The sequence below is a fragment of the Fringilla coelebs genome, assembly GCF_963513975.1.
Source record: "Fringilla coelebs genome assembly, chromosome: 1".
In the NCBI taxonomy this organism is placed as follows: Eukaryota; Metazoa; Chordata; class Aves; order Passeriformes; family Fringillidae; genus Fringilla; species Fringilla coelebs.
The window spans coordinates 106624176-106690733 of record NC_140028.1 but is presented as its reverse complement, the minus strand read 5'-3'; the positions used below and the strand labels follow the sequence as shown (position 1 = coordinate 106690733).

The window sequence follows — 66558 nt, the reverse complement described above, 5'->3', positions numbered from 1 at the left end:
GTTCAAGTGTGGGTCTGTCTCTTTTCTGCTGGATTTTTGCTGCTGTCTTCTTTTGAACTGACTCATGGTTTCTTCCTACTCAGGATTTCCACAAATAAGTCCCAAAGGTCTTGTGAAGACCCTGTTTTTGGTCCTTTCTCCTCATTGTCACTACTACCTGAATTAGAATCAAACAATGATAGAAAATGCTGTGTTAAAAGGGCCCCATCAGGATCATTGAGTCCAACTCCTGGCCCTGCACAGGGCACCCAGAGAATCACCCCATGTGCCCGAGAACATTGTCCAAACACTTCTTGAAATCAGACAAGGCTTGGTGCTGTGACCACTTTCCTGGGGAGCCTGTTCCAGTGCCCAACCCCCCTCTGGGTGAACAGCCTTTTCCTGATATCCAATCTAAATCTCACCTGACTCAGCTTCATGATGTTTCCTCAAGCCCTGTCCCTGGTTATGAGAGTGAGGAGATCAGTGTCTGTCTCTCCTCTTTCCCTCACTAGGAAATTGCAGGCTGCAGTGAGGTCTCCCCTCAGTCTTCTCCAGGCTGAACAGACCAAGTGACCTCAGCCATTTCCCACATGGCTTCTCCTCAAGGCCTTTCACCATCCTCATTGCCCTCCTTTAAATGCTCTCTAACAGCTTAATCTCTTTGTTATATTACGGTGCCCAAAACTGCACACAGCACTCAAGGTGAGTCCCTTGCTTGGCTGAAGATGCTGCCCCTGATGCTCCCCAGGCCAGGGTTGGCCCTCCTGGCTGCCAGGGCACTGCTGACTCCTGCTCAGCTTGCTGTCAGCCAGGACTCACAGCTCCCTTTCCACAGCACTGCTCTCCAGCTTCTCATTCCCTGTGCACACAACTGGAGTTGCCCTGTCCTGGGTACAGAATTTGGCACTAGCCCTTGTTAAAGTTCAGAGAAGAACAACTGCACCCCTTGTGCACAAAGAAAAGGAAAGCCAAAGAAGGCAAAGAAGTTCACACCCACCTTGCAAAATGAAAGATCACAACTGCACCTTCACGTTTTCTTACACTTCTCCTGTTGTAAGGTCCTTAATAACCACTGTCAGGTTTCTGTTCTATCCCTGTTCTACTCTTTGGAGTTGCCCTATGTCTTAAAATCCCTTTAATTTTAGCACTAATAGAATTGGAATTTTTTTTCCTGGGGTTTAGCTCTCCTGTTTCTAAAAAAAGCTCTCCAAATATAGCTTGGAAGAAGAAGAAGGAGTTCAAACTCAAGACCAGTCATATGTCTTTACTCCTTAGAGATGCCAGGGCTATGGCAGACACATGCTTTGGACTTCAGCATTTCCATTAAAAGAGAATTATTCCTAATTTACTAGGGAGTCAGCTGAGACAATCTGATCCTTTTGCAGAGACTGTATTCATCCTTTCCAGCGTGTGATTGCATTTCTTTCATCATGTCCGCTTGAATTCAAAATCCAAAATCCTGAAGATTAAGGAGGAAAATAAGTCCTTATGCTCATGATTTTTACTCAGTTTCCTACAGAAAAAGATGTTTGGATGTGTGAATTTGTCTAATTATATGAAATGGTTTTTTGCTATATATCCAGTTTCAACTTAATTCAATGCTACACTTTAAAATGGTGGGGTGTGGCTTTGTAATTTGGTGACATCTGTATTAATGACCGTTCAGATCAACACGGTCAGTGGAAGCAAAAGGGGACAAAATACAGAGACTGTCAGCATGCTTTCTGAGACCCAAAGTGAAGGGCTGCAAATGTATGAAAATGATTGCCACAAAAGAAAATATATGCTCCTTTATGCAAACAGGCAATCTGCATAGTTTTGCCCTGAGTAAGGTGTTAGGTGTGGCACGATTACCCGGTTCAGCAGCAGCAAGTCCTGAGCAGCTATTCAGTTACACAAGTCTGGTGCGGAAAGAAAGCTCTAAGTGGGTGCAGACATCTGCTTTAATCCTTGCAAGGCTTCCTGAGCTTTGTAAATTGGCTTTTGTGTAAATGAAAATCAGGCTGTGTATTTTCTGCCGGGTATGGTGTTGAGTGCATGTTCCAAAAGTATTTAAAGATTACTTCTTTGTTAAGATACAGAGCAAAATAATTGTTTTGTCTACTTGGAAGAAATTAGAAGTAGTACATGTGGATACAAGCTAATTCTTTCCTCTTGTTCAGGCTCATTTATTGCAGACAACAGTTAATATTTGCTTAAAATAGGAGAGTAAAAAATTTTATATCTTGCCATTCATAATCCAGAAAGACATTTATGTCTTGCCTGGATGCCATCCAACCAGTAAGTAGAAAACAAACAAACAAAACTACTGAGATAAAAACAAACCTAATCAACTTAAGAAACATAAATAGATAGGTGCTGCAGGCCGGCACGCTTTCACTCACCATGTCGATTTTGCACCTGAGGATCTGGTGGAAAATCTGGGAAAACAAAGCCGAGGCAGACTGTGTTACATGTTGCGTATGGGGAAAAGAAAGGGGGATATCGCTGCCTGGAGAACGTCCGAGGCATTCCAGTGACACTGTGCAGCAGTGGCAGAAGAGGCTCCTGGGCAGAAAACTGAGTTACCGAGATCCCGGGTGGGGGGGGCAGCGGGAATTCAGGCAATACCAGAGGTGGCACGTGGGGCGCCTGGAAGATACCGCGTACACAACTCCGTCTTTTTCCTCCTCCTGGCTTTTCCCGGGGGCTGTTGAGTCTCCCGCCTGCCTTCCCGGAGGTGCCGCCGGCAGAGGGCACAGGGCGCCCGCGGGACGCGCTCCCCTCGGCGCTGCTCGGCCGGGCGGACCCTGCACCGCAGCGGCGGCACCCCGGGACCATTCGCTTCCAATTAGGAACCAACAAACAGAACAGTTCCGCTGTCTGTGTACCTTCAGAGTAGGCTAAACGTTAGGGCACGGGTGAGAAACTCACTGAAACTCGATGCCTGGCAAGAAATCATGAAGGTGACTGCCCTCTTTTGTTTTTAATCTTTTTATTTTTTTTAATCTAACAATAAAAGCTGTGAAGGAGTGGCAGGGAATAATACAGTAGATTAAATAGTCGCGTGGAGGAGTGTCTTAGGACCCCACATGGCCAAGAAGTTCAGTGATAAGTGCGTTTGTCAAAAGAAAGGTCTGGTTCCTGGAAGCGGAAATGAGTTTCTAATTCAGACCAAATGATTTTCAGCTGGAAATAAAAAGAGGAAACTATATCAGAAGTTGAAAATAAAAAGTTATTTGATAGGTGATAAAGTGTTTCAGTATTTCAGTTGAAACTGATGTAAATTAGTAAGTTTACAAGGAGTCATGAAAAACTTGAGGACGCAGTCAAATATTTTTAGTGAATACAACATTGTGTGTTTACCCAAAATGTGTGGGTCTTGTTCTTCATTTAAAATAGCCCTTCATACTCCTCCAAATTTGATTTTTGTATTTTCATTTGATTCTGAATTCATTTCCCCCTTTTTTCCAGTTCATCGGCCAACAAAAAACCATCCACAAGCCCCCTTTTTTAGAGTCCTAAAGGGTGTGTAAAGAGTGACAGTGAAAAGTGACTTTGCCAATAATGTTTATTTTGGTTATGTAACTGGAATACATTATATTAGAAATAAATGTATTTTCTGAGATAGCAGCAACAGCAAAAATTATTGTTTCCAGTCCCAAATATTTTAAAAAGTGTCCAAACAAGAATTATAAGGTGGTTTATTTATTAGTATCCTGAATTTTGAAACATTTATTCCACCTTAGTTTCTTCCCACCTTTTTTCTTTTTAGTAGAAGGTGGGGTTCTCATGAAATTCTGTTTCTCATGTCCATACTTTTAATAGCAACACGAGGTGAAACAACCCAAAATTCATAGAAAAATTACCAAAGAAAAATCAGAGGGTGCCTTGAAGTGGAAAAGGTTGGTTTCCCTAATGCTGAATTGAAATGTTTAAGTCTTAAAATTAGATTATGGGTAATAGCCATCCCATATTAAAATTTAAAAGTACTCTTCTACCTGATAGCTCTACGTGTGGATATCTAATACTGTGGGTTTGAGTGGAGCAAGAACAACTAGTTTATAATATATTGTATATACAAATAAGGAAATCCAATTGAAACAGCTGAAACCACACTTGTGTTAAATAAACAGGCTCCCTGCTCTGGTGCTTCCCATCACAGAGATCCACAGTACCTACAGAATCAGGTTTATGCCTGAACTTTTTCATGTTTATGAATCATGGTTCTCTTTATTAGCAAAAGCGCAGACCATCACCATTTTTGCAAAGGCTTGCTTTTTTTTTTAACTTGTGATTTCCTCACTAGCTTGAAACATTTCATTCAAAGGCTAATTTTCAAAGTGACTTCACATGGAGAAATCTATTTTAAGGCATTGGTTAATTCAACATCAGTGAAGTGTGGAGAGAAACAAAAATGAAGTCATTGTTCATTGTGAAATTATGTATGTCGTATTCAATGGTGGGGGAAATTTTGCAGACCTCTCTTTCTTTTCTCAATTTTATTCCAACCGATTGGTGCTCTTATTAATTCTTATGGCTTTCATTAGTTAAATGAAGATGATACACAGTTCTCTGTTTCCTTTCCTGGGATCTTTTTCGTCTTCTCTAAATTATTTCTCCATCTGGATGCATGTTCAGCACTTGCCATGAATCCCAGATAAAGCAGAAATCCATTATTGCCATCCCATTTGTTGTCTTTGTGTATTTGGATAACTGGTTTAAGCCACAGTTGAGCAACTTATTTTATGTGGACATACTCCAGAGCCAAAGCAGTAAACAGGGAATTACCAGTGTATTCTAACACAAAAATAAGAGTAAGCATTCATATTTCCTGTGTTTAGGCATGCTTACACTGGTGCTTTTTAAAATTTTTTTCAGTTAGAATCTGGTATAGCTGAAATTTGGATGTATGATCTGGTTTTCCTTCAGGTTCCATGTTATGGAAACCTTCTTTCTAAGCTAGAGTTGTCTTTAACCATATTGCAGTTTTGTTTACGGTCACATTGCACGTGTGACTTTTAGTATTCTTTTTTGTGGTTTGCAGTTTCTCATGTGATTTTAGGTTTTAAAATGTCTGCCCTATTCTCATGTTATCATGCTCTGCATAGTCAGTGCAAAGTTTTGTGCTTGGCACATAGGGCAATTCATCTCAAAATTACATGTTATTTGCTTAATTTGGTATTTCTATTTACACTAACTCTAAATACCCACTTGGATCTTATGATCAGCTTCCAATTTATTTCTGCTGTTGCATCCGGACAGTTGCTATTTACGTCTTTCTGGATTTTCCAGTGTGTCCATTCTGGTGAAAATGTTCATCTCATTGCAGCTGCACTGTGGATTCACATTTCCAGAATAATACAAGTGTTAAAAATATTCTAAGCCATACGTTTTTGTGTGTGGGAAGGAGAGCCTTGTACATTGCAGATCCCTGCAGGTTCTGGGCTCTTAGATCGCTCGGGGAATCCACAGCCTTGAGTTGCTCTAGGCACAAGCTGACGAGGCACTTCCTCAGCATCAAATACTCTGCATGTTTATGTGTTTGTGGGCAAGGTGGGGACAAACCAGTCCCAAACCTGGTGCCTGCTTTGCTGCCTATACCAAAGCCCTGAGGAGGAAAACATTTTGCTTTTGGTCTTGGGGAAGTTTTGCATGCAGAATGGCAGCAGCTGCTCAGGAGCAGGGTGAGAGTTCCTGGAAGTGGTAAAAGTGTGCTGATCTGATGCCTCTCTGTGTCATTTTACGTTCTGATTTATGTCAAGACAGCTCAAGCCCATCCCTCAAATTTTAGACAGCAAAATTCAATTTTGGGTATATTGTCATGATGGCAACTCTGCCTCTGAGATAAATATATAGACTATTTTTCTATAAGCAAAGCAAAATAGAACTAAGCTCTGAAGAATAGACCCTACAAAAAAAAAAAAAAACCCAAAAATCAACCACATCCAAAACTCCACAAAGAAAAAAGTAAATTAACCTCTTCAGCTCACATGAGTTCTCCTATTATTGAATTAGCAAATGGAAAGGAAGTATCCCTGTGTTCTCTAACAGTTTGGCCAAGGTTGAAAGAACAGAAGAACAAAGGCATGATATTATGGCATGGAGCAAAAGAGGCTTTAAAATAATTCAGGAACAAATGTTAAAATGTTTAGGCTGGTCTCTGAAAAAAACCATAAACCTTTTAAAATAACAAATACTTTAGCAAAGACTTTCTGAACAGGGCTCAGAAACACGAGTCTTGCTAAAATTAGTGTGAGCTGTTTATCTACCTTTGTAATGGCTTTGAAATCTCAGCCTATAATATTCCTTGTTAGTCTTTGCCCTCATCAGCTATATAGGAAAGAAAACATTTTCTGTGACTGAAAACACAAGTAGTTGTCTGTCCAGAACTACTGGAAACCCTGCCAAGTTGTCTTAAGTGCTAGATAGGCTCTACAACACATATTAATTCATTTAAGAGCAACTCAGAGGTATTTAAAGCCTTGTAAAGGAAATTATGGGGGCACAAGTGTTAGCCTTTTATATGTTGAGTCAAAAATGTACAAAATTCCTAGTGCATTGTAAAATGAAGGAGCAAGGAAGGCCAAAGTCTTTAACCATCTGAAACAATCTAATCATCCTCTGGAAATGCACTGAGGTGACTATGTTAACTGAAAATTGAGAGATTAAATAAAGTCAGGCTGATAAATCCCCTGAGTACTACTAACTTATTTGTAACACCATTGGAGATGAGTTGTATGACTGGTGTCTCAAGTCAGAAAGCTATGACATTCAGAGGGAAGGTAATTGAAGCCTTCCACTCCAAAGCCCTCAGTACATGTTCAGATTTTATCAATGCAAATCTTACAACCAACAATTTGCATCAAGATAAAAAGTAATTCCTCCTTTGGCTGCCTTGGGATCAATCCATGAGAGAGCACAGGAAGAAATAATAATTGATTTGTGATAATGTATCAACCGTGTCTTTAAGAGAAACAGAAACTGCTCTCCCACACTCACTTTTACACCAGAGTGAAGACCAGTGAAGACCACAGAGTTCTTGTTTCAGAAAATCAAGTGGAATTTTCAATAGAGAAAACCCTGATTGAAAGCAGTCCAATTTCAGCAACCCCTATGAAGCACAGACTGCCAGTTTAAGCATCACAATTTACTCCACCTCTGTGAGAACTCAAAGAAAGGGTTGTTTCTGATGACACAAAAACCTAAATGATTTAGTATTTATACTTAAAATTGTGTATGCATTGTCCCTAGAAGCTGACTGGAAGACAGTGCAGATAGAAGTAACAACAGCATGAACTTCACCAATTCCATATAATTCCTTCCACATTGCTTAAGATGCGTTAAGACAGAGACACAGGTAAAAAGCACAGAAATCATTCCAGTTTGAAGTGACAAAGTCTTTTTACCTGTGTCTCTGTCTTAAGGCATCTTAAATGATGTGAAAGGAATTAAATGGAATTAAATTGGTGACTTCTGACACAGGTTTTTTGGTATATAATTTGTTTCTTCTCTGACTCTCTCAGAACAGCTGACCAAAATTAAGCAGCTAAATAGAGAAGTGCCACAGCTGTTCAAGGAACTGCTATCACCTCCACCTTTTGGGGGATTATTTGTTCCAAATATCATCAATTACAGATTCAGCTGCAAGCATTTTCCCTTTTTAATTCATCTTACTCTTTGAGCTATTCTACAATTGCTGGTAATTTGAACAGGCAAAGAGCTATTTGAGTGCTCCCTGCGTATCTGAAAGACAAGCATTCAGTTCACAACCATTTCTGCAACTATCCTTCCCCAAACACAGGAGAGCACAAACATTTGAAAGAGGTGCTCATGGAGTTTGTGAAAACATGACTCAAACCCAGGAGATTCTCTAGGCCACAACACCCTAAAGCCAGTCAAAATTACTGCATATATTCCTGGTGGGCTTCACAATGGCAATAAAAACAATTCTAAGTCAAGCAGGAGGCAAAAATTGTTGCTTGAGAATTGTTGCTTGATTTTAATTTATCAAATTAGTCAGTGCAGTTCCTGCAATAGACCTATTTTCCATCCTAAAAAGCCTTAAAAATACTAAAATTTTATGTGTTTTATTGTCAAATTATATTTTATATTAACAGAGCTAAAAATGCTACAGTGGTGATTCATCTAATACTCTCTACTTGGGGAGAAATTATTATCCTACTCTTCAAAAAAAACTTCTCTGTCCAACTTTTCTGATAGGCATCCCCATAGATTTTTCTTGGTTCCTCTGGTTGTTACTCTGGAGAACCAGGACCAGCTTCTACTCCCTGCAAAGGTGCCTGGAACCTCACTGACCAACCCCAATGACTAACTTTAATAAAGATACTGAACATTAGACCAGTGTCAGTTCAATTTTTAGAGTTATTATTAGTGATTATTGTTAATTTTTATATATTGAATTTTTGGTGTATAATCTTAATATTTTATGTGTATTTGAAATGGTCATGATTCAAAATATTGTTTATTGCTCTGTATTTCAAGTATACCATTAAATCACGGATTCATTGTGCTCCTGCACAGGAAGTTTAGAAAATAGCATTCTCAGAACAATTTGCTTTCTGCACTGCTTATCTCCAAGATAGATAATTTGGATATAAATCTCTTTTCTAAATGTGATACACAATGCAGCCTACAGTCATCATGACTACTCATCAGTCTCTTCAAAGTAACCCTACCAGGAGACAGTTTAGAATCTTTATTTTTGTTTAATCCCCCAGTTTCTCTTTGGAAAACAGCAAATAAAGGCTCCAGTCATAGAGGTGCTTGTTGCACAGACAGCTTGCTCCCGAAGGTGTTGATTCTGCAGAGCACAAGGAGTTTTGCTGTTGGAGAGCCACTGCCTTGCTTGAGCACTGATTTAGCTGTACACAAGCAAGGCTGCTGATTTCAATGGGACCATTGGCATATCCATGTCTTGAACCGGTGCACAGCCAATAGTTCTGATTCAGGAAAGTGCCAGCGCACGTGCTCGGTGTTACTTGTAATCAAGAAAGCCCCCTTAGCCTGAGGTTAAGCAAAAGACTTTCATAGCATTGAATATCCATGAGAGAATACAGGTGTTTCGCTACCAAGATGCCATAAAAATATAATGCAGAGACAAAAGGCTTCATACGGAGTTACCAACTCAGCGATCTGTCCTAATTTTCATACATTCCAAATGTTAATGAGATACATTCATGCCTGGTTGCAATTTAGCATAGTTCAAGGTAGATTTGAATTACCTGAGGCTGTTATCTCCTTGCTTACATTTGCAAACCAAGATGCTGCTGCTACTGTTCCTTGGAACCTCACAGCTCTTCCATCCCACTGAGCCTCTTGGCAAGCCAGGGATCTTGTGACCTAGTTGCAAAACACCCAGCAGCTGATTTCATTTGGGAGCAAGATATACTATGGGTGCGTAACAAAAACCTTTGGAGCAACATGAGGATTTTGTCAGAAGCTGCTTTAAGGGATGGCTCTTGTAGGAAGCTTAGAAGCACCTCAAGAGATCGTTTGATTGTCCTAAGGCAAGATTAGTTTTAATCACATCATTCTTGAGCAGTGCATGTTCAACCTGTTCTAAAAGACCTTGAATGATAGGTATTGCTCCTTATACTCTGTAGCTAATCCTGTACTGTGTGTCACTATCTTTCCTCTTTGAATACCTTAGATAGAGTCTCAGGTAATTCTTGCTTTAAAATATGCTATTATAATTGAAATTAAATCCTTTTAAATAAAAAGCCTGCTGCATTTATGCAGAGGAATTTACTCCCCACTTCTTTACATTCTTCACTTCTCTTGACTTAACAGAGCTAATTCCACTCTCTTCTTAAACTGTGTTTCCTAGGTCTGTATTTACTATTTTGGGGACCCTGAGAACCCTCTATTTCAGCCATTTATTTGAGTTCTGCTGGCAAACCCAGGAGATTTATGAATATGATTGCAAAGCATTTTGAAAAAGAAATAATTCATGTAACTCCATGCAACCTACAATTGTATTTACAATTGTATTACAGTACAACTATCACTTCATATGAATCCAAGCCCTGGACCACCTTTTGTAGTGAGCAGCCCTAACAAATTTTGTGTACTTTCAGAAACACCTGTGACTAGTTCCACTGCCCTCAGCAACTTGGTTAGAGGAAAAAAAAACAGAAGCAGAAAGATTTGGCTAAATAAGAATGATATATCAAAACACCCAATATTTTAATGAAAGAAACTGAATATCCACACATTTGCACTTCTGTACAGTTTTTGTGATATATATATAATTTTAAGCTGTTTACAAATAACATTTAATGCTTCAAATATTACATAATGTTGATATTATATTTCTAGCAGAAATAAATATATTGCACTTAAAAAGAAACTTTTCATTAGATGTTGCTTCATAGTTTATGTTCACAACTTTTTTTTCCATAAAAAGATTTCCCTCTACCCCCACCCCATACACAGAAACACACACTTCAGTACATGGTGAATGTGCTCACGCAATGCAATATAAACAACAAAGTCAACACAGCAAACAGAAGAACTGTGGTACATTCTGTTAAAGAGGCTACATCCAGTTTTTCTACCTTCCTTATTTTTAAACCAAATCTTTCCTCATGTTTCTGAAGGTACAGTTAAAAAGAAAAAAGATTGTTTAAATGTGCTAAAGGTAAAATACAGCAAACTGTATTTTTTGTCCTTAAACTATCATAAAAAGTTACTTCAGAGCTTATTTAATTCACTGCTTTGTTTTCTCTTATAAAGATAAAATAAAGAAAAAGAAGTTGTCATCTGATAATCTAGAGATTATATGCAAGGACATTTTATTACAGACTGATACATAAATCCTCTGGCCAGTATGTAGATGGTTAATAAAGAAACCACATCTCCTGCAGCAGAAATGCTCTGTAAAGAATAGTGAGAATAAAATCTCACTAAAATCAAAATTAATTTTGAAGTGAGTGTCATCCCCCTGCAGATTATGAGTATATGCACTGTGGCCACAACTTCCTCAAGACAAGAAGTCATAAGTGTTACACTCATCTCACTGTTGCTTTTACCCTTATCTAGGAGTAAATTACCACAATTTATATTGACTGACATTTTTGGAAATGATCCCAAGGTTTTGCAAAAATTGGCATTGATATATCTGTTTCTGTATAGTACAGGCATATAAAGAGGATGTACTACATAATCAAGTTACCAGCCCAACAGCTTTTCAGTTAAAAAAGGTTCCTTTTCAAGTGCCAGTTAGTGTTTGCTGGATGTTGGAAATGGCAACATCTTCTACATGTGTACACGTTGATGCAGTGTCCTGGCCTCCGTGGGTAAAACTGTCTGTGAGAAATTCTGCAATTGCATTCTGAAGGTTTTGGTACCAAGCATGTTAGCTACCATACAACTTACCATCCCTGGACTCATGAAGAAGCATTTCCATAAGGAACTCTACCTTTATCTACTTGGTCTATGCTTGTTATTCAGTTTTCACCCAGAAGAGTACGACTGAAACCCAGTGGCACTCATTTGCTATCTTTGACAGTGCCTCAGGCCATACAAAGCAGTGCTGCAAACCAAAGAGATAAATTAAAAATGGGAGTGTTTATGTTTAGATTCTCAGGGCTCCAAAAGTAGAAGAAAAAATATTCAGAAAAATACATCCAAATCAGTTTTGTTAATATATGGGATGCTTTTGTTGGATTAAAGACTGGAGGGTGTTGACAATCTATGAATAAAATGGTAATACAGGAAAAACACAAAAATATTTGGAACACTTCCAAGTAAAATCTTATCATTGTCTTTGAAAAGCATATTCAGGCATGTTTTCTCCACTCTTCTTAAAAAAAGGCAAAGAGCTCTCACCCCCCCCAAAAAAACCAAACAAAATCAAACAACATAAACCAGCTCCATTTTTCTGAGCCAAGAAAAAAGCTCATAAAGGTGAAGAGCACTTCTCATGGGATATAAAACGTGAATTGTATTTGGAAAATAAATTTTAGATTATATTTGGCATTCCTAGCCCATCTACCAACAACAGATGTTCTGTCCTGAAAGTGATGCAATTTTGACAGCAGTACAGCAAGTCGTTAAATAAATTACTGGGCTATTGTCAAAGTGGTGGAGATAATTTTTTTTTTTTTTTTTCAAAAGTGATTTTACTCTTTAACCAATTATTACAAATTCACATTTATTTTCTTCCAGTTGTGAGTTCAGGGCTAAAGCTGATTTGTACTTGGGTTTTAATCTTTCCTGTACTGTTCCTATATTGTTGCTGTAATTTAAATCACTGTTCCTACTGCCAGACTTCATTTTTAGATGACAGTGTGCAATGAAATCCTGCCCCCATTGCAGTCAATAAATTTCCATTTGACTTCAGTTGGGTAGAAATTTTATTCCTGGAATCACTCCCATACTTCCCCAGGCCTAAAGGAAGGTGAGGGGGACATGGAGCAGAAACATTGTGAGGTGGCAAGACATCTTCACTGGACATCCTGTGGCCTCTGTGAACTTAATCCCTTTAACCTCAAATCTCTGCAACAGGTTTTGTAGGTAGGACTGTGAGGGCAAGGAAGAGGAAGTGAGGAATGGACATATCTCACTATGGACATACCTATTGATCTCATTCCCGGGGAAATCTGTCCCGAGCTGGCTTCATTCCTTTGCTTGGGACCTGCCTGTGATTTTGCATTAGTGGGCAACCCAGTGGGTTGCTGCTGCAAAGAAATTAAGCCATCAGAGAGAAGCACAAGAAGGGATGAGCCCAATGAGAGAGACTTGGTTTGGCTGGAAAAATCAAGCTGTAGATTTTGACAGATAATTCTGCATCATCTGTAATACAAAATTCATCAGAGAAAATCTGGAAGAGGAGTTGGCTTTACCATGTTTTTGTATCGAGACAGCCTACTGCCATGTTATTTCATATATGAATCATACTTCATTTGTAGTGGAAAGCTCTTTTCTTTCATTTAATTTTTTTTTTTTGTAAATGAAGATGTCAAAATCCAGTTTCATTCTCCAGAAAGAGCCTGGAGAATTTGCTCTGAGACAGTATAAGGGGCATTTCTGCATGCCAAATATTGGTGTTCTCAGAGCAGTGACTGGCACAGGGCTGAGAAGATTGTGCAGTTTATTTCTGTGAATTTGGTTCATGAAGGAAGGTGATGTATGAGCAGCCTTTATGTCACATGTTGACCGTGTCTCGATCAGCATGCCTAAATCAGCCCACCTGTTTCAAACTTGTTTTTGGACTCATAAAAAAGTGGCCTACTCACTTGATCCTTTCCTGAAGGAAGTATCAACAGTAAAACTACTGGAACTACTGGCTTGAGTTCTTGACCTAGCTATATCCCCTGAACTCCAGATATGTTAATGAAGCTGCAGAAGGAACCAGATAAAAGAAACAGAATTTCCCCACAGGCTTTAGTGCATGTCATCCTAGGATCTTCACACAACTCTTCAGTCAAACAACCAAAGTGAAAACTTTCTTCCAAACCTCTTCTGTAATTATTGTTTCTGTAGAGTCATGTTTACTTGAAGAATTACATTCTTGTAGGGTCAGTATCACCTAATTTCCTGAAAAATAGGGGGTTTATCTCAAAACCAGTTATAAGTAGGCACAGTCTTGCAACATGCACTTTTCCTGTGAATCTGATCACCTACAGCAAAATCTAATATTTGGGTACACCAAGACAAATTCAGTGTCTGATTCTGAGCCATTTAAATACTGCAGAGCTTGGCCTGTTATATTAATTCATGGAACTCCTTGTAGTAGGTCTGAATTGTAAATAAATTTTCCTTTTTATTTACATACAGAGCATAGGAGTTGCAAATTGACCCAGGTCAGTTTTCATCAGCAGGTCCAATAGTGATTAATGGGGAATTAGGGTGATTTTGCAGATAACTTGGTTGAAAAGGTGATTGAAATGGCCAACTTGAGAAGATTTTGAATTCAGCTACTAGAAAATACATAATGATGGTCTTTTCCTGTGGGAGGCATGTGCCTTGCCTTGCACTTTGCAGAGATGGGAGTAGGTGATTCAGCGCTCCGCTTTTTACCGTATGACACCAATCCAGAATGGTGAAAAGCAGAGGACAATAAGTCTGTTTTGTGTTCCAGCTCTACAGAGATCTGTAATATATGAGATTATATATGCTAGTTCTCTTTTGTCAGTAGATGTATTATCATCTATAGCTGGGATGCAACTCGACACAGAAACTCTGTGTCAACTTAATATTTACAGTGGAATCCCAGCTCTTGCCACACAGAAAACCAACATCACACTGGTGCTCTTTCCAGTAGTGCAAAGGATTCATGCTAGCTCTCTGCAGACAAGGTCATTATTTTCTTATGCCTCTATAGCTCCTCCATTGCATCAGACACAACATACTAGAAAAGGGGACAGTACCTTGAATGAGAGCCCCAAATACTAACTGAAAAAAGTCAGACATTAATTTAAAACAACTTTTGTGTGAAGTCCTGTACTGATATTTTTCCAAGGAAACTCCACCATTACAGTGGGACATGAAAAAACTGGTTTTCCCTGGCCAAGCTGATGCCTTTTATAATAACAGCCATAACCAAACCAAACAAAATCAGAACAAGTGGAAAGATATTCCAATGCCACTCATACCAGTCCATTAATCATAGTTTGTCCCAGAGAGTCTCTAGACTGATCTAGCCTGAAATTGCGTTAACTTGGTACACATCTGCAGCTGGAAACAGGTCTTCAGTGGCATGCACAGCAGCAAACAAGCACTGCTTTAAAATTGGAAATCTTGGGTTTCTAAGTTTAAGCAACAGATTTTTCCAAATCAAAATTTCTCTTCATTATATCTTAACCGACAGTTAAATTGTTCCTCCTCAGATATAGGACAAACTTCCTTTTTAGACTGAAGGACAGAATACATTATTACTACTACAGTCCTGTAACACAGTTCTTTTTTTGGAACCAATAAGTGTTTTGTGAAAGAAACAAACAAAGAAAGAAAGACTTGTAAATAGCGTTCTCTTTGTGATTATAGTAGCAACTAAGGAATACTGGTTTTGGTGAATATATGCCAGTCTTAAAAAGGACAGTGGTCTTCTCCACTTTGTCCTGTTTTCAGCAAATCTATGCTGAGATAGCCTAAAACATGCGCAAAGTTGTAGCAATACATTTTTCTGTTTAGATGCTCATCAGTCACAAGAAGAGATGAAGATGAGTAAGAGTATTGCCTTTTTTAGAATTCATCTAGCATATGAAAAAAGACCTATAGACAATTAGTTTGTACACTGCTGCTTAAAGATAATCTCTCTCCACTAGGTATAATGCACCTTTGGAACAAGCTGCACGAGACCAAAGATCCTGGGGACTTTGGGATCCATTTTGGCTGTGTTACACTTAGATCTGTGAGCAGCTCCAAGCTGCATGCTCTCTTCTTGTGATCCCTCAAAAGAGGAATCTGTATCCACAATGCATTTTCTTAGCTGGTTTGTCATGAGTTCAGCGCTCCTGCCACAGGCCTTTCAGGAAGGTCCCTTGTATTTTGTCGTAGCAAACTTGCACATTTAAAATCTCGTGTTCCTCTTGCCGCACGCCGCTCATACAAACGGTGTCATCACTGCGGAAGAGTGGCGCAGTCCTTGGATAGCTGCATAAGGACCCTGCTGGAAATAATGGTGGTACCTTGGCATGTGGAAGGATGGGAAAGTGGGGCCACTACCTTGCATGGAGCTGGCTATAGCAGAGGGTGTAAGAGGCATTCCCAGGCGGCTGTACGGAGGCAGAGATCCTTGGATTGGATGAGGAATGGGTGTAGCTATGGATGCAGTGCTGGTACCCAGGGCACTCAAAGACTGTGGGTGCTGAAATCCTGGGAAACTGGTTGAAGAGGAAACCCAGGAACTGAGAGACAAGTTATCAGATGTTGTAAAGGCTGACCCTGCAAGCAAAGAGAAAGAATACCTAACATTGGCACATGAAACTGGTAAAGTAACAAAGAGGGAGAAAATGAGTCCTTCACAGCAAGCCTGGCTTCAATGACCAGTTGTCATTGGAAAAACTTCCCAAATACTTCCGTCTTTAAAATGTTATTTGCTTGTTGCTGTCCTTTATCGCCCCGTCTTAGACAAATTTCCATTTTCAGAAGCTGGTTCCAGCGGTTTCAACAGTGAAATCAGCTTTGCACATTGAACATTTTAGATAGTAAACACTGAAGCACGTTGTAATGCTGCCTCTAAACACTGACATATCTACTCTCACATGGAAATTCACTGTATTACATCCCTGTTTTGAAGACATACTTGTAGATTCTTACAACAGATCCTTAGTAGAACTGTTGTTTTGGGGGTTTTTTCCCAAAATTTAAGTGTGGCAAAAATGCAGAAAAATGTAATTTGCTCTACAAGTTTTCATTTTTTTTAATCCCAGTAAACCCTGTCAACACTACATCTTTCCAGTCAACCTGATTATTTCATAATATAGAGCAAAAAATCCTAAAAACATAAATGTCAAAGTATTCATTGTTTTTCCAACTGTGTACAGTACTCTAATAAACAACACCAGTGCTAATTCATAGTAAGAGGTGCAGAACTTGCTCTGAAGGTAATTATCTACTTTTGATCAAATAAAAGTGTTCTGTTTGTCATTCTGTTTTGGGTTTGTTTAATTTGAAAAGTTTCAAAACCTATTTCCACAAATCTTCCAACTCTTTAAATTACTTTTTGTTTACTGAAGATTGAAGAATCATAAAAATAAATGGTTTCTTAAAATTAGAATGAATTACTTATGTTGACAGTAAAATTTTGGGGAAACAATAATCTGTTTGGATAATTACACATGGTCATTTTAAAATAATCTGATGACTGTGCTGTCCTTCATCTCTGTAGTTCCTATATGCATCTGGTCATCATCATATGTCTGATTTTCAGAAATGGAGAATACAACAAAATGCTATAAATAAACTAATTGTACTCCTCTTTAAACTGTAATTTAAATCTTGTCTCTTATGCATTTTCTTACTTGACAAGCTTTCTTACTTTAGCAAATAAATTTGTTGGAAAGAGTATTTGATTAAATATAATTTCAATTCAGTATTGCAAAACATTCTGAGACAACAAATTTTGTAACAGGTGCTAGTTTCATAAATCTAATTCAAGAAGGGAGGTTTATCCAAACTGTAGAATGAAAACATATGAAGATGTCTATCCATCAAGGAAAACTTACTGGAATTAAGTAAAGTAACCAATCATAGCCATATACTCAAACCAAACTATAAGCAAAAAAACAGCAGAAATAAAAAGTGTATATTGTTGGGAGTTTTTTTTAAAAAATCATTAATCTCTTATGGGATATATTTCCAAGCCATGAATTATTTTTCCTCTGCTTAATGCAACAAGTAAAACAGCCCAGTAACAAGAAAAATAGATTGTGCCAATTTAGCAGTGGAGATAAACTTGAACCAAATCCTGGTCCTGCCACTGAACCAAATCCTAACTGCAGGGAAATTAGGATCCAGAGCCAACCTCTAAGTATGACACATTACTCACAGACCACAGAAAAACCCTTGACAAAGAGAGTATCCGAGCATTACTGCACTACAGGGAAAGCAGGGTGCAAATCTGGATTTGCCCAGAAAGTTTTCATTTGGCTCTGTTCCAGGTGGCTACTATGAATCCTGTGGATGTGTGTGAATACAGGCACAGAGAAATTATGGATTAAAGAGTTTCCATTGAATTTATGTATTTCCTATTTGTTAATTCCTTTGGAATTAGACACCTTGTACTGTAGGTTAGATGCTTCCATCTTTAGACGGCTGAAATTTGCTGAGCAGAGAATGCTCTGGGAGGGTGCTGAGGTAATTACCAAGTCTATCACTGCTATTTATTTCTTTGTTTTATGCAGAATGAGGTATCTGATTCTTTCCTATGAATGACTGTGAAATGATTGTAGGGCTGGAACATTCTCCTATAAGGAAAGGCTTGGAGAACTGGACTTGTGGAGGCTTGAGAAGAGCAGACTTTTGGGACACCTAATTGCAGCCTGTCAGTGCTTAAAGCAGCCTATGAGAAAGCTGGGAACAGTTTTTTCACAATGATCTGTCACAAGTACGGGCTTTAAACTAAAAGTGGGTAGATTTAGAGTAGATATAGAAAAGAAATTTTTTACTGTGAGGGTGATGAAACACTGGTTGGTGAAACACAGGTTGCCCGGAGAGGGGCCAGATGTCCCATCCCAGGAAATATGCAGGGTCAAGTTGGATGGGGCTCTAAGCATCCTGATCTAGTTGAAGATGTCCTTGCTCTCTGAAGGGGGTTTGCACTACATGACCTTTAACAGTCCCTTCCAACACTAACTGCCCAATGATTTTCACAAGGAACTTCCTCAAGCATCCTTTCCTGTTCCAGCTGATTTGGTCTCTAATTGCAGCTTAGTACTCCACATACCACTTTTGCCACCACCAAGGGAATTAGTACTTCTGAGGCAATCAAGGTCTCACAGAGCTTGTAACACACACCACCCAGCAATACATATGTATTTGGCTCTCAACCCTTATCTTTGTGGGGGAACATCCATCAGTTTTGCATGCAAGGCAGTTTTAAAATTCATTGGCAGAAATGAAAATATCTATGGAATTTCAATAAGAACATTGTTTCTCTCCTTGTATTTTGGAGGAGTTTTCATTATTTAAGGAAACTAGACCTAAAGAGAGAGCAAAGGCAGTACCAGTTACTCATGTGTAAGAGCACTATGATTTACCTTCTGTGCATGTCTCTGGTTGCCCAGAACACTCACGTCCCATGTAGCATATGGCTCCCAGATTAGAAAAAAGTTCTTTGCCATGATTCACAATTTTCCTCGCTTACTCATTTGCCATATTGCAAGCAAATGCAGGACTGTACCCTTTTATTACACATAAAATTAATTGTAATAAAGTGGTACATCCCCCATGACACCTTTCTAAGGACTCTCTTCTGAAGAGATTTAACGGCCAGCTCTCACACCTGGTTCATTTTGTCGCTCCCAAGGGAGGACATCGTACTAGGGAGAAATTTAATTCTTGAAGAGAAGGTGCTTTGCTCTGAGCACTTCCAGCAATGGAAAATTTAATACTGTTTTCAACAATAGCTGGCCTAGTGTCTAAGTTGACATGAAGCAAGGTAATTCCCCAGAACTATGTGAAAGGATGGCACCATAGCAGGTGCCATCATAGAAGTTGCTTGAGAAACTCCATAATCTAAGGACCTGCTCTTAGAATAGATGTGTAAAAACAAGCCCACCTAATCACATTTTGCTGAAGAGCAACTCATGGTTAAAAATAAGTGTGTTTTCCCTGCACAAGTCCAAATAGCTCATGACCAGAAAGAATGTTGTTATCTTAGCAGCACTGTATGAAGTTAGAGGACAAGACAAGGGCACTGCCAGTCGGAAGACAGATAGAACTGCTTTACCTCAAGTGGCTGTGGCATATCAGGCAGGTCACAAAGTCAACGTGCAAACTATAATGCAAGACAAGTTTATGCTAGTCAGCAATCCTACAGGAAGGGTTTGAGATCTATTTCCAGTGGTTAATTATGACAGATGCAATTTCTCCAGTAAGTATCCCCGCAAAGATCAAGTCTGTCTTGTTACTACTTTTGCTGCTGCTAATGCAGACAAATTGTTTGATGAAGCATTTAGGGCTAATTGCTTCAGCAGGAACAGCACCTTTAAGAGACTAACAGATAACAATTAAACATCAATTTTTTAGGGAGCTACCAAATTTTCTTCCTGAGGAAGAAAAGTCAGCAAACCACAGGCTGGTTGAGGATGGTTAGAACTAAGTCCTCTGTTCACAGAAGGCTGGAGGGGCAGCAAGTGGCACATCTGCATGGTGCTTTACGAGTGGTGTAGAGCCCACCTAGTAAGTCCTGCCAAGAGATGGGGAGTGTTAGCTTGTTCTCAGCACCACAGTAATGAAGTATTCTGGTTTGCAGACATCTTGAAGAGGAAGCAGAACCAATTCTCTCCTGATGGCAAAAATTATATGGTTGTCTCTAGAATGGCCTCCTGGATTGAACTGCCCACACCAGTGCTGTGGGCACATCAGATATCCCAAAGAGACAAAAGGTAACAATTATTCTTCTTCATTACATGACTTCATGGTAGAGAGACACACCAGAGAAATGCTTTAGAGTACCAACTTTAGGTACTGCCCGTGGTCCTGCTTTTCTCAAGCATAACTGAGTCACCACAGTTTACATCATGAGCATGTTTTCCTACCTCTGCTTTGTGTTGCCTGGCTGTCATCTCCAAGATCATCTTCTCCTCCATAGGTCCGAATGGGGGATCGAGCATAGGAATGCTTTTGGATAAGGCTCTCCACACTTTCTCTGTAAAAGGAAACAACCTAATATATCAATACCATCCTAAGCAGCAACCTATTTTGTTAAGGTAAATACAATGCCTTTTCCTGTCCAGATCACAGCTTTCTCACACAGGCTCTCCAAAGTTGCTTAAAAAAGACTTACCTCATAGCACGATATTGGAAAAGCCAGATTTAGCCTACATTTTTTTAATATTGGGGATCACTGCTTACCAGCTTCTTCACAGAGTGAACTTCCTACTGTGCTTCCTGGATGTGGTCTCAGCCAGTGAATATCAGACCAGCGCTCTTCATAAATTTGAAAATGCAAACTCTGCAGTTATTTGTGCTGAGTGATGAGTCTGGGTTCAAAGAGACACCTGTGGTCCAGCTCCTTTCAAACAAGGTTTTGCATCGCACATGACCACCTCATTTGCTGCTTTCCCCTTTTTCTGAAAGCAGGGGCAAAGATAGGTGTGTCCAGAGGCAGCTCAGCTCTGACTGTGCTCTCTCAGCATCACAGTGGAGGGCAGTTTGTAGCAGGAAGTCTGCAGATACTACTGATCTCGTGCCACATCTATTCTGGGAGGTTAGCTGTGTCTGCCAGGCCCCTGCCTCGCTGGTAGCACAAATCACTGGAGTCACCCAAACCATTTTTAAATAGAAGGAAGGCATATCTGCACGATAAGCCTTAGTAGTTTGTAAGGAAGATCCAACCTTACACATTCCAAGCGCATTTCCATGTAAGTATGTGGCATTATACCAAAGATGAAAATGACCTAGGCACATTTCCAAAATGGCTTTGACCTTCTGTTCCTGTTTAAGAAATCTAAGTAGCAATAGTTGTTTAAATCTGCTACTTGAGGAAGGTTTTGTCTGAATTTACCATTTGTCCATTCATACTTGCTAATGCCCTTTGCTTAGAGAGTGCTCCTGTTCCAGAAATTCCAAGGAAAAATATTTTTCAAGTAACATGATAAATCACAGTGGCATATGTTTTCCTTTCCTACAGTAAGTCCATTATGGTCATTTTGTCCTTGGACTATCGCTGGCATCATTACTTATGCTAGTCTTCTCAGAAAAAAATAAATAAAAAGAGGATCTTATCAAAGTGATTTACTTGTGTCAGGACTGGAAGTGGACTGAAAGCAATGGCAGTTCCTACATAGAGGATGATATAATTGGATTACTGCCTTTTAAGTGATTGAAAACAGTAGGCATATCAGGGCTATCTTGAAGAAGATTTTCCAAAGAAAAAGACAGATGGCATTGTTTACATTATGTGCTGAATGCCTCTTGAAACATTAGACTTTCTTCTGAAGCAGAATGTGAAATGCACAGAATTTTACTTGACCAAAAGGGCTATTTCATATGAGTACAGCATAACAGAATAAAAAATTAGACCAGTGTTGTCTGAGTGATTTAGATACTGGTATATAAACATATTCATAATCCAAGAATTACTAGTCTATCAAGGTCTGAAAAATAAATTTAATACAGGTGATTGTCTGTATTGTCTCTATTGACTTTATTTCTAGTAAGGGTCTGCTTATAACAGCAGATATTACAGCACATAATAATATCCTGATGCAACAGAAACAATGCAGGCTGTAGTTTTAGCACAGTGGGCCAATTTCACCTCTAAAACATTGGATCCAATGGCGGCTTGGGGATAAACTCACCCCAATAAATTTACATTTGAATTACCTACAGGGATTTAAAGCTAAATCAAATGCCCACAATTATTGCAGACTAAATTCTTTCCAGATGGGTTTGTATGCTAGACAGAGAACTCTATTATTCTATATGGTTGTCTTCTTTTAAAGGAAAAAGAGAGATGACTTCTTAGTGAACCCTGAATCTGCAAAGTTTGAAACCAGGGAACTATGTGGTAGGTTTATTTATTTATTTTATGCTGTAGTGTTGCAGATAGTATGGAAAAGGTTTTGGAAGATTAATCTCATTCATCGGCACAAGAGGCAAAGGTTTTTATGGCAGAGGGAATGTGGAAACTTGGATCAGGGAAAACAACTAATCTCACAGAAACAGTTCCTTTTGCGCAGCTGAGATTAAATATTCAAAACTGTATGAGCTTATCTTGACTAACCACGTTGGTTGTTTATGCTATAATCACAAAACACCTACTGAATTTTCATTTTAGAGGTTGAGGCTGTGACTCTCATCCTGAGTGCAAATCATTGAGATTCACACCAGAATTTAGGCACCTGCCCCCACAGTCTCCAGGTGGCTCCTCTTCTTTCCACATACAACACACACTGCATATAAACCTCCAAACAGACCTACAAAGTGCAAAAGGCTGAGCACACCCAAGTGTGCAAAAGGAAACAGGAGAAAAAAAAGAAGTGGCGTATTTTCTCCACTCAAAAGGCATATCTCAGAGTTATACTCCAAGCACTGTTTCTTCTACTTAGGAAAACAAGAGCAGAAGTCTTTCCTTCCCCTTGTGTTTCAAAGGAAAAGGGTGTGGTGCCCTCTGCACCATGCTGCAATATTCCATCCTCAGAGAACACTACTTGAGTCTGGATAGAGAAGGCAGCAGTTGCAATTCATTTAACCTATAAAAACATTTGGATTTTCCCACATAGGTTGGAAAGAGGAGACTAACCTACTCCACCCTTTAGAGACAGAGGTGCCTTAGGACTCACTCCAGCACAGATATGTAGGAGGAAGCAAAACTTTAACAACAAGACTTAAGTGCCTGTGAAATCTAGTTCAAAATGCAGGAGCAAAGCTGGCAATCTGGAACGCAGATTCCTTCTTGTATCCTTGTTTCCACTGGGTACAAAAGGGACTTAAATCTCAAAATCTTTCTGAAAATTCTCCTTTTGGAAGTATGAACCCTTTAGGTTATCCCAAATATGGTGCTCTGGAGAGTGGATTAATAAAATACATTTTTTTCAAGTCACAAACACTAACACTACTAAAAGGGAAATACATTATTTCCTCTGGCTTTATAGTTCTGTATGCAACATCAGTTATTTCAATGTGGTTCCAAGGATTTATGGAAATAGTTTTATAAATTACTGAATCATAAATTAATATTTGCCGCTTTATGAGTCTATCATTAATTTAAAAAATAGCAAGTGAAGAATATGGTGGAGGTTTTTTTAAAGCTGTCTTTGCTAGTTTTTCAGCACTGTTCCGCAGTAAACATGTTGTTTGAAGAACAAAGTGACTTCCAGTAGCTCAATACTGAATTTCTGTCTTGTTTCTTTGTTTGAGATCAGAGACTTGTTATCTAATACTGGGGCCCAACAATTTTTACCTTTTAATGTGTTTAAGAACTCTACTGTTTCTTCTATTAGCAAGAAATTAGCATTAAACTTTGTTCTGAGAGAGATCACAAGCTGCCAGTTGAATATAGGAAAGGTGTCTTCTTTCTGTCAAATGTTTTTGCATGGTCTACCAACAAGTTCGGTCTTCCATGCTGTTCTTCAACTCACAGATATCTTGGAAATACCCAGAGGAGGGGAAAGCATCAATACACACAATATATTACTATGATTAAGTTGTGCAATGTGTACAACTGGATAGTAGTAGGAGATGACAGGCTGGAGAAGAGCAAGTTAGGGACTGAAGCTGCTTGAGGAAAATGATCCATGTGCCAAAGGGAAAGGAGAAAACTAAGCTCGTATTGGCAAGCACACCCACAGAGAAGAGGCAAGGAAGGACAAATGTGAAGAGAGATAATAGGAAAAGGAGCTCTGGCTGATCCCAATAATCTGCATTCCAACAAAAGCACAGCCCTGTCAAAAAACCTTATTATGAATGAAGCACTTGTCTCCTTTGTCCAAGAAATAAAACAGCAAAATTTGAACCTGAAATCAAAGCACATGAAAGGCTGAGAGAATTCATCTATTAGAAAGGGTTTAGGGTGCACAGGGAACATCTTGCTATTCTGCAGGTTCTAACCTCTTGATTAAACTTTTCCTTCTTGCCTCTGCTGGCAACCGATTCTAAAACAAAACTTCTGGCTAGGGGTGCTTTGTGTCAAGTCTTTGCCTTGTTTAGGTAACAGTGCCCTGGGCAGTGTGTATACAGTGCCCTGTATGTACAGAGTAGCCTCAAAGGACCAAAAGAAGGTGGGAAAATCCTGATGCTGCTCACAAATTATTCACTAACACTTTACAGACCAAACCCAAGATTTGTCATGGATTTGAGCTGGGAGAGGGCAGAGAACAGAATTGGCTTGGTGAGTAGCTGAGGCTCTGTGTGAGGGTGCTCACTTCCTTTTGCTGTCAACCCAGATTATAGAAGTTCTCTCAGGAGATGATAAAGTCCCAGATTACCCTGAGCAGGATCTTTAATCAAGATGAAAGAACAGGGCTTCTTTGTAGGTGGGAGCAGGCATCTCTGATGTCATTTTTTCTGCTCCTTTTGCTATGACTGTACTTCAGCTGTGCATGCACAGCAGCCTGGTGATCACCACGACCCTGATTTTGAGTTTGGCAGAAGGGAGATTGAAGCCTACCTTCTCCCTTTGGGACAAAAATGCTTAAGACAATATATTTAGCATTGGTGAAGGTGTCAAGAAGGCTGATTCAGAAGTAGCTTGCTGGAACCAGGGCATCCAGTATCAATCTCAGATCTACACCATGGCTACAAAGAGGGTGAAGTTTGATGAAAGGGGCAGCCATCCCTTCCAGGGGGAGTCAGGATCAAGCTTCTTAGAAGGCAACATGCTAAAGTCAAACCATGATGAGAAGGAGCAAGTGGCTGAGCCAGGCACTCTGAATTTTTGTCTTCTGCACAAGCTACTGTTTCAGAAATGGCTACAAGAGGTAAGAAATTCAGGGCAGAACTGAAAAGCTTCTTATTATTAACTTTTTTTTTTTGTTTACGCTTTGCTATCCAAGGGCTAGGTATGCAGAAAGGCAAGGATATTCCCAGAATCTGCTCCCTGTGCCTGGTGTCATGGGGTTTGAATTTTTCTACTTTTTTTCTTGTTCTTTGCAAGGAAAGGCAATGTCAATTTAAAAAAAAAAAATTAAAAAAAAGAAGGAAAATAATAGTAAAACTGACAATCGTGTTTTGCTTGACCATTCCAACAAAAAGAAAAATACAGAACAGAACAGGATATAAAGTGTATGAATTATCAGTTTGCAGCCTGAATGACTTCTTTAGTTCTGCATTTCAAAGGTTTCCTTTTTTTGTAGCTGCCAGTTAGTATGTTTGGAAGAAAGCCCAGATAACAGAAGATGTCAGAAGTGAGGTGAGGTGAAGACAGATGGAATAAATGGGCTGAGAAGGCACAAAAATAAACTTGTCGGAAGTCGCACTGTAGTAGGACTTTTTTTAAGGGAAAAGATGACTAATTTGTCCAAGACACAAGTGCTAAAAACAAGTCTCTAAAAAAAAAAAAACCCCAACAAAATAACCCAACCAACGAATAAAACTCCCCCCAAAAAACCAACAAAAACCACTCACCTCCCGAAAAACCAAAATGACGTAGCAGGAAGAGCAAATTGATTTCTGTAACAGCAGCTACCAGTGAACAACTTATGCTGTCAGAACCACTGTTGAGATATCACTCAGCCTTTATGTACCTGTGGCTTTTATTTGCTACTTTACATATGCACAAACATACAGACATTAATTTTCTACATATACTTGCTCCTACTGGTAGATAGAGGCTGACCACAGGAACATAGTTCAGGTTGAGGATGGTCCATGGTATGGTCCAAATCCTTGAGCAGAACAAAGTAGTTCTGTTCCACTGCTTAGGTTACAACTGAACCAACCAGGGAGAAAACAAGGCATACAGGCTACAGTAGCTCATGTGACCTGGCCCAAAAACTCATCCAGAGCTGCAAAAAACTTTCACACAGAGTCAAAACTGCTGGGCAAGTGTTGGATGGATGCATTACTGCAAGAATTTGTACAAGAAATAAGGGAAATGAGTCTTAAATTAGGAAAAATCTAGGGTTTGATGACTGTAGAAGAACAAGTGTACCTCCACAATGATGTTTACTGTCACCCACTCAGTAAAAATCCAGCACTTGTAGATGAGCTGAAATATGCATGGATGTGACAAAGCCTAGCTGAAGCCATGGCATGGGAAAAATAATGAAGAAGGGGCATGAAGTTACCAATATACTCACACCACTTCTCTCAATTGCAAATAAAAATTAGAAAACTATCTTACATAGCCAGCCCCATGAGCTCCACTTCACCCAGTGGAGCAACCATTTCTTTCTGACTGTAACCAAAGGATGAGAGGTGAGTACAGAGGTGTTCTGTGGAATTGTAGGGGAAAGTCCTGGAAAACTTTTCTCTGGGGTGGAAACCATAGATCTTATTTGACATCATCCCCACCTTTTATGCCCACATTACATCTGCATGAGGTGAGGGGAAACAACTAGAATAATATTTTTATGCCATTTTGCACAAGTAAGAAGATAGAGAACAGAAAACGTAAATGGAAAATGATCCAGAATATGAGTGCTTAAAAACTTGGGAACTGAAGAGAATTTAAGTGGCACAGGGGGGCTTTCTGCTGGGTGAAAAGGAACAGTTGCCTGGCTAACAACAAGCAGAGACAGATGTACCAGGTTTGAAGGGAAGAATCCAAGTGTTTAAACATAGGCAGGTAGTGTTTTCAAGATTTGCTAAGGCATCCAAGCAACCTGCAGTGTTCTGGAAGGGATGATGCAGAGGATAGAGACAATCCACCCACCCATCTGGAGCAGCAGCTGAAGGCTGGAGTAACCTCAGCAACATCTGGAATACTGGCACTAGATACCAGGTGTTTAGATGCCAGAGTCCTTGGTATTTCTTCCTAAATTCAGGACTTCTTTTCTTGTCTGAACCTAAACATCAGAGATGATATCTCATGGCTGGTTGCTGACATTCACAGACTGACAGCTGCTGAGAATAAAGGATCAGCTGGCAGTTTGACTTATTGGAAAACTATGACAAAGCCCTACTTAACCATGGATGTGGGGTAGGTCATAGAGCCTGCATATGTTCCTGGCTGTTGGCAGGGGGCTTCCAAGAGTCTGGGAAGTTCTTCTAGACCAGCAGTAGACAATAGGAATGGGGAAGAAGGCAGCTCAGTGGGGTGAGCAGGGAAGGGCTGGGAGAGAGGACGGCTGCACTCAGCCCTTCACTTTCCTTCCTTCAGCAGGGAAGTGCCCCTATCCAGGCATTAGCATGAACTTTGCTTACAGCCTTGTAAGCCAGCGTGATGTATTTCCACATCTCAGAGATGAAGCTCCTCAGGGGAAAATATGGAATTTTATTACCATGCAAATCCAGTTGGGATGCTGCTCTCTAATTTTCCCATCCCCCTATCCTTCCCTTCTCTGCCTAAAATTACTTGGGTGTGCAACCATACTTTTCCATATTTCCTCTTGAAGTATCCCAGAAGCATTATTGGACTTGTGCAGATGGGTATACTCATTTCACTCTCTCCTTAAATATTAAAAATCCACACCCTGAACTTGCCTATCACATACTTGGCTCCTGCTCTTGAAATTATCACCTTTTTCACTGGATTTTTTGAATGGTATGCAATTATGATGGTTTTTTCAATCTATTTATTTTTAACAGGCTAATTCTTCACAACAACTCAAAAGATAAAGTCAGACTCAAGATGAAAAAAAATTAATCTGTTGGGTTCTGCCTCTGCATCCTTTATGCCCGTGACAGTTTTTTCTTTAGCAGAAATGCCTCATTACTCGATTTGGCATCCCACAGCATGCTAAGCTCCATCTTCTGGTAATTGCTGCTAAATGTTCAATTTTTTTCATCCCCAACCACAGTGGGAGCCGTTTTATAGCAGAGGAGATGTAAATACCACGTAAAAAGATCAAAAGGTGAGTCAGAAATTTATCTAAATCCCAGTAGCCTCAGATAAAGTCTGCCACCTTGCTATTAATAGATTACCACAAATAATGTGGGGAAATGGTTGATTGTGACGGGAGCCTTGCATCCTACAAAAAGTTCAGTATATCCCAAACTCACCAAAGATTTTTTTTTTGATAGTTTAAAGACTTGCATATAGCTATGAGTAAAAGGAAACCATTCTATGGTATTTAGACAGGAACAAAAGAAAACACAGGGCATTTCAAAAGCATTGCTGTTGCCTACCTCCTCTACTGCCATGCAAATTTCACTACTTTTATATATATTATTTCAACTCCAACACATACAATGCCAACAGATTTAATCCTAAAGGCATTTGCAGCTTGAGTTTCTTACATAAGGATCGTAAATCTAGAATGGGAAGCCTGAAATCGTTACAGTCACATATTTATAAAATCATATTCAATTAGGTTAAAAAAGTGCAATTTCTGTCATCATGTCATAAAAAGATGTGTTTTTCTCTCAGATCTACTATAAAGAAAAGCTCCCTATATTGTTACAGATAGAGGCTGTTTTCAATCAGTTACAAGAAGCAATCCAATTACTGGATGGTTTAGTGCAGTAACTGACTCCAGACTAATTTAATTTCTTTAGGTCTCTAAAGATCAATTGATCTGATTTGTTTCCCTCCCCAAAGGCTGTTTAGGAAAAAGCAGGCTTAAATACTTGGAAATGAAATACAAAGCTCTGTGTGCTTTCACACTACTTAGGTCATTTGGAAAAGCTAGAACTCAGGATAAATGAGTGCTGTCTTGGCCCCAACATCATGGGATGCTTTACGGGAGGCCATTAGGATCACCATGCCACACTGTAGATTACACACACACGTGCTGAGTGCATGCCTGCTGAGGGAGCAGTGCAGGGAAAGTATTTTCACAGCTTCTAGAGAACTAGTCAGTTTTCAAGAGCTGTGCAAGTGTGTTTTGGCCTTCACAGTCTTTTCCCTGGAAAATAAGTATTTTTCTCCAGCAGTGATCTTATAGTTTCCAATTACCCTGAGCAAGAGTCATGCTGTGCTACTCAAGATTCATCTATTTGCAATTAATGTTGCAGTGGACATCAAATAAGAAATTCTGCCTGTTGTCATATCTCACTTTGCTTTGTTTCAGATTTCTTTAAGTGATTTTGCTGGCGCTAAGATGAAACCTGTAGAACAGTGGGCACTTAGAGAATGATGCCTTCATGTGCCTGAGTATTTTAAAGGCAGAACAGAATAAACCCCTTGATATTTCTGCACCATTTGTATGACTTAGGCAATTCTCAAACACTCTCTTGCCAGCCCACTTGCCTGTTACACTTTTGTTATCTCATGGCTTGATGTGTTGTGCAGCAGGTCTTGAATTTTTAAATAATACTGTAATAGTAATTAGGGCTAAGCTTTCTCATTTAAGTCAAAATCAGACCTCACCCAAACCTGGGCTCTCAAATCCAGAATTTTAATGTAAGTTTAATACTTTTCACATTCTGTTTCTTATATTCATTGTAGGCTTCACATTTGTCTGCCTTATCTTTCTCGGCAACATTTGTGCCTGGGCTCGGCTGCCTGTCTCAGGCTCTATTCTTACACTTATCAATAAACAAAAGGGCACTGCAGCTTATGCTCAGCATTTCTGACTCCATGCCATGTGCTGTTATAATAAGATGTCCTCTGGAAAAATTCCCTTCATATCCAGCACCATGATAGTCAGTTCATCTGCACAGAGGTAACTAAGTTTTTCTCCCAGCTTATCTGTTCAGGCTCTTTCCGCCCTTGCAAAGCTGTGGCGTTAGATGTCTCTCGTCTGTAAAACAAGGAAACCTCTTCTGACAGGTCCTTCCTTGGCTATTTATTGCATACTAACCTGAGCTTTGGATCTTGTTTACCTCAGTATTCTCTCAATACAACAGACCCTGCTATTTTATTAAATTTGCCTCTTTTGGTTTTGTTTGTTTGTTTTCATTTTCAATAAAGGCTTTCACTTAAGAAACAATTTTCAACAATTTTGCAAGTGTGCACTCCAGCCTACAAGCTTTCTTTACACAAATTACTGTTCTTCTACCATTTACTCAACAGATCACTTATGATCCAGTCATAAGTAAGGTGTAAAGGATACCACTATTTTCCATCCATGGGCCTGTTTAGATAGATGTACTTTTGAACTGCTGTAAAGACTTTCTCTAGCTCTGTGTCTATAACTTCACTGAGCAGTTTGTCCCCTGCATGCACCTGTGAAAAATGATTCACAGATACATCTGGATGGCTCCACATAGGAGCCTGGAGGGTTTTGGCCTCTCCAAACTTTCTTTCATGATTGTGTGCTCATAGGAAAAATTGGATGTGCTATATCCATCTCCATCGAGTTCTCTTCCAGCTTAAAGCAGCTTAATTTGCTTCATTTGCCAAGTTATTTGACACGATACCATAAAAATGTGACGTGCTGGAAAGCTACCAAGAGATTGAAGTTTATTTCCTAACTCAGCTGTGGGTTAATGCTTCTGTCCCTATGGCAGCAGTTGCTTGTAATGAGCTGTACACACACAAAACAGTTTCCAGATAAAGCTTTCCCCTGATGCAGCTTGTAAGACAACTTTGGTGAAACAAAAATGGCATCTTTGTTGTCAGAGTGGGAGTTAGGGGAGTCATCCTGATGGCAGTAATTGCCAATTTGGTGTCAGGGACTGCTGAAGTGAATTTTGGGATCTCTCCTCTCTCTTTTCCACTATGTTGAGCAGTGGGGAGCTGTAAATATGTTTTTCACAGGACCACTGCCCTTGTTTCCCATTGACCCAATTCACAGCTCTCAATAGGATTAAATGGCACGATAAGAAAAAAAACCTTTTCATTCTGAAGTTGTAAAACTGACCCTCTTCCCCCTCCAAGAAGCCCCCTGAGGAAGACGGATATATTGGCCCCAAATGGAACAGATGTCAAAACTCAAAACAGCTCTTTCTTCATAAAGTTTATAAGTATTTTTAAAGGATGTGAAGGAGTCTTACTATATGCAGCAAGATAACATTAAAATGCACAGGTTCTCAGGAGTTGAAAGGATGCTTTTCCTACAAACTCTCTCTTCTCTTTATCTTATCTGCATGGAAAGTAAACAGAAAGTCCCCATTACCTCTCGATATCAGTGAGTCTGGAAGAGTCACGGAATCCTTTAGCAAAAGGGTTGCTGTCAATTTTCAACTTGGTTATCTGGGAACACAAAAAAGAGCAATGTTACACGAATACAGTGTCAGGGCACTGCAGCCTACAAAGTGTTTGCCAATCCATCCCCTGTGACTTCGCTGCTCATTTCATCCTCGTGCCTCGTGCGCGCGCGCCGCTCCCGAGACGTTGCAGAGCCGAGGAGGCCAACCGGGCTGCGCTGCACATGTGGCAGTGGGAAGACCAAAGGGCACGGCAGGCTCAGCCTTCCCGCTGCCTGGAGCAGGAGGAACCCACCCGCAGACAGCATTACAGCTTCCAAATACTTCACCGACATCAATCAGGTTGTCTTTTCCTCAGGCAGCACAAATCACCCCGCTAACAGCTGAGCCTGCTGGGTGGAGCTGCTCATCCACCAACACAAGCCCCAGTGACCTGATGCCAGGGCTTCACTTCACCACCACCTTTTCTTTTTTTACTGGGATGGAAATCTTCTCAGGCAGGCCTACCAGCCACCACATAGGGGCAGTTTAACTGGTTTTGTATGAAAAGAAGCTGAGGAAGGGAAGGGAAAATATGGGGAGAGCTCAGATTTAAAGTGACAGAGCTTGGATCAAAGGAGTAACCCCACTAAAACTATCACAGTCTTGAAAAACCACAGATCATGAATAAAAACTTCTTCAGATATAAACCTGCCCATTCATTCAGTCAGCCTTTCCATTTGGCTGAGGAACCCAATTGACCAGGAAGCCCTCCTGCCCCAAAACATCTGAGCTCCCCTTTGTGGTGAAACTTTTCAGGCATATGGTGGTGGCTTTCAATATGTTTTTTTGAGGACCAGGAAAAAAAATGCACCATTGTTCTTGTGAAATTTTCTATCTATCCAACCAATTTAGATTTGGTGAATAAAATCTGAGACATCATTGTAATATTTGGATTTTACAGCCATTCTTCTTCCAAGAGCTAAAAATAAAATTGTAAGTGAGAGTTAGAGCTTGATGAGAGAAAACACAGGACCCATCCTGCAGGGCAGTGAATGCCATCAGCTCTAGCTTAAGCCCATGAAAATCAACAGCTCTCAACATTTCACATTAAGGGGCTTTGTCAGCCTGACTTCCCTCAAAAAACAACCTGTATCAAAGAGGCTACAACCTCATTTTTAATAACTGGGCCTCAAGACTCAGGAAAAAAGAAATGGGATCTTTTCCAAATCCTCAAACAATGAAGCACTCTCATCAAACAAATATATTTCAAAATGGGGTGGCTTCTCCCCCAAAATAAAAAAAAAATACTAAAGAGGACAAATATATACTTATATAAAATGTAAAAAAATAAAGAGGACAACTGGAAACAACTTTTAATTCTGGGAAAGAGGTCTTCTGAGGAAAACACAGAGAAGAAGGGACATGCTGGCAAAGGGAAATTCTGAGTTTTTAATTAAGGGTCTGTCAGTGGTTGAACACCATGGACCTGTGTGCTGGTGGAGGGTTTGAGGCTGTCTCATCACTCATATCCAGCTGGTGGAAACAACCTTGAAGCCTCGTGACAAGGACCTTGAAACAGCTCAGAAAATTAGTTATGGGCTCATTCTACTTCCAAGACATCCATAAGCCCTCAGCTAATGGCTGATGTCGCAGAGTGGCAAGTTAGTGCCTCAGATGCAGTGAAGATTTTTATGGCAGCATTTTGAAAACCACCTTGAAAAAAGACAAGCTCTAACTAGTTCCATTGACTGAGATCACCGACACACCAAGCCAACTGCACTACAGAACAATAAGGATGTCTATTCATCTCTTGAGCATATTTTCACCAATCAAACTTCTATCTTCCTGATATTAAAGTTTTGGTATGACATCACAGAAGAAACTTTTTGTATCCACCAAAGCCAGATGAGACTCGCAATCATTTATGGCCATATTTTTCCTGAGAGACTGTCTCACAAACAATCAGAGAACATCTGCTAGAAAGCATTTTAAAATGAAATCTGACCTACAATTCAACTCTGTGGCAGTGGTTTGACTGTTTAAATAAATGCATGCCCTTTAAATCTTAAATTATGAGATAGTTTGTTGAAAGTGTAATGTATTTAGCTTTTATCTAATAACCTCCAGAAATGTAATCAATCCCTCCTTAAAATAGTTCTGAAAGAAATGGCAAAAATGAAAAAAGGCTCCATTTTCATTAGTCATAAATAAAATGACAACATCAACCTCTAGGGGTTCCGGAGATGTTCCATTGAGAAATTTTCCAGGACTCAATGTATGTGCTTTTAGTTTAGAAACATCTCTAGTGTAAATATCATCGGTAGACAAAAATCCATCCTACAGAAATAAATTCTGGGTTTAGCTGGTTTTGTGCCTGTTACTATTTTGCTGGTTTCTAAAGAAAGTTACATGGAAAAATCTAACTGCCTGTCCAAACATTATTTTCTTGAGATTGCCAGGTGCTGAGTATGTTTTCTACAGCATTCAGGTGCAAATCTAAGTCTAAATCAATACATTAAAGCCTTAAAGCAGGATGTGGGGTTTGTCATGAGGACTGACTTAATATTACTAATATTATCTTCAGAGCTTCCTTGGCACCCTATGTATTAGTATCACTTTATTCATAGCATTTCAAAAGTGCTTTTGCTTCATATTTGGAAATGACTACTTCTTTAAATAATCTAGCAGATACATTAATGCTCTGATGCTGCCTGCCCACATATTTGGGAATTGCCTATGTTTTTCTTATCTTGAAGGAACTAAGGAGCAAAATAGGTGGGTTTTTTTGAAGTACCATAGTCGGTAAGTCCTTAAAGCATGCTCTGAATCACACTGAAGGCAGCAACATATTTCCACTGACTTAAATATTAAAGTCTAATCCACCATCAAGCAGAGCCTATGTTCTCTGATTGTTTATAGACTTCCTAAAATTACTCATTAGCAATCCATTGTTATGATCTCCTCCATTTTGTATATATTATTCACTGGCATGCAAATTGAAATTCAAACATCTGGATGTAATCTGGGCAGCCTCTGAAAAGCATATCTCTGAGTGATTTTTCCCTACGTTTGAGCTTTACAGCTTAATTAGTCAACTTTTTAAGCCCATGAAATCATCATGTGCAAACCAGAATCTCTCTCAGCTCATAGCTCGTGGCATGAAAGATCACTGTAAATAAGAACAGTTCTTTAATGAGCTATAATTAGAAAATGACTAAATGCTAATATGCAAGCAGCTTTGTTTAGACAGAGGGGAAGACAAAAGAAAGCCTCCTACTTGCCATTTTTACTCTCATGAATAATTCTTACTGCTCTTTGAAGTCTGTACTACTGCTGTATCTTCAGGAATTACTCGTGAATATGAATAAGATTGGCATGGAAAGGTAGGTTATAGCAGGAATTTTCCTAGTTTAGATTGGGCAGAAGGGAGTTTCCAGCAGGGTGGGATCTAGTTACATCTGTGGAAATTAGCAATTCTACTCACCAATTGATTCTGGTAGGCAGTAACAGCAGTAAAAACTGTCTCTGGAAAGATGAATGTTCTGAACTCTTCTGATTTCAGATTTAGCAAAGAAGCTGTGTGATCCTTCTTCTTAATGATGTGCACCCTTGGCTGGTACTTGTGCATGGAGTTCAAAATGATCTGCAAGGAAGAATGACAGAGCACGTTCCTGAGAGGAAGGCTGACAGGGTCCTAAAAGGCTATAAAACCAGTGGGGAAGGGGGGAGGAAGGGAAAGCATCTGAAATCTACCCAGCCAGGGGCTGGTTTTCAGAGCAAATTCTCCAGCTCCTTTGGGCAGTTCCAGGAAATGAAGGTGGAAAAGCAGGCATCCCAGGAGCTGGTCTCCTCTCACTCCCACGCCACTGGTGAGCATGCATTTCTTGAGGCATAAATACCTGTTCCTACAGGTGAGGTGTTTTACATACAGAATTAGTCACTGCCAGAGTGTGCCCTGGTTGGCAGGTGTGAATATGTAACTCCTGAAAGCTAATGGCCAAGAGCCCCCACTTGCAAAAATGCGCACGTGCAGAATGAAAACAGTCACAAATCCCTCAGAAAAAAAATGACGGAAAAAATTAGACCCATCCACAAAACCTACCAGCAGCAGCACAAACCATCTGACCAAAAGTAAAACTCCACGTAGCCTTTCACTGTGGCAAACCTTTAAAACAAACTCCTTTGGGGGTGCTCATCACCACAGACTACCAAAAATGAGAGCAAGGCGGAAAACCAGTATGGAACCCCCAAATGACTGGGTTTTGCTATTCTATCCTCATTAATAATTGTTTACGAGCTCCCAAAACAATTCTAAACCTAAGGTACCAACCAACCAATTTCAGCGTTGACTGGAGTCAAACCAAGAGTCCCCTTGCTTTAGTTACCACTGGCTGGAGGCCGGTTTGGCGGTCTCTAACCACAGTATTACAATATAAGAATTAAATACAGAGCTCAGCTCACACCAGCCCTTGTTTTGGATATAATCACAGTCACAAGACAAAATTGGCAATGGTGTGGGTGGTTCTATTTTGCAGGGGCCATAACGACATTACAGTCAGCTCCGTACATCTGGAATAGCTAATGTGCATTCCTCAGGAAGCGTTAACTTCAGCTGAAACATAGCAGGAGCAGTGCAGTATTTCATGCTAAGTCAATGAGAAAGGTTGCACATTGCATTGGAGTGGAGAGCTTAGAGACAGCTCTATCGTGGCTACAATTTCCATCAGTGTTTTTCTCTGCCGCTCCTTTGGGGCCAAATATTGCCAAGACTCACACTGGGACTTGGGGGGAGGCACAGAGCAACAGGAAAGACATTGCAATGACAGTGAACTATCATCCTAAAAGTGTGGCATGTTTGCTTTAACCAGCTCAGGTCCTTTTCCAAAGCACTTCACCATTTTATATAGGAACGCACACACGGACCTTGCCTTTAATATCCTTCGCACTTTTCCCTCTCTTTGTAAAATTTTGTCTTGCCATCCTAGTTAGTTGGCATGCTCTAAGCGGATGTAAAAGATGTTTCAAAGGAGGGTGTGTGGATGGTGATGAGCTTACTGAGGGGCTGGCCCACAGACCTTGGGGCTTTCCATTGCCTTCCATTGCCGTGATATCCACACTAAGGCATTACATCTGAGCAGCAGTCAGGCGGAAGGAGGAAAAAGTTGAGAGCAGCTCCCACACATGCCCTTTCCTTTCACTCCTCTCTGATTGCAAATTGTGATAAATGAACTACATTTCTCAAACAAGACCATGTAATCCCTAATGAAAGTTTTCCATAAAATAGGGTGCACATGGGTAACTTCCCTTGCCCCGGTACTCTACATTTCTCGTTCTCACCAGAGGCAAGTCTGGTCATCATGTACAAAACAAGTACTGAAGGCAGCCAGGAGGTCACAAAACACCCATGACCAAGGAAAATGTCACCATTTCCTTCGTGTGAGGGTTGGTATCTGTAGTTCCCCACCTCCACCCCCACACAAGCTGCTGGTGACACCCAGAGACACTCCTTAATATCTCTGTTAGGACCATATGAAAACAGCCCAAAGGAGTGAGATTCACAGGGTGTTCCTCACAGAGTAGACTCCAAGTGTGGCCTCAAAGTCCAAGCAGTCCCCTCCTGCATGGTGTAGCTATCAGAAAATCCCTTCTGCCAGCTCAGTGACAATCCTGCTGGCATGTCCCAGGAGGTACATCAGGTGCCCATTTTTCATGGCAGCCCCTCTGCACACACTTGCTGGCAGCCACGGGCCCTCAGCCACCCCATCCACCTTTGTGCTGACAGCCTGAGTCAGTGGAGATGACCAGGATACCTCCTTACAGGATCCTGATTGCTGTAAGGTCAGGCAGGTTTGTAGGCATCTGGCTCCCACTGGCTACAGACAGCCACCAGAGGCAATCTGGGTGCCAGCTGCAAAATTCCAAAGTGGTTTTGAATTCAGGAGCTGTGCTGTGAGTGCTATTATTCACCAAATAATAGCATTTCCATGTAAAGTTTTCTTTGTGAAAGGATGAAGGTTCCTGACTTGTGCCTGGTTGACTAAAAAACCTCGGGCATAACTCCTTGTCACTATTCCATGACCCCTTTTCAGTTTTCACAGTTATTTATTAACCATGTTCACAGCTTTGAGTTTGCTTTTTCATAGATTCATGTGTTTGAGTAAATGCCAAAAATAATGCCAAGTACATTATTATAATAATGTATACACTCATGGCTCACCTCACCATAAACCAGAAATGATAGTGCTCCAATGAAGGGCAATGAAAAGTCCTAAAGAAAGCACTCTGTGTGAAAAGTATCACTAAAAAAATGGGGGGGTGGGGGTGGGGGGGGGGCAATGTCACACTCATAAATATTTCACAGTCAGAAAAATGGCAATTTCTTGCTCAGCTGTAAAAATCTAGAGATAGGAGCCATTTCCTTCCTCTGGAGAGGATATCTGAAAGTGTTTCCATGCAGTGAGCTGTATGCCATGCACACAGAGATAAGACTTCTGCCTGAGGCTTGAGGAGAATTTGTGCATAACTCTGGGGTTACACATGCTGCTGAAGGTAGACAATCAGAAATGCTTGCCAACCCCAAAGTCTCAGAATAAGAGAAAACAAACATATGCTAGAGCAAACAGCAAACAAATGCCTCTCTTCTCTACTTCTTCCTTTTCAGGAAGGGAACCACCCTACAAATAAACCACAATTACCTTAACACCCAAAACTGTCTTCTGGACGGTGAAGAAAGCAAACAACTAGAACAAACTGGAATCAGGCTGGATCCATTTTCCCTACCTGTAACTAGTATTTAAAGGCGTCTTTTGGGTCATCCAAGCTTCCTCAGGACTCAACATGCCTTATCAAACATAATTAAAAAGTGAAGACTGGCTCTTTAAAACAGAAGGGAGCGATTTTAGGAGCTTTCAATTCTCCTCTTCTCTTCATACACAGGAGTTTGGAAATGCCTTGAGCCATAGTAGAGTGAGCCCTCCTTAAAGACTCAAGAGAACTGATTTCTTCCCTAATTCTACTGATCATCCACTGATGGCATTTGCATAGCTTCAGTAAGGCAGCACATAAAACCTGACATCCTAATTTGGAACATAAAGCCCCACAAAATATCAAAAAGAGAGTGCTCTGTGAAGGGGTAACACCTGACACTCAGATCAACACAGGATCAAACCTTCAGGGCTTATCCTTAACTGAGCACACAAAACTTTCCATTGTCGCTGGCTGTCCAGAGCCTTTGTGTAAAGAATGGGATCAACCTCGGCTTCTCCGGAAGCGAATGGGAAGGCTGCGCCTCCAACACTAGGGATCATTTTCTCCTGCTGCCTGTATTTGAGACGATTACGTCTTCTTGCTCTGCCACATGTCTCTGTTCCCGACAGCTCCTCAGACCCACTTCTTCTTCCTGCTCCTCTGGGCTTCTGGGAACTGCAGCTCTCCTAACTAGCTTGCAATATACTGCTGCGAGCCCTTTATTAGAGGCACACATGGCCCCTGTTATGATGAAAAATGCTCCTTTTTAAGTGCTCACGTATACTGCTCTATCATCACTCGGTGATAGAACCCACAAATCTTCAGCTTTGCCCTTCTACAGATTATGAAATAAAAGAGAGGAAAAAAGCAAAACCATTCTCCACTAGTCCTGAAGGGAACAACGGTGGGGACTGGGTTCAAGAGCAATATACCCACAGATGGATCTCTACAAAAGAACAACACAGAGGCATCTATCTGCGCTTTCTTTTGTTTATTTGTTTGGGGGTTTCAGCTGTTTTTGATGCTGCTTTTTCCAGGATATATTTTAAATGACCATGGCTGTGATTCAATTCTCAGTTCTTGAAATGAGTGGAAATTCTCTTTTGGATGAGAAACATTTGCACAAAACGCAGCTGAGACAATTGGCCACTGTCTCTCACAGCCCAGGCATTAAATACCACACTAGGGAAGGGATTTCTGATACCCTGCATTCAGCAATTATACAGCTGAATTAGTTGAATGAATTAGTTACCCCTGCACATGCTTTAGAATGCAGCACCATTTCTCTCTTCCCAACACCTCGTTTACTAACACTGCATTTGTGCTCGTTCTTCTAAACTGAACGGCCCTGTTCTCAGCCAACAATACTTTCAAATCTGTCCCCTTCCTCCTTCTGCCTTCCTAGAGAGAATCACCAAGTCCAGAGGCAACAATTTTAGCTGTTTCTTTGCAATTTGAAAGCACTATCTAGTCGTTCCTGCACTTTAGAGGCACTTTTATGGAGAGAACAGGACAGACAATACCTATTCCTGCCAACTACCACTAGGCACTCAGATAACTACAGGAGTTGTCCCCACTGATGGAGCATTGCAGGAACCCATGGCAAGCAGCTCAGAACCCTATTCACCATCTCCCAACCTCAGGACTTGGGACAACAAACTGGCACCAATCAGAGCTGGGACCTGTCTCCTTCAGAGGCCCAGGCCCACCCTGTGGCACCTTGACTTGCAGGTAGCCTACAGTTATTTCAAGGGCAATTGAGGCACACTTATGTTTCATAATTCTATAGACCCTGCTTTGGTATCAGGGCAGTATTTTCTTCTGACTCTGAGCCCATGCGGCGATGAGTCTGGAAGTCTGGATGAGTCTGAAAAGAGCTTTTATTGACAGACCCAACCCTAACAGGTGGCCTGAAGTGACCTGTAGGGAGCTTCCAAGCACACAAATAAAAGCACGTGGGTTTGCTGGCCATGGCACGTGGCAGAGCATACTGCCAAGTCACAGCAAAATGAAAGCAGAAGCACAACAAAAGGCTCATCTGCCTTCTCTCTATCCCTTGCTCTGATGTTCAATTCCACCCTGAACTTGTCCCTGATGGATGTTTTTCCTCTGGTGGAAGTAGGAGCATGATTTGAACCATTGAACCAGGCTCCACCTTATGAAATTACAGAAAATCCTGACTTTGTTCCTCAACAACAAAGTAACCCAAAAGGACCCTTAAACATGTTAAACCAAACACATTCAAGCTTCACACAACATCTTCCACCCCTGTGGTATGAAGGGCTGGCTAAAAGAGGTGTAACTTGGGGGCCATGGCAGCCATTCCCTGTGGCAGTGTCTCTCCCATTTAGCCCTGTGGCACAAGAAAGCAATTCCTTGGTGATTTCTTTTCCCTTTCCCACCCATAGAGCTACTCACATGGCCATGCTGATCCAGCTCGTTGTTGGTGAGTTTGACTTTTTCGAAGGACACCATCTGCTTCAGCAGTTGCTCTCCTGTGAACGGGGAGTCAGGGTGCACATACAACCTAAAAAACACAGGGAAAATGCCTGCTCAAAATCAAATCTCACCTCTGGGCTTGTGTGTGGGCACCACCTCTATACGAAGTCAAAATGCACACGTTGTTTTGCTTTTAGGATATGCAGTGGTTTCACGGGTGTATACTGCTTCCTGAGAACTTAGGGTAATACAGATCTCCTGCTAGAACATGACACCATCTCTCCCAAATTAATGAACTCCTGAAATAAAGCTATTCATGAAGGACAGTAAAGCAGATGACTTATTTAATTCACTGGAACATAATTGAGAATCCTGTGTCTGAGTGCTAGACTGCTCCTTAACCATAACTATTATTTTATCCTGCTATCTAAAAATGGAGACATTAACATTCCCTGTTGTGTCTTTTCCCAAATGAAAAATTGATCATGTCTTTCCCCACAGCTGTACTAACAAGCACTTAAAATAACAATGACTACAACTCCAAGAGAAAAAACATGGTGTCATTACAGAGATAATGGGGGAATGCAGATAAAAATGCATTTTTCTTTATATGTAACATTAAGCCGTGATAATGATTTTAACCTGCACTCGATCACACGTTTGCTGTGGTGACGTCTGTTTATAAGAGGTTGAAGGCTGCAGTCCAGCACAGTGGTCTGACATGAAAAATTAGTTGCAGTTCTGCTATTAACAATCCTACACTTGGGAAATTAAGCAGAAGAAAAGGAAGCAAGAAGACATGCAGATACAATGATATATACATTATGACTACACTAATTACAAGTGCCGTGCTGTTTAAAAGCAATGATTTTATAGGAATAATGTATTGCTAAAAATTATTAACTCAGCCCTTCTTTTGTGAGGGGAAATTAAGAGCTGGAGTAGACCTTCAGCTAGTGAAACCAGCCCTGTTTTGCTACTGCCTGCATTGGTTATCACTCACTCAGAGCATGACTCTCATTTTGGGTGATGTCTTTGGCTTCACAAATGACTTTCTTCCATTAGGTGGGTGGGGCAGGACTGAGCTGCCAGGTTAGGAAGATAAACATTTGTCCTCGTTGTTGAGCTACGATTTTAGAATGGAAAAACCACTAAATGGTGGGGTGTAACTGTCCAATAGAGCACGCTGATCCCTAATCAAGCAATGCCCATAGCAAAGACGCTGGAGAGAGCAGTACTATTGCTCAAAGAGGAAGGAGATTTGATCCTGTATTCTGTTTTTGCCAGCAGAATCCCCAAGATGCAGTGAAACTAAAGTTTTATCAGCACAGCTCGCCTCAGATGTGCAGGATGTTTTCCTTACATTGATCCAAAGCACAGCTTGGCTGCTCTGGCTATGTCCATGGGAGGGATGCTGAGCCAGGATTCCTGTCACAATAAAATATTCCTAGCATGCAGGCGTCCTCACTGCTATCGACTCTGCTGATTGCACTGCAAAGCTCATAAAAAATGATGATCTATCTGAAATCCCAAGACCTGGACTCATGTTATGTCAAAAGAAAACTCATGAAAACTAACTTTGCCTTTCTCTAAAAAGCTGTGAAAATTTCAATATTTAGAGCCCTGAATTAGGGAAGGCAAAACAAAAAGAATGTCGAACATGCCCTGCAAATTTTCAGCCAGAGTTGTGATTTTTTTTTTTTCTTTTTGAGCCTGCCTCCTAATTTTGAGTGTCTGGATAGCTAATAGTGTTTACTGCGATCACAGAGTGTCAGACTCAGCGAGGTTTGGCTAATTGGGACCAAGAAGCCAAAGTATTTCAAATATGTGCAGGGAATGAGTAAAGACCTCCCTGTGCTGAAAAGTTGAGCACAATTGTTTTACACCATCATGGTTAATGCTTGGCACTGCTTTAAAACTACCAAGAGCGCTAACAAAAAAGTCACTGAAGGATGGGCACCGGAATATCAATTACTGGTTTACAATACAATAATAGACCTTAGTTTTCTTTGCCCGTTTGCTACACCCCAACAATCCCGCTGCAACACGGGGTTCCACCTGGTCAGTTACACCCATTTCCCAAACTTCTCCCACAGCCCGAGCTTGCACACCTCAAGGAAGAGGGTTCAACCCTTGCCATGGCAATTTAGCAATTTCTGAAGCAGAAGTTGTTGGCAAGACCACGAGTGTGCACGAGCAAACAGCTCAGCGAGATAAACGTGCACATTCCAGGGCGGCACACGAGGCTCTCCCAGAAGTTTGCCTGGGATCTGCTGCCTAAGGCCAGCCAGATGTGAGGGGCTCCTTCCTTCAATTCACAAAGGATTTAGGAGCCATATTTGGGTGTGAATTTGCTCTGCAGTATATAATGATTCATGATACATGCAAGGTTTAGGTACTGCTTCTTTCTTGTGTATTTTGGAATGCAACACTGCACTCCCTCTATTTACTTTAACAGATGGTCTGGTCCCTGTGCATGCTACTTTTATTTACCGTAACGTCTCAAATAATTCTCAAAATATAATACCTTTTAAAGGTTTCCTGGCTGGAGTTTTCTGTAAGTCTGTAAACACTAAGTTCATTAAACAAATTATTGTAGACAAATACAGTTTAAAAAAAATATATAGTGACAAACTTTTGAGGGAAAGAAATGAGACAAAAAAGGAAGAAGATCAAATAAAGGTACATGCGGAAACTTACTGAACTGACGTTTCACACAATCTTAACAATGTGGAAGACAAACACAAAATATCACATAGGAACTCCATCCCCAGATACCACTTTAGAAGATTTACAAAAGACTTTCTGAAAAGTATTTTTATTTAAGTGCTCATTGCAACATAAACTTGTTCATTGCAACATAAACTTGTCTTCAACACTGACAGCAGGAAGACAAGGATAAAACTGGTTTTAATAGAAAGTTCCCTGAAGGGCTAATCTTTCAAACAGAATCACGGAATACTTATTAATTTGAAAAAAAACCAAAAACCCCAAAAAACCCTACAAAACTGTCATAGTGTTGAAAGTTATTTGTATAATGGAAAGAGTAAAACCATCAAACTGGTTCAATCCTGCAAAGTCTTACAGCCAGGCACAATGCAACTCCTGAATTATTCCCCTGATGTCACTGTGTCTGGGCAGATGTAGGCAGTGATGTGTGTGGGGAGTAAGTACCTTGTTACCACTTCCCAGACACTGAACGCACACCCACACCTCTCACTGACACTCCTCAAGCAGGGAGAGCTAAAGCCCTGCATTTGGAAGACAAGAAATTATAACTTTGTTAAGGGTTTTGTTACTGAAGCAGGACCAAACTCGTTTCAAGATGGGAGAAGAACTACTTTTAACCTTTACAAGCAAGACTGAGGCCTCCCACCTGAAAAGATGCATTGACACTCTAGAAGAAGCACTGGTAATGCAAACACTTGCACGCTGAACCTCTTGACATCATTTTTCTCACCAAAGAGAAGTATAAGGAGGACAAAGTGCATAAATGTGTATGTAAGTACCGTCTACACAAAGAGAAAACAGTCTGCCTGTGCTCTGATCAACAGCCTGTTTAACTAAGCATCCTGAAAATGAAGCAGGAAAGGTGTACATTCACACATGGGGGCAAAGCATCCTGAAAATGGAGCAGCACAGATTCGCATTTGCACGTGGGAACACTGATTTGCTGAGGACTCCAAAAGTTACTGCAGTACTGTAAAAATAACTGTTAAACTTCAAGAAGGTTTTATCCAATACTCAGCAGGGCAATTGCTAATTATTCCAGTCTCTTGTCTTAGTTCTAGTATTTCCTTGTTGAGCAAGTCTATGCCAGAGACAGTGTGAATTAGAAATCTATTTAAAGGTATCCCAAAAGGGGCGTGAACAGAAAAATAAGAAGGGGGGAAACACAGCCTTAAAATTATTTCTGTTCTTCTGTTATTTCTTCTTTTGATGCTGACTCCTTTGGAGCAGGATCTGTGTTTTTTTCTTTGGGTTTTGATCAGTGCCCATTACAATACGTCAAATGAAGCCCTCAGACGTTAACCACACTGCAAGAAGGAGTTTTTGGCCATGAAAACAAAGCAGACATAACTCCTAGGTTGCTGTCTTTAATCACAGCTTCTCTGCTTGCACTTTTTGTTTGTTTACTTCCCTGAGCAGCCTTCCAGAGATCACCAGTCACCAAGATTTCAGTTCCACTATTTATATAAGGAAATCGCGCAGAATTTGGTGCCTATACTCAAACACCAAAAAAAAATTTGTTTCCATTTCTTGTGTTTCACTTATAATTTCTGCCTCTGTAATAAGCAAGTTCTTAACCCCAGGCTAAGCCACCTGGAGCAGATCTGTGCTCCTGCATGGAGCCCTCTGCAAAAAGTTTCTTTGAAGCCAGAGAGGCATCCACGTTATTTCCATATCTCCGGCTCTGACTCAGCAAAGCCTTTCGACATGTGCTGCAGTCTCACTGGCCTTGGGGACTGAAGTAGGTACAGAAGTGCTGGGCTGAATACGATGAAGTGTGGGTCTCCCCTGAAGTGCCCTCCCACTGTACAGCCCAGTGCTGCAGCCTCAGTTTCCCAGTGCTTAAAGGAATCAGTCATTAATTACATTAGTAGAATTACTTAAGAAATTAAATTTCTAAAGCATTTGTTTCTGTAGAGGAAAGGGATTTATTTTAGAAGTTTATTTTACAGAGGGTTTTTTTCCTGATGTCTCAGAATATGTCATGATCTTTTAACAAAAAGAAAAGTAACTGTGCTGAGGAACTGATCTGCACTTTGCCTGCTGCCTAAGAGATGATTAAAATCAAGAATAAAATCGTTGGTTAGCAAATGCTGGGTATGTTACAGAAATAATATCATTTCAAGCATAAACAGCAATGAGCTACAATTTATTTCTACTTTGGTTTGGCTTGTGGCGCCTGGATGGCTTTAAATTATGAGGTCAAATATTGAGGGGGGCAAATCCAAGAGACACGTCAATTTTTTTTTTTTTTCAGTTTCTTATCTGAATCATGACAAACTTAAATAAAAAAAACTTTAAAATCCCAGTACGTGTAAAAGAACTCTTAACCAAATTCTGCATGTCTTGGAATACTCAGTATAAATCAAATCTCAAGCAGAGATTTGAGGCCAGATTTTGCAATGCAAAAATTGTAATCAGAGTTTTGTAACCAGCTTTGTCGAACATGGACTCAAAATCTCAGAGCGCTGTTTGCAAACAGAATAGAAAGATTAATACAACATATTTCATGAAGGGGAAAAAAACAGTAAAGAGAAATAAAAGACCAGCAATAAAATCTACAAACCTTGCAGGGAGAGGAGGGTCAGCTTTTCCAGCCACTAACCAGGAAGACCTGTGGTAGGCATATCTATATCTTTTATTGTCCACAGGAACTATATCCATTAACACAATATACTTGGCCTCAGGATCCACTCCCGAGAAGGAAACCCTGATCGTAGGAAACATTCTCCTAAAAAAAAAAAAAATCAGAAAATAAATATTTGGGCAGAGAACAGAAATAAAAATCATCTGAAAAGATGCTAAAAGTAAGAATTATATTTAAGTCGTCTGCAAAAACTTAAAGGATTTATTGATTTTGCTTCCACATGATGGGAGTTAAATCTTGTGTCTCTCTGATAAGGAGACAAAAAGCAGCTTGAAATCGAAATTATATTTGGGAAGCAAAAAGAAAAACATGGTAAAAAGGGAATAAGGAAAGGAGAAATAGACTATTTGCCTGTTAGTTAAAAGTACACAACGATTTCAGAAAATAGTTGTAGCTAAGGTACATAGATACTTAGGAACTTGTATTTTCTTTCATTATTTATATTTTGTGGGATCTGTACTACTGTAAGGGAAATATTCCAAAATTATTTCCGTTGTTATTCTCACATATTTTACGTGAGTGTTTTCTTATGCCTGCTCACAATATTTTTGAATGGAGTTTTCAAAACTAAAACATTTCTTTTCAGTACTGTTTTGACAAAACACAATTTTAAAATGTAAGGTTATCCTGTAAACCAGAAATAAAGTTAATTAATTTTTGACAGTTTAAAATATTGAACTTTATATTGCATGTTTTACACCTATTTCTTAAAAATGAAAACATATACCGATAGAGCTCATCAGTTAGGAAAAAAAAAACCTTCAGGCAACTACGTTAATAAAAAGTAACTTCGGGGATTAAAAATCCCGAAAAGACATTTGGCTCCTCGGACTGCGTTTGACTGACCCAAACCCCACAAGCTTTACTGAAGAAACGGCATAGTTTGAGGTAAGAAGAAAGCCTAAAATTCTTTTGCGCATTTTTGCAACCGAGAGAAAAGAACAAACCAAACCAAGCTCTGACTGAATCACTTCCCCACGACCCCGCGTTTCCCTCGGTCTGTACCAACCCAGCGCCTCAAAATCACCGCGGGATTTTAGTCACAAACCTGATTATTACGGAAACAACTCTTCTTCCCTGCCGCCAGGACGCCCCGGATGGATTTCAGCCGGCCCCGCTGCAGCGCTCGGCACCTCGCTGCCGGCCCCGGCCGCTTCTCCCTCTGCCCCAGCAGGGCCCGCCGAGGGGCTGCGGCAAATTTGGGGCTTCACCCTCCTCCCCTTAACCCAGCCGTGCTATTCTCCCGATACAAAAAAAAAGCCCGGTACGGTTTCGGTAACTTTGCCCTTATTTCCCCTGTTCAAAGCCGCTGTTCGAAAGATGCGCAGAGGCAAACCCGGGGCTGCCCAGCCTTACCTCCCGGATTTGGTGATGATCATCTCGGTACCTAGTTCATGAAACTTGTCCCAGAGCTCTTTGGTCTCCAGGCTGCAGGAGATTTTGGCCATCTCCTCGCTGGGGATGATGGGGGTGGTGGGGATGAGGGGCTCGGTGCACAGGGAAGAAGGACTGCTGCTAAAATCCCCGTGAGGGTCCAGGCTGGATAAATCACTCAAAGGCTGGGCGCAGGAGGATTTCTCAACGAATTGTTCTGCAGGGTTTGAGGAAAAAGAGAGAGAGGGAGAGAGAAAAGGAGAAAGAGAGAGGGGATTCAGCCAGGACAATACGACCACCGAGAAAATATATTTAAAAAAAAAATATATATATATATACATACATATATATATATATATATGGCATTTATCGTTCAACTGCCCCCGCACACCCGGCCGATTCTTTAGGCTTCCGCTCATCATTTGAGGGCAGCGGTGTTGATTTTGGGAGACGAGCTCCGGGAAGAGCCCGCAGCGGCGCCGCTCCCCAGAGGCGCACCGGGAGCGGGAGGGACGCCCGGGGGGCGGTGGGAGCAGCACGGCCCCGGCCTCGCCGCCGCCCGGCTGCGATCCGCTCCGCGGGGCACGGCGGGGCAGAGCCAGACCTGCGCGCTGCCCCCCTGCTAACCGAGGGGTTCCATTAAGGTCGCTAATTCTCATTAAAACGGGAGCGTTGGGCGCCGAGGGGCTGCCGAGGGCCAGGGTCACGCTGGGGGAGCACGGGACGCTGCTCCCGTATCGCGCCGCTGGCAGAGAGCGCGACGCAGAAGGAAGCCCGAGCGCGACCGCGCAGGCTCCGCGCTTCCTTCGCGGGGAAGCGAGCCCCAAATACTAATTAAACAGCGGGCGCGGGCTCACCCTCCCGGAAAGCTGGCTCTGCGTTTCTCCCAGCCGGTTTGCTGACACTGAGCCCGCTCCTTTGGAGAAACAGGCTCCGGAGGAGCTGCGTGCGGCCGCGCAGCCTACGCGGGTGCAGTAGCTGCTGCCGGCGCGGGCCGCCCGCCACGCCTGGCTCCCGCCGGCGCTGTCGCCCACCCCCGCAAGCCCCGGGAGGCTTCGGGCGCTTCAGCAGCTCCCTTGGGAGTTTCCGCCGGAGGCGAGGCCGGGAGGGAGCAGGGCTCCGAGGGCTCTGCCCGGCCCCGCGATGCGGCACCGGGATGCGGCGGCGGATCCGCCGCCCGGCGCCAAAGAACGGGAGGAGCACGAACGCGCCCTGCCCCTCCAGGGAAAGGTTTTGCCTAAAGCTCCAGTTAATAAAAACCGAGTCACAGGCAGTGGTTTCCCTTCTATTTTTAGTTAAACGACATGAGGGAAAGGGTTAAAAAAAATGAAAAGTGAAATTAAATAAGCATTTTCAGGAAAAATACAAAACAAAACCAAAAACCCCAACCAACCCCACTAACACAAAGTTTAACACAAACCCATGTTAATACGCCGACCGGGAATACTCCAACGTTTCTGGCCTACATTAGCGTCCAGACTTAAAGCTGAAGTTCACAATGAATCCCTAGACTATGTGAAATCTTTTGAGACAGTTGCTTAGGTGCAGCAGACGCCGAGGAGCTGCCTTTTCTAAATTCTTTTAAGATTGAGTGTAATCCTGTTCATTGGCGCCCTGAAAGCTTAACACATATTTTGTAGTTTTCTGCGAACTCCTGGATACACGCAAGGATGACAAACCGCAGAAACTTGGAGGGGGGGGGGGGGAGGAGGGGAAGATGTTCAGGTTTTTTAAAAGCTTTCCGAATTCTGAATCGAGACAACCGAATAGAGCGGAATCGCTTACCCGAAAATAGTAAATGCTTACAAAAAACTCCTCCCGGTCTGTGTAGAGCAAAACAGCCTATATGAGCCTACACCGAGGAGCTGTTGAGTGACGGGATTTTCAGTTCTACGCACAAGTTTTACTACCCCTTGTAAGTCTAGGCACGACAGCGGAGAGTCTCTAATTTGACTTCAGAACCAGGGTGAATTTCTAGTATCTATTTAAGAGATTCATTTCATGTCAGCGAAGAGAAATTAAACTACCTTAGAGTGTGGGATTATTCTGCAAATGGCGAAGCTGGATAAATAAGAGGCATAACTGAAACTAGAGGAATTTAGGAAACTCTTCATGCTATAAAGCCTAAAAACGACCGTGGGTGATGAAGGCACTCAACCTTCAAGCTTAGGAGGTGCAGCTTTCCCCTCTGCAGAGGAAACCTTCGGGCAGGGGGAACACGCCGCTGCCCGGCCCGGCTGCCGGAGCTCTGAGAAGAGGGAGCCAGGGCGGACAGGACAGACGGACGGACCCCACCGGCGGTCACCCCCGTCCCCACTCACCCAAAGGCTTGATGGTGCTCTCGGGGGACTCCTTGTCCTTGGAGCTGCCGCTCGACATGAGGGCGGCGATGGAGAAGGCGTTGGCCCGGGAGGAGAGCTGCGGCTTGGGGGGCGGCGTGTACTCCATGGCCACTGTGCGGGGACGCGGCTCGGTGCGGCGCTGCCCGGACGGGGCGGGGGGAGGAGCGGCCGGGGGTGGCGGAGCCGGGATACCGGGAGCGCTCTGCTCCCGGCGCCGCGCGCTCCCCCGCCTTAACGCGGGGCCGCGGAGATCCTATCGGCCGGCGGCCAATCGGCGCCGGGACACGTCAAGGGCCCCGGCCCGGCCCGGCCCGGCCGCGGGGGAGGGGGCGGAGGCGGGCAGCAGCAGCGGCAGCAGGAGGAGGAGAAGGACGAGACGGAGGAGGGAGGGAGGGACAGAGGGAGGGGAGGGAGAGGAGGGAGGGGAGGGCTCTACCCGCCCGCAGGGAGGGGAGGGGGCGGCCAGCCCTCGGGACAGTTCCCCGCAGCCGCTCCCCTTTTGGGCACCCCAGCCCCGCTCCCCGCCGGGGCCCCGGCTGCGGTTCGGGGAGCGCCATCCGCTCTCCGAGCCCCGGGGGCGGGAAGGAGGGGGCAGGCCGCGCGAGCAGGGATGCTCCCGAGAAGGTCCCTAGGCTATTCGCTTTGCCGAGGCAAGAAACGGCGGAGAGGCGCTTGAAAGGATGAAATGTAATTGTGAATTTTTCTGGTGCGTGTGTGTGAGTGTCAATCTTCTCTTTTGCATTCAAATATTAAAAGAGCGCAGCTTTCAAAGCAGCCGTTTTCGTCGTTGTGTGCTTTCTGTTGGGACAGAATGTTCCTTAAGGCTGACCGTACCCTGCACCGGATCCCAAATATTGTCATCCCGGTGAGATGTACTCGCCTCCACCGACTCCAGGTGAGACCCGTGCAGCATTCCCTTCTCAGCCCAACCGGTGCGTCGGCCGCTGATCGCGCAGTTTTCTTCAAATCCGTTTCATCGGCTGCGCCGAAATAGATGATATTGATCAGGCACATAAAACAGAGAAAGTCAGGACGGGCTGATGGCACCCGTAAGTAGCTTATTCCAAGGCAGTGATTTAAGTAACTTTCTCACCAGTGCTCTTTCACACATAGAGTGTAAACATACTCTCATGAATAAATTAAATAAAGAAAAGCGGTGCGTTTAAATAAAATTCCTTTAAATGAAAGTATCACTGAAGATATTTACTCGCTAGAACGACTAACAAGAGGACGTACAACTTTATCAATGAAGTTCCACCTTTTAAACCTAGAACAGAATCTAAGGACTCTTATTATGCAGGCTTGTGCCAAGAGCCATACATATACCCGGTGTCAACCCCGTTCCTACTAAATTAATTGTTATGGAGAAAAAATTATTTGGGTCAGCCTGTCCAGCCAGTGGAGTGGGGAGGACGAAACAGTGCTTTATCGCTTTGAGATCAGCGAGAACCAACTGCAGTTTGCCCTTTTGTTACCTGGATATGCTAAGAGATAGAATATCTATCGCAAACGGGACGTGCATATTTAGAAGCGCCTAAAGCGTCTGGCAGAGGATTTCGGCGTGGCCCACAGCGGTCTGGGGGCCCGGTCTCGCCTCAGGCATTAGCGGGAGGAGAGGGGCGAAAGGGGAGAGCACAGCCAGCCCCGCGGCCGGCGAGCCGGGAAGGTCAGCTCACGAAACATCGCCTCTTGCTCGACACAGGGAAGCAGAGACGAGAGGTTCTGCCGACAATAATCTTAAAAAAAAACCAAACAAAAAGTCCCCTCAACACTTTACCACGTCATCCCGAGGGACACCCCGCCAAATACGGGTCCGGTTTCCCTGCGCGACAGCCCCGCTCCTGGGAGCCCTCCGGGAGTGCGAGGGGCGGCGGGACGGGGGTGCCGAGCTCCCGGCCCTGCGCTCCCTTGGCCCTACCTGAAAAGCAGGGTCCGGCCTGCCTGGAAAGACAGACAAAGGAGGGTACAAACAGCCGGGGAAGTTATCCTCTTCACCTTTCCTCTGGTGATAACAGGGATGCCTAAGTCTCCTTTGGTTTCTAACCTACTGTACGCGCCGCGCAAGTAAGGATAATAAAACCTATCAAAGTAACAGCAGATCCTACCAAAAAAACCCCTCAAAAATAATAATAAAAAAAAAAAAAAACAACAAACCAAAACCGACCCCCCCCCCCCCCAAAAAAAAAAACAATCCCCCCCCCAAACAACCTCTACTTTTCCCACTTTTCCCTTGCTTATTTCTGTCCCCCAGCAGTGAGGTCGTAACATACCTGTCCCTAGCAGGGGCTGCCCCCGGTCCATCGGGGCTGAGGGGAGAGGGGCGGTGGGGACTGGAATTTCTGTGCGTCCGTCTGAGAAACACCGCCTCAGCCCCGGCAGCCGAGGCAGCTCCGGACCGATTGCTGCTGTCCCTCGCCGCGGGATTTCCAGTCCCGCGGGGCGGGCGGTCACTGCCTTGGCCCGGGGGAGGAGGACGTGGCCGCGGCGGGGAAGCGCTGCGCGGTGAGCGGGGCACGGCGCACCCGGGCGCGGAGGGGGAGCGGAGCGGCGGGCGAGGGGCAACCGAGGCCGCAGCGCTGTCGTGGAACTGGGAAGGGGCTGCCGGTCACCTCCAGGCAGGAGGTTTCCCCCGGGGAGAGGAACTGGCTTTGGGGGCTTGCAGATCTCTGCTTGTACCTTGGAGGTAAAAAAAACGGGGTGGAAAGAAACCAGGAGCTTCGTTTTATTTTATTTTCAACGGGTCCGTCCACACGGGATGGCTTTTCTTTTGCTTGGTTAAGCCCTGCAATTTTTTGCTCTATCCGACGAGAATCTGTAAATTTTTTTTAGACTTTTTTTCCCTCGCTCCGTCTCCGATAAGGAAATGAGCCTTGTCTAGACGCCCAGAGCACCCCCTCCTTCCCCGTGGGCAGGGAATGGGTCTCAACTCCGGCCGTCTAATCCTCGCTTCGGCTCCCTCCCCCGCCGGGGCCGAACTGGGGAGACACTGGGATCAGCCCGAGCGCGGAAAGGGTGAGAGCCCGGCTTCCCTGGGCTGCTTTGCCGTCCCTGCCCACGGCCCTCTCCGGCGACGGGCCGGCTTCCAAAGACCAGGGGGTGGCAGGGGAACACACTGCTACCCCAGAGCCCTTGATGCCTCTCTGCTTTCCCAGCCAAGTGGGTGTATTGAGAAACGTCCGCGCGCTCTTCCCAGGGGATGCCAACCGGAGCTGCCAGTCCCTGCCGCGCCTAGGCACAGAGCGGCTGTCACCACTGTACCGACCCCCTCCCGAGAGCAGAGTTACCAACCCTGCTGCTCCCCAACAGGGCGGTTGCCTCGTTTGAACCCGTTTCAATTAAATCCTTCGTTATTGTTTACCCGTATATGAAGAACACGCAGTCTACGCTGCAGATTTGTTTTTAATCTAGCAAATCCATGTGTTTGTCGCTGCTGTCAGCCTGCTGTGGCAGAGACATTCATTAGGCTTCATTATCCTTTCAAAATACTTTTTTTTTTTTCATTTTCCTTTGCCTAAAAAGCTCCTTACTCTCTTGGGCACAAGCAAAAAGCAGAGTGCGGTAATCGCCACACACCTCATCTCGCTCGTTCTGTTCCCAGCTTTAATCAGGATTAGGTCTCAGTTTCGCCGTCAGGTCTCAAACAGAGAGCTTGCAGCACGCCTCCAATACCCCTCTCTGATCCCTGACGAACCAAGGGGAAAGCTCGATCCCGTGAAAACCATGAGCACCGCTTCTTCCCGGCCCTTTCCTCACCTACACAACATCACGACGGGAACGACACACGAGGGACAGAAAACCCGCAGAAACCCGCCTATCAGCCTAGGGTCCAGAGGGATGGTTTCAGGTGCGCCTTCGCCTGGGTGATAAGAGCTGCGGCGCTGCGCGGCCGCGCAGGCCCGCGGGCGGGCGGGGTGTGCGGAGAGGGGCGCACACCGGGCAGGGAACCACGCTCAGGTTTTAAGCAACTCTTTCGCGTAGTGATGAGGGGCCGTTGCCTTTTTACTCCTTTTTTGTTTCCGTAAAAGCCCCCACCCCGCACACTTCACGCGGCAGAGACAAACCTGTGCGGCGGCACCCGCGGGGATGCGCCCCGAAAACGGGCCCGACACCGAGCCCAGCTGACACCCGCTCTTCTCACGGCTGTCCCTTGGGATAACCTGGCATTTGCCTCCATCCCTCCTCCTCCGTTACTTCCCCGTTCTCCCCTCCGGATCCGTAGCCTGTGCGGAGGGCGAGGACCGCGTTTCCCTTTAATTAGGAGCCTACGGGTGCGGGGTGCCGCTGCCGAGACCCTCCCTGCCGCCGTCCCACCCTGACCGCTGCTGGCCCGCTGCTGCCCGGGGCGTGTGTCTGACCCTCCAGCCCGCAGCCTCTCTCCAAGGTAACCTACAGCGCTGCTTTGGGGTTGAGTTTACTCCTGCTCGGGAGGGAAGAGTTAAAATCTTTTGCTCTTTCTTATTTTTCACCCTTGTAGATAAAAACAGTTTTTTCAGCATAAAGAATGGTATTTATTCGCTCGGGCAGGGTCTCCGGCTCGTCTGTTCGTGCCTTGAGAGAGCACCGCTACTTTTCAAAGCCATGGCTACAGCGCTACCCGGGTCTGCCTCTGCTCCTCTGCAACCTCACAAGATTACCAGCCCTGCTTTCAAGAGCTTTTTTGTCCTCCGCTGCACGTAATTCTATTGCTCTGTCCGCCGGATTCCCCCTCTCTTTGCGTTCCCCGATTTCGGAGCAGCCCCCGTTCCCAGCGCTCCTGCTGCGGCGAGGACATCGCTCCCCTGCCGCCGCTCCATGCTGTCCGCTTCACGGAAAAAGCCGCGCCAGCAAGGCAGAAGGCCAGGTACCTGAGATCCAATTTCACAACAAAAACATCTCAATGTCACCTACAGCGAGAAGGTGGATTATTGGAGCAAAATGCGAGGCATTTTAAACCTATTAGGCATCTCCCAGATGCAAATCCAATGGTGGAAAGAGAAAGCCTCTATTAAGACCCGAGGGTTGACAATTAGATTATATCCAATTGCCAGCGGATAATGTGCTAAAAGCTTTCCCATTTAGTGTAACTCCTCGCTGAAAATTATTCACACTTTGCGGGCTGCCGCGCTCCTGAGCGGGAGACGTCTTTGTCCGCGCAGAGCGCGAACAGCCGGGCGCAACTCAACACAGACACACGGACGGACGGACAGATGAGCACGCAGGAGGTCTCGCAGCTAGGAGGATCATTAAACACGTTCTTCCCGAGCCAGAGCCGTGTGGTAAATCTGTTTGTGGTACAAGCTGACGAGCGCACGCACAGCCGCTGCAGAGGCGCCAGGATAAGCGCATCCAGAGGCACCTATTCCAACGTGCCGTGCTGTGTGTGTAAAGCGTGGTTTGTGTAGAGCGTGGCTTGGAAGATCATCTACTGCTTACATATCGTCGCATCAGCTGGACACGTTAAGAGTTTAATGTCCCTTCACGTGCAGAAAATACACTATTCTCCGTATAAACCTAAAGTTTATATTTAATGACAGCGATGACATTTTTACTAAAAATAAATAACTAAGTTTGAGTACTTCACAGATTTTTTTTCCGGTTTAAAACTGTTACTGAAAGCTGCCGAAATTTTCACTAACAACTTGAACCCCTAACGCTCTGCAGCTATAATTTGAAGCACCACCGAGCAGTACACGACTTCGTTTGTGATCATTTAATCCCAATATTGCAAAATCTTTGTGATGGGGTGAGTGGGTTCGCAGCCGCCGGTGCCGTGCCTGTCCCGGGGGGCGTGGGGACTGTGAACCTCCCTCCCCGCGGCGGGGACAGGCTCTTGCAGCCCCGGGAAGATGATGCTCCACGGCGACCGGCCAGCAGCACACCCTGCCCCAGAAGAGTCTGCCCTGGACCGGAGGGTGTGGAGGGCAAGGCTGGGCTCTCCATGGCGGGATAGGCTAGGCAGAGGCAGGAGGGCCTTCCTGACTGTTATCAACCTCTCCCTCCTTTCATGTCACACGTACCAAAAATCATGAGTCTGTGTGGTTTTTTAAAGGTATACACATATTAATAATTAACACACAAGCGTGTCTTGCTCGTCTTTCCCAAGATCACTTAATTGAAAACTAAAGCAAAACGAGTCATCCCCCCACACAGCCAGAACTGCCAGGACCTATGCAATGCACACCAGGCTTGAAGGGACCAAGCACCAGCTTTAGACTTTGGGGTTTAAATCAATAGTCAGAAGTGTGATGAAAAGCCACATCTTTAAATCTCTATTTTTATACAACCAGTTTATGCTCAATTTCGAATCAAAGTCCTTAGGAGCCCATCCACCTGTTTTGCAGAGTTAGAGGAAATATTAATTAATTGGCAGAATTAAGCAGAAAGGCTGGCATGTTAGAGAGGAAAGATAAGTTTAGAAAGATCCTTCACAGGTCTTAAGAAAGACAACAGAGAACACACAATTGTCTGTCCAACTTTTTCATTGGAGAGAACTACATTTCAATGGCTTGGAACAGAATCTGCTTGTCTGGTTTCCTTACACAAAAACTATTATTAATTTCTTTACTCACAAAGCATTTCAGGACACTTCAAAATTTTATAAATCATAAAATGTGACTTGTTTACTTAGCAGATGGGAATGTTATTCAAGATGAACAAAATGTGCTTGTGTGTACACTTTTGTATGGACATACATACATCTGCAGTACCATACACTTAAACTTGCCCAGTGGTGCTTTTCTTAGTTGCCTTCCATGAAACAATACAAGAAACCCATGGTCTGCCACAGCACAAGATTTACTGTAAGCTGAAACCACTGCTTTGGACCAAAACTTCAGTGGAAAACAAGATTTCTTTATTTCAGTGCTCATTTTAAAGGCATAAAAAATTCATGACAATGATATGGAAGCAGTTTGCTGGAGCATTGGAAAAATCTTTTCTAGTTCCTGACTTTTGAAGTCTCCCTGACAGGCATATGTATGTCTGTCTATTTTTCAGTCCTTGAGACAGGATGGAGCTTCTTCTTGACTTTCACCTTGATGATGGAAGTCAAGATGCAGTTCCTGGCAGGCTGCAAGGACATGATGGCTCACTCTCCTTTGGTTGGATACAGTGGTCCATTCGAAAGTTTGGGCTTGAAGTCTTCAGGAAAGCTGTCACTCACATTGTTTGTTGGTTAAAGTAAATCTCTGGCTAGTGTGTGACTTGATTGTGCACTTGAACAGCTTGGAACATGTTCCTCAAGCTCCTGAAACAATATTTATTTCTTCTTTGTTTTCTTGTATTTGTGAAAGATATTTTAAGTGAACTTTTTTTTTTTTTAATTTTCTTTCAGGCTTTTTTGTCTTTTTCCTCATTTCATATTTAATTTTCATTAAAAAGTAATAAATCAGAACTTTTGAGCTTTATTAAGCAAGCGAGATTTAAATAGCTAATTTATTTGCTGTATGTTGGAAATTGCCTGTTTAAGGAATACTAATAAACAATAAATTGGCAATTTAGAAGTATTTAGAACAATTTCAGCAAAGTAAAAAAAGTCACAAGGAGCATTTTTTGGTTAAAAAAATCATCAGACTTTACACAGCCCTAAAGATGATCATGTACACATTTATGAGAAAGGGCAAATTTTTCTCTTGACTTTTGCAGCCCTTGGATTGGTAGGAGAGTTTCAGAGTTGCCTGTAATGGCAATATGAAAATAGGAATAGTGGGAAGTGCTGGGAAGAATAGAAACCTCAACAACTATGAAAAAACCTTTCTGGTAAATGTTAAAACTTTTTCTTTTTTTTTTTTTTAATAGAAGAGTCTGGTTTGGGGTCTCCAGTTCGAGATGTCTTGGGTGTTACTTACTTCATCTAGATTTATAGTTCCTTGCAATTTTTTTGTTGTGTCCAAAGTTCTGTCCCAAAATATCCAAAGCTAAGGACCTAAAATTAGAGACTGCCTTTGAAACTGCTGATCTCTGCATATTTTCCCTCTGTGAACATACAGCAGTAGAATACGCCCTGAGACAACGAGTAAAGAAAATGAGTTTTGATTTGAAGGCCAACGGTAGAAAGCATTAAAAGAAGGCTATCAACCACTTCCCAAAAGCTTCAGTAGTGGTGCTTTTTCCATTTTTTCTCAGTGATGTGTCTGTAATTTTTGTTCACCTCTCCTGGTAGGTGTAAGGAAAAATGGTTGTTATAAAAGAATAAAGAAAAAGAAAATTAAGAGATAGAAAACAAGGACGAGTAAGGTGAACATAGAAAAAGGAGGTTTCATTTCTGGCCTAGTGAGCTTGGAAAGTGAGAAGAAATGCTGTGGTTTACAACTCTCCCAGCTCATGCAGAGCTTGTAACAGGGCATGTGATACGGTCTGGGAGCAGCGCCGCTGTCACTGAAGAGCTGCTCCAGCGGCCTTCTGCTGCCTGAAGTCTCACAGCCATGATCACAGAAACCCAGCGGGTGAAGAGAGGATCCTGCTGCTGGACCCACCAGGCACCGCAAACACCAGATATTTCTGGCTTATATCCACACGGTAAGGATGGAGGGAGAAGCATTCCCACACTGTGGCATGGTGAAAGGCATTGCTTTTGCTTATTTTAACAGTATGTGGAACAGGACTGGGGGTGTTCTGGCATAAAAAGGATTTTTTTTAAAGCCTGCAGTTTCGAAAGCATTCAGGATTAGGACTTGAATAACATATTTCAGTACCCATAACATACCACTGATTTATCTGGCAACAGCTAAGCTCACAGAGCAAAACTAAGCTTATTTGAAATAATGTGGTCGTAAATAACACTGGGGGAATACAGTTCACAAGTTTGTGTAACTCCTAGCATACACTTTGCTGGAAGGCTGACACCGAGAGGGTTTCCATTTCAGCAGCGTGAAGACAGCCCTACGAGGTAAGCACTTCCTGCCCTGCCTGCACGGCTTTGCAGGAGAAGCCAGCTTGCTTCCATTAGTTATATCAAAGTGAGGAAACCAATCAACCTGGAATTTGAAAAGTGGCTACAAGCCAAATAGGTTGCCATCAGCTTTCAGGTGATCAGAGGTGAAATTATGGCCCCTTTAAAGCTAACAGTTCATTTAGCATGGATCAGAAAAGAGCCTGAACCAATATTTCAGTTCAACATTACCAGGATTTTTGGGCTGGTTTTAGAGCTTAACTTATTGTGGACCATAGTACAGTATTCATGGTTGATCTTAAAACCTTCACCAATACTGAGTGCAGCAATGAAAATACAAATCAATTAGGCTTCTGGGGGACATAGAAATTAATATTGCCTTATGACAGACATGAGATTATAACAGTTTATATTAAATCCAAGTGAGTGTGTAGTTTTTTCTAATGAAGAACTTTTATGGTCTTGTAGTGCTCAAATCTGGCAGTTTAAAATATAGCTAGACAAGAGTAAGTCATGTGTTAATCTCAAGCATTCTTGCAGGGTACCAGGTTGGGCTGGGTTTTCCTGATACAGGAAAGGTTAACAAAATTTGACAGAATTGTTACTGCTGTTACTATGGAACACAAATGAAACTTAACTAATTGGATAATACTTTGCTGCTAGTGCTGAAGAAATACAATCATAGATATAGTTCATAAATGGGTATAAGTCATGTACATTGGATATCTCAAGGATAAAAACAAGGGGAATTTTAAAAGTGTGCAAACAGCTCCTTTCCAACAAAAAAGAAATAGATATTATCTATCATGGATCCTATTTTTTTCCATAGCAGAAAAATCAGGTTTCCTGGGCTTGTAGCTAGATGATCTTTGGTTAGACCAGGAATGAACTACACTTACATTCCAGTGTCCTCTTTTGTCCCAGCATTAGGGACATAAATGGGGAGCCTAAAAAAAAAAAAAAAAGAATCATTTAGGTTAGAGAAGACCTCCAAAATCATCAAGTCCAGCCTTTGACTGATCACCACCTTGTCATGTAAACCATAGCACTATGTCCAATAATTTCTTAAACACTTTCAGGGATGGTGACTCCACTACCTTGCAGTCCATTCCAACGCTTGACAACCCCTTCCATGAAAAAAATTCCTCCTGATCCCCAAACTGAACCTCTACTGGTGCAGCTTGATGCTATGTCCTCTTGTCCTGTCACTGGCTGCCTGGGAGAAGAGACACCTTGCTACAACCTCCTGTCAGGCAGTTGGAGAGAGTGATAAAGTCACCCCTGAGCCTCCACTTGTCTCATATGATTTACTCTCCATAGAATCTGCACCAGCTTTGTTGCCCTTCTCTGGATATGCTCCAGCACCCCAGCATTTTTCTAGTAGTGAGGGGCCCAGAACTGAACACAACATTCAAGGTGTGGCCTCACCAGTGGTGAGTACAGAGGGAAAATCACTCCTTTGGTCCTGATGGTCACATTTTTTTTGTACAAGCCAGGATAACTGGGCACTCTGCTGGCTGTTGACCAGCACCCTCAGTTCCTTTTCTGCTGGGCAGCTTTCCAGCTGCTCCTCCCCACGTTTGTAGTGCTGCATGGGTTTTTGCTGTGAACCAAGCACTGGAGCCAGCACCGCATTACTGAGCCTCAGCCCACTGATCCAGTCTGTTTAGATCCCTCTGCAGAACCTTCCTACCCTCCAGCAGATCAACTCTCCTGCCCAACTTTGAACTCACTGAGGGAGCACTCAACCCCTTGTCCAGATCGTCAACAGAGATATTAAACATGACTGGCCCCAATACTGGGCATTAGGGAACCCCACCAGTGACTGCTGGGCAGGAGAGATTCCTCTTGTGCAAGGTGACCACCAGTGGAAAAAGACAGCTCACTCTTTCTCCATTCACCACTGCCCTGATTCTGCCTGCTAGGATACTGCAAGGACTTTGGACCAGGATTTGGCCTTTCTCTCTATCCATAATTACCAAGTGTACCCAAATCCTGCCACAACACAGTTGATAATTAGTAGTCAAGGTAGCCCTGTGTCACATTAGAAGTTGATTAGTCTCCTTGTGTTGCCCCATAACCACTGCTGAGGACTGGGGGCAACTTATTTTGCCTCCATGGTCATCTCTTAAATTTAAGGTTAAACATTTTGTCTTTTTCTCTTTAAGAGGTATTTTTGTGATGAAAACCAGCCTGAAGTCATAGGCTTTAATTCCATCTGTACATGGATTTCAAAGGAAAAAAAAAATCATATTAAAAAACCCCATTTCATTAACTGAAACATTTTTCCAATAATGGAAATTATTATTTTAAACAGGTTAAAATAGTATATTTCCAGTTAAGGAATATATTTTACATTGTCCCTTTTTGGCAAATTAAAGATTTGATCAAGAGCTTAGGTCTTGCAGAAGCTGAAATGAATGGATTCTCTCTAAAAGTCTATGGCAGCACCCTTTTCATATACCTGAGTTCACATCCCTCTTTCTGTTACAGAAACTCTTGAGCAAGTACGGAATCCAGAACCCTGCATCTTTGAACGTAAAAGACAGCAACCAAAGTACAGTACAAGAATTTTAATGTTTTTTTCTTTCTGACACCAGGAATGCTTTAGGTGCCAGTGCCAAGACAAACCTTGTCTCTCAGGTTTGAAACACTTGGACGTAAGTGATCATGTGGAAAGTGATATTCACCTTTATAGAGTGTGCAAAATACTAAAACTATTAACTGTGATTAGCATGGATCCCCTAACAAGGCCTAGAAAAAATGAGAATTGAAGAGAAAATTGCCTTTATCCTATTAGAATAAATTATGTGGATTTACTAAGCAGATAGTAAAAACGAAGCTGGCACCATAAAAAGAAAGATAATGGTGTACAGCAAGGCTATAAGAGGGATAACGGGGAAAGTTGGGACATAACTGAGTGAGTGCTTTATAACAGGTGTTTTATGTCAGAAAGGGAAACCCAAGGTTAATTTTGGCAAAATAAACAGACGTATAGACATATCGGATATTTGGTACTGGAAAAAAACCTAAGACCAAAGGTTTAAGAGTGAGGGAGAAAAAATGTAGTGCTAAGTTCCAGGGATGGAAATACTAAGAAGAAAGAGTGGCTTAAGCACAGCTAAACTTTGACAGCCATAATGACAGCTTTGTACCTCAGGTGATGCCTCCACCCTTCCTTGGCAATGCCACAACTGATCTTGATCAGTACCATGTGGTAACTACAACACAAGGTCAGAATTAACTAGTCTTAGACTCTAGCCCAGAACTGCAACTCTGCATTCCTGCTTTGCCTTGCCCAAACTCAAGTGGAGAGATACCAACCTACTGCAGAAAAGGCATCAGAGTCTGCTGATTAAAAGCACTACCTAGAGAGATGGTGTCAATACTGCCCAGAAAACTTGGGAAGGCACCTTGATTTGTAGACTCTCTCTGAGCTTTCACAAAGAAAATAGAGTCTATTTTTAAACCTGACCTTCCTAATTAGGTCAGGTTTCAGAGAGGTTTTAAAATATTTTTGTTAGCAAAACAACCAATACTTTACCCTTCATTTTCTCAGTTCAGTTTCAAAGGGTTTTGTGCCTTTTGCACTGACGTGTTCCTAGGGATTGGGAAGAGCACTTCTATGTTTAACATGCACTCACGTTTCCAGCGAAAGAAAGACTGCATGAAATCTGTCACTTAATATCTGAAACCTGCATGGTTTCCTTTTCTTCAGTTTGACAGGGGAGATTATGCCCACAAATAAACATTCCCAATAGTATATTTGGGCTCTTACCACTTGGCATCTGTCAAACAACTTGCCATCAGCTTTCTAAAATTGACAGTTTCAGTAGATTTCTGCTAAATGTTGAAAAATAGTTTTGCTGACCTCTTCTTTGTTGAGGATTCAGACACCAGCTGAGGCAGCTGTCCAGTCTGCAGCATGATATAAGAGAAGAGGAATTAACCCATCAGCAATTGAATTTGGAAATGTCTTTAGAGATACTACTGACTGCTGCAGAAAAAGGAGTATCACTTAGTTCTGCTGTCACTAAAATGGATGACATCTGCTAATCTACAGTGACTGATCCTTCTCTAATGTGTGGCCTGAGCACTGGAGAACTCAATGGGTGCAGACCAGTAACAAGCACAATACAATGGTCACCCTCACTCTGCTGGTCTCCACTAAAGACTGAGTATATACAGTTTTGAAAATCATTTTAACCTTGTTATTTATTATCTATTTCTGGAGCTTGCTCTTTTGCCTTAAAATTTGTGTCTATTGTGCTTTCCATGGTGGTGATGGTGGAAGGAGGAGAATGCACTTGTCCCACCAGTGGTGGTGTAGATGGCAGCGATGGTGGGACTGGAGATGCAGCCACTTAGCACAGAGTGGGATCTCAAATGTATCCATGTCAGTTATCCTGGTTTTGTTCTGTTAACACAAATGTGCATTCTTCAAGATGCACCATGTTGAAATCCAGAGAACCAACTGTCATGGAAATGAGAAGGCTTTCATGGAAAACCAAGAACCAAAAAGAACAGACTTTTGAGTGCGTCTGAAACACGTAAGGGAGAGATGCATGAGCTCAGAAGTAGAGAAGAAAGGTTGTGCATTAGAGAAAGAGAGGAAGTGAAAACCATCTTTTCTTTTTCCTGTCTTTTTTCAACAAAAGAATTTTCAGTTTATTCACGCACTGCCTAAGTCATCTGAATGCTATCTCATGTCATCACTGGCAGCCTACAGTCCTTGACATCTGTAACTCACTTTGGTTCTCATTTTACTTTAAATTTTTTATTATTATTATTTTAAAGAAAAGCAGTTTCTGCTGTGAAGTGCCAGCTTTTTTTCAGAGCACATAAATGTTGATGTAAAGCTGAAACATCGTCACATTCAGCCCCAGACCCAGAGTTAATAAACAGAGATCCTTCTGCAGTGTTCCTCCTGTGGTGTTTCACTGTTATACATTCTTAAGCCACTATTTGGATGGATTTTTGCTAGCACACAGTTGCTGGTGAACTTGGCCCAGCTATCCACAGGAAACATGCCTTGCACCATCTACAGGGTACATGCACAGGGTAATTTCATCAGTTAACCATATTCCTGAACTTAGTTCTTGATATCTTAAAATAACCTCCCCTCAAAGCCATAAATCAGGGGGAAAGGATTGTAACAAACTTTTGTAGCCAGACTACCAGTGAATTATATTAATAGGCTGTTTATAGCCTGTTCACATCATCTTTGTTGACTCATACAACTGACACCAGAAGCTGCAGTTCCTTGCTAGGCTCTTCACCTTTGTCCTTCAATGTGATTCTTTATTAACAGGTAGTGGGGATGTGAAACCTACTTATAACCATCTGTCTCTAGTCAAGAAAAGGCATGCCTGACCAAAGCACTGGTACTTTGAATCTCCTGGGGGGAAGGAAGGGACATGAGAGGCATAACAGAGCTGATGAGACTTTGAGGACACTGGTGCAGGCTTTTCCTGTGAAAGGAAAGACTTCATAGCTGGCTCTGCATATGGAACCCAGATTTTACAAAAGCTGGGTTCCCTTCTTAAGACAAAAGACAGAAAACAGATTTACTGTCTGTTCAGCAGATTTGATATTCATGTGCCCCACTGATACCAAATAGCTTTTGACATGTCTAGGTGAGGTCCTTTTTGATAGCTTACAGTGAAGCTCCTAACAAGCTCATTTAGTCATCCACATGCTAGGGACTGGAAAAGGTATAAACTATATGAGATAGTAGCGCACACAAAACAACTAAAGTTAATTTTGCCTTCTCTGGTGTCATTTGAATTTACTTTTTTTTTTTTTTTTTTTTTGCTTGGTTGGTTTGGGTTTTTGTTGGTTGGTTTGCTTTTATTAAGAGGAACTTATAAAAAATGAGACCTGTGTAATTAAAGCAAGGAAGAACATGCATGTCAGAGCTCACAAAACTCCATGCGTTGAGAAACCAGACAGTTGCTGAGGCTCAAGGAGTAAGATTGCTGGTATCCCATGCTCCATTTGCTGGGAACCAGGCTATTCCTCTGGGATGCGGTGGAGCAGCAGATTTAGGTGCAGTTTCTCCATTGCATGTATGGAGGGGACATAAAGAAATATTTTGATAAGCATTAGAAAGTAGTACAACCTATGAAGGCTAGTCACCCATGAATTTATGTCTTGTGATAGAGTTTGCTGTGTCAATAATTTTGTAATAAGAGAATCAAACCTGCCATAATTCTTCCATGGATGGAAGTATGAAGAGAATGTATTTGTCTGTCTATAGTCACAAAATAAGTAGACATTGAAATTTGTTGACATCCTGTCCTTGTTTCCAAATTGAATTGAAATTACCCAGGTGGTTCAGAAGTTTTGTTGGAGAAGGGGTGGGATAGGCAGAATTGTTTCAATCTTGTTTCCTTAAGGAGAATGGTTTTGAGAAATAGGAAACAAACATAGCTCCCCCATGGTAATATCACAACAATGACCCATGTCTGTTTTGTGTTACATAAACAAAGGCAGTGCTTTGGGGTCAAAAACTCTGTGAGGGATATTAAGACGTCTTGCAAACTGTCCATGTGTTCAGTCTTGAAGGTGAAGATCCTGCAGGTGAATCATTAGATTAGACCTCCCTCAATTAAAAGAGAGTGACAGTAAATTGCACAGCATCCACATCAGGTGAGTATAGGAAGAAACAAAGAAGTGAAAGACCCATCAGACATGCCAAGGGGGAAAATCCTGTTGCTTCATATCCTACACTTCTGGGGAGCAGACCAGGCAGTGTTAAACACACAACACTTCAGGAACTTTCCCTGCTTTTGCAGCTTGACCCGCATCTGGTTTAAAAAAAAAAGAAAAAGATAACAAAACCCAGTATATGTGGGAATATTTTGCCCTTGGCAGCAGTGAAGAAACCCATATAAATTATCTAACATGTCGGCAGATTGTTAGCAGCAGACGTGACCCCAGTTGGGTGGGTACCGCATCTATGCAGAAGTAGAGTGGGATGGAGAGGAACATAACAAGAACCAGGCTGGGCTGCTGCATGGCTCACATGGAGAAGGGCTTTCTTTGCAGTCACTGTGATGTGTCAAGGAAGTGGAGCCTTTTGTGAGTCAGCAGCAGCAGAATTGCTAACGTTCCCTCAGAGGGACACCGCTGAAATGGCTAACAGACCTGAACCAGAGCTGTAAAGGATGAAAAAGACACTATTATATCATCTGAAACCTTCCCATGTGAGCGATGGGGAGCCTTTACTCACTCTCTGGTTTTAAATGGAGCTTTAGAGCATTTGGGAACCAAATCTGCTGTTTCTTTTCCTCCTCACAGAAGTCCTCAGAGCTTTGCAGAACAGTAAATGCTGTAATACGCCGAGTAAGGAGAGTAAGCAGATAAGCAAAGACTGCTTTGGATAACTATCCTGTTAATTAAAATACTACTTGCAGGCCTGGGGAAACTGCAGATAAAACACCAGGGAACTAGTTACCTGTTCATCATGTGACAGACATCTTTGATACTACTGTGCCTCTGTTCTTTCCCTTCCCCTTTGGTTCTTGTCCATGGGTAAATATATGAAACACTTTACAATATGGCCATTTCTCTACATTTGTGCTCTAATGGCAGTAGATTTTGCCAGAGTCCTTTATTGCTGGTTCATCAGTGGCCCCCATGCCCAGCGCTGTGCAGTCCATTGCACCTCTGAAGTATCAGCTGCTAGAAGCAGCCTGAAGGAAAGATGATCAGAGCTGTAAGTTCAACAGACATTGGGTACTGCTTATACTTTTTCCACATTTCAGCCAGTGTTTCACCAAGCACAGGAAGGCAACAATGCATCATGTAAAACTGTAAAATTTCAGGGCAACGCACACACAATTCTTCTTTTAGTGATCCAGTAATGCGTATTCACAGAGAGATGACATCTGTATTAGCCAGCTCACACCACTGAACTCTGCTGGAAGCAAAGTCAGCTTTATGGCTGAGCAATAGTACTAGGCAAGCATTCATATGAGATGGGCATCGGCGTAAATGCTATTTATGAGCCACAAATATTTTTATGAGGAAAGATCAAAAAGTACTTATCATCTTCCTACTTGTACAAATACTTTTTCTTTTTTTAATACAGTGAGATTCTTCCTTATGTGTGAGTCTAACAGAAATATGTGTCA

General features: G+C 42.4%; 1 protein-coding gene across 1 annotated transcript; it reads right to left on the bottom strand.

The window, feature by feature from the left end:
- Positions 1–14126: 14126 nt before the first annotated feature.
- Positions 14127–49744, bottom strand: TBX20 (T-box transcription factor 20). Its single transcript, XM_084207634.1, has 8 exons — positions 49531–49744; positions 47192–47426; positions 45755–45919; positions 40438–40546; positions 34757–34915; positions 31260–31336; positions 20193–20302; positions 14127–15873 (listed from the first exon to the last, which is right to left on the bottom strand). Exons 1-8 carry the CDS (start codon positions 49655–49657, stop codon positions 15533–15535), a joined length of 1323 nt encoding a protein of 440 aa, XP_084063760.1. The 5' UTR covers positions 49658–49744; the 3' UTR covers positions 14127–15532.
- Between the last annotated feature and the right edge of the window lie 16814 nt (positions 49745–66558).

Bases quoted from the DNA above. Each gene is read 5' to 3' on its own strand.
- TBX20 (XM_084207634.1), bottom strand. From the start codon at position 49,657: ATGGAGTACACGCCGCCCCCCAAGCCGCAGCTCTCCTCCCGGGCCAAC. The intron at 45,920-47,191 runs GTAAGGCTGGGC...TTTTTTTTTTAG, and splicing joins ATCATCACCAAATCCGGGAG to GAGAATGTTTCCTACGATCA. The intron at 34,916-40,437 runs GTGAGTAGCTCT...TCTTCCTTGCAG, and splicing joins AGCTGGATCAGCATGGCCAT to ATCATTTTGAACTCCATGCA.